This window comes from Oenanthe melanoleuca, unplaced genomic scaffold (assembly GCF_029582105.1).
Source record: "Oenanthe melanoleuca isolate GR-GAL-2019-014 unplaced genomic scaffold, OMel1.0 S001, whole genome shotgun sequence".
NCBI classification, from domain to species: Eukaryota; Metazoa; Chordata; class Aves; order Passeriformes; family Muscicapidae; genus Oenanthe; species Oenanthe melanoleuca.
Genome location: NW_026612650.1, coordinates 79,796 through 151,328, shown reverse-complemented (window position 1 = coordinate 151,328; position 71,533 = coordinate 79,796). Strand labels below are relative to the sequence as shown.

Below are 71,533 nucleotides of genomic sequence, written 5' to 3'. Positions count from 1 at the left end.
GCCATTGTGACACAGCGGGGCCACACAGAGCCCGGGGCCATGGTGACACTGCAGGACCTTATGGAAGCAAGGGACCATTGTGACACTACAGAAGCAGGGAGAATATTATTGCAAGGACAATATTGTGACACTACAGGGACTCACAGAATCAAGAAAAACATAGTGACACTGTGGGGCCCCATGGAACCAAGGGAACACTGAACAGGTCTGACTGGCTGGGCCTCCCAGGGGCCACCTGACAGGTCTGGCTGACCTTGGCATGTCAAGGGCTGATGCCCATCTGCCCCTGAAGCACTAGGGCTCTGTGTTTTCCTTCCTGCGGAAAAGAACTGTCCTTCTCCTCCCGGTCTCCATGGCCAAAATTGGGATTCCTCCTCCAAATTTCCTCATATGCAAAGATTGTTCCCAGATGAAATCTGCCAGGACAGACAGATCTGCCTGGCTTGGCCTCCCAGGGGCCACTTCTCATCTGCGTTTGAAACACTGGGACCATGTGCTTTTCCTTCCTGTGGAAATGAAGCACATTTCATGTCCAAGCACCCATGGCCAAATTTGGGAATCCACCTCCAGAATTCCCTATATTCGATGATAGCTCCAGACAAAAATTGCCATGACTGACAAGTGTGGTTGGCCTTGGCTTCCTCAGGTCAGGCTCTCTGCATTTGAAACACAGGTGCTCTGTGCTTTCCTAATGAAGAGAACTCTTCTTCCATTCCAGATACCCACAACCAAAATCGAGATTCCAACTCCAAAGGGTTGGAATATTGGCTGTCCAAGGACAGCCCCCAGATGAAAGCATTCAGGAGAGAGAGGTCTGGCTGGCTTGGCCCATGGGTGGCCACCTCTCATCTTGTTCCATAACACTTTGGTTTCACACTTTTATTTCTTATTGAAAAAACCATCCACCTTGACCAAGCATCCATGGCAAAACTAGGATTCCACCTCCAAAACTCTGTACATGCAAGGATTGCTCCCAGGTGAATGCTGCCAGGACAGACTGGTCTGGCTGCTCTTGGCCTCTTGGTGGTGCCTCTCACCTGCTTTTGAAACACTGGGACTCAGTGCTTTCCTTCCTATGGAAAAGAACCATCCTTTTCCTCCAGGCGTCCGTGGTCAAAATTGAGACTCAGCCCCCAGAATTCTGCTTATCCAAGGATTTCTCATGATGAAAGCAGCCAAGACAGACCGGTCTGTCTGGCTTGGTCTCCCAGGAGTTACCTGTCTCCTCTTCTGACTTTGAAATACTTGGGCTCTGTGCTTTCCCTCCTATAAAAAGAACCATCCTTTTTATCTATGCAGAAATGGCTGGATGTGGGATTCCACCTCCAAAATTTCCTGTATGCAAGTATTACTTTCAAATAAAAGCTGCCGGGGCAGAAAGGTCTGGCTGGCCTTGGCCTCTGATGACCACCTTTCACCTGCCTCTGGTGGTCCTTGCTTTCCTTCCTATGGAAAAGAACTGTCCTTTTCTTCCAAATGTCCACTTCTGAAATTAACATTCCAGCTCAAAAATTCAGTGTATCCAAGGATAGCTCGCAGAAAAAAACTGCCACTACCATCTAATCTGGCTGTGCTTGTCCTCTGGTGACTGCCCCTCATGTGCTGTGGCAACACTGGGTCTGGGTTGTTTCCTTCCTATGGAGATCATTGTGACATTTTGGGGCATCCTGAAATGAAGGGGCCATTGTGACACTGTGGGGACACTGTGGATCGAAGGGGCCATTGTGACACTGTGGGGTGCCATGGCACCAAGGACATCACTGTGGCACTGCAGGGTCGCATGGTCCCAAGGGGCCAGTGTGAAGCAGCAAGGCTTTGTGGAACCAAGAGCCCATTGCTGCATTGCAGGGCCTCGTGCAGCCAAAGGGCCGTTGTGATCCTGCAGATCACCGTGGATCCATGGAGAGCATTGTGGCACTGCAAGGCCCCATGGAATCATGGAGACCATTGTGACACTGTGAGGCCCACGAAGCCAAAAGGCCATTGTGACCCTGCAGGGCCTCATGGAAGCAAGGGGCCATTGTGTCTCTGCAGAAGCAAGGAGAACATTGTGACACTACAGGGCCTCATGGAATCAAGGGAGATATAAGAGGTCTGGCTGGTTTGGCCTCCCGGGGGCCACCTGACAGGTCTGGCTGACCTCGGCATGTCGAGGTCTGCCTCTCATGAGGCCCTGGAGAACTGGGACCCTGTGCTTACCTTCCTATGGAAAAGAACCATCCATGTTTCCAGGAGCCCATGCCCAAAATTGATATTCCTGCAAAAAATTCCCTGTATGCAAGATTCTTCCAGCCAAAGCTATCAGGACAGAGAGCTCTGGCTGGCCTTGGCCTCTGGTGATCAACTCATATCTCAAAGGAAGTCCTGAGGAAAGCAATTGAACAAGTTTCACTACTGCAACATTATTGAGTCTCTTGTCCTCTGCAAAATGCTCTTCTGATCATATGTGTCTTTTTTTTTCTCATGTATTATAAAGGAAAAAAAAATTCAGCTAAATAATAATATTTTTATCACTCTACCAGTGTTATCTCATACAAAACACTTCCTCTACATATGGATGCAGATCACCTGTATAAGCAAACACACTAAAGAATCCAGCAATTACTTGTCTCTGCTCCCATCTGTCACATCTCCTCTGGAGCTGGAGGTGCAGCCGTGGTGCCCACAGCAGCCCTGGGGCTCTGTGCCCCATGGCCTCCCTGCTGGGCAGCCTCTGCCAGCTCCTGCACAGACCGTGGCACCTGTGGGGCTGCACTGACAGCCCTGCCCCGGGCTCTGCCGGGCTCTGGGCCAGCAGAGAGGCCGGGCAGGGCTGGCCATGGCCGGGAACAGGCCCTGAGCCCCGCAGGAGGATGGAGCTGGGCCACAGCCAAACTCAGCCCAGGGCAAACCTGGGCTCAGCAGCCAGGGCTGGCAATGCCTGGGGACAGAGGCATGGAGGTGACAAATGTCCTGGCCCCCCTCCCTGCTCTGTGCATGCCACCAAGGGCACAGAGCAGCCTCCTCTCTGGGCCACTTGCCTGTTTCCAATGCCTTCCACAGGCGCTGCCCTGCCCCACAAGGCCTGGGCTGAGTCCTGCCCCTGCACTGCTCAGACAGGCTGAGATGGACACTGCTGCTTTCTCTGGCAGGCTCTCTCAGGCCAGCCCAGCTCCCTGCAAGCTGTGCCAGCTGCCCTGAGCTCTGTGCAGGCACCAAGGGCCTCTCCCCAGCACAGCCCAGCCGGCTCTGGCCCCACAGCTCTGCTCAGGGCAGGGGGCTCTGGGCAGTGGCCCCACGGCCTCAGCCCCTGGCAAGGGCACAGCAGCAGCTGCAGCTCAGACAGGACTCAGCCCCAGCCATGGGCAAGGTGCCTTGGCCAAGGCAAAAGGAGGCTCCCTGTGTGCCCTGCTCCCCTCTCCCTGAGCTCCTGAGAGCTCTGCAGCCCCTGCTGCCATCCCATCTGCCCAGGCCAGCACAACAGCCCCGGCCTTGGGGCCCTGCAGAGATGCTCCTGCTCCAGGTCCCAGGGCCCATCCCAGAGCTGGGGCAGCCACAAAGCTGTGCCCATTGCTGTTCATTCCTGCTCTGATGAGAATGGATCCTCTGCCACTTGGAGGTTGCTGATAAACTTTACTTTTACAGAGACCTCTTCTTTCTTGAGCTCTTCAATTCAGAAATTCAGTGTGAAAGGCTCATAAACATTTGTGGAAAACATCCAAACAAGAAAAGCCCCTGGGAGTAAGTTAAGTTTTTAATTCTTCTGTGGCTAATTAGAAAGATTTCAGAAGTGCATTCAATATGAATAAACTACATTGAAAACAATGCAGAGAGAACAGTTTTCTCCTGTTATATTTTCCTGTTTCTAGATTGATATTCACAATCTCCAGTTGACATTGACCTGCAGCACCTTCTAATGCAGTCAGAATTGACATGAAAGTCAAGACACTTCATGGCTGATAATCAATAGCACTTTGTCCCCTCTCCCTCCTGACCATTTCCCTCATCCAATCCCTGGGACTCCAATCGATCAGGAATGGTGTGGCCAGCAGGACCAGGGCAGTGATTCTTCCCCTGTGCTCAGCACTAGGTTGGGCAGCACCTCGAGTCCTGTTGTCCAGTTCTGGGCCCCTCACTTTAAGAAGAACATGGAGGGGCTGGAGCGTGTCCAGAGAAGGGCAACAAGGCTGGTGAGGGGTCTGGAACACAAGTCCTGTGAGGAAGAACTGAGGGAGCTGGGGTTGTTTATCCTGGAACAGAGGAGGCTCAGCTCAGACCTCATCACTCTCTACAGCTCCCTGACAGGAGGGTTCAGCGAGTGGGGTTTGGGCTCTTTTTCACAGGGAAGCAGTGACAGGAAAAGAGGACAAAGTCTTAAGCTGCACCTGGGGACGTTTTTGAGGATGTTAGGGAATATTCTTCATAAAAGAGGTGATTTGGCATTGCAATGGGCTGCCCAAGGAGGTGGGTGAGTCACCTGTCTCTGGAAGTGTTTCAGCATAGACTGGATGTGGCACTGAGTACCATGGTCTGGGTGACAAGGTGGTTTTAGGTCACAGGTTGGACTCGATGCTCTCAAAGGTTTTTCCAGCCTGGATTTGTCAGGGTCCACACCACATGCAGAGTCCTGATAGGTTCTTTTAGGGATCTCAAAGTGCAAAAGACACAGCAGGGGACAAAACCAGTTTACTTTTGCAAAATATGCACTTTTATTTAGTGCCAACAAAATGCGGTAGAGGGACAGAGAGAGAGAGAGGCAGAGAGAGAGAAAAGAGAAAAGGGGTTGGGATTATAGCTACCAAGACGGGCAGACGATCCTCGTGGAACCAGCCAATAGATGTCTGTTGCCGTCCGGGGAGATCTCGAAGGTCTTCAGTTTGAAGGTATCTTTTATAGACTTTTCCAAGGCATCGGGCAACTGGCCAAAAGGTGGGAAGATTTATGGACTATTGTATGTGGAGATCGTTGCTCCAAGAAGCAGGTGGAAACAGGACGGTGCGCAAGTGGCCTGCGTGGGAGCAGTGCACCATGGCAAGCTCCAGGCACACCAACAGTCCTTGTGACCAGTCCTGCAGCAAGTAGCCTGCGTAGGAGCAGCACACCATGACCAGTCCATTGTTCTCACACCTGAGGGAGCAGATCGGCCCTGGTTGGGATGGGCACCACCTGAGAACAGTCACTTGGCATTCTTCTCTTCCCTGGCCAGCGCCTTTAAACTGCAGTTCTTTAGCCCTCAGGCGAGGGTCGTTGGGCAGAACAAACGAGAGGCTTTTAGATGGACTCTTACAGATACACATTGTCACAATAAACCATTGGATCCACGTGGCCCTGCTGTGTCACAATGGCCCCATGGTTCCATGGGACCTCAGTGTCACAATTGACTCCTTGCTTCCATGGGGCCCCTCAGAGTCAAATTGGCCCCTTCATTCCATGAGGAATACAAAAGCTTTGTAAAAACCTAGAGAGAATATCCAGGTTAATACACCTGGGAATATCTGTCTGCATTTGAAAGAGGAGTTAAAGCTGTGAATGGAACCAGCAATTTCCATCTGCAACAGAGATCCAGGGAAAGGACAGGGACAGAGAATTCAGCTGAAAGACTCAGAGAATTCTGCTTACAGAGATCAGTTCTGCTCACACTGTCCCTTGCAGAAAGGTGACATCATTCCAGCCAGCCTGTACTGAGAATGTGGTTACTCAGTGGGGTTTGTTGTTCAGGAAACCTGCTCAGGATTTTCATTCTTTCCTCACCAACAGGAAAACTTCTCCTGGGCCTGTGTGCAGGCAGAGCTCTGAGGAGAGCAGGTGGGACATGGTGCAGTGGGCTGGGACACCCAGCTGCAGAGCTCAGGGGACAAGGTTCTAGTGCAGGGCACAGGCATGTCAGTCCCAGGTGGGTGATGTCAGACATGGTGAGGCTGGGGTTGAGGAGCAGGTTGTCCAAACAGGGTCAACCAAAAAGGGGCTCAATCTTCTGTGTGCCCAGAACTCCTAAGGAGACATTCATCCTCAAGATCACTTGGGGAACGCTTCTATGACCTCTTCAATGAAGTGAAAAGTAAAAAATACTCACTTGATTAAAGAAAAAAAGTCATGAGGTGCACTTTGAAATATTCCTCCATAAAAGAACTCCAAACTGACTCCATGCAGCTGCACAAGCCCTCGAGACATGAAGAAAATTGAAGGAAGATAGAGAGCTCCTGAGGGATTTCTGTATTTTAATGATCCCCACGGTGGATTTGGGGCTGAGTCCAGGAGCCCCAGGCACTGAGAGAAGGTTGAAGAAGCTGCTCAAGGAGTCAGAAGCCAAACTCCAAGTCTCTTGGAGCATCAGTGGCCCCACTGAGGGCAGAGACTGCCAAAGGCTCCACAGGCACTGGTGAGAGCAGATCCTGGAGGGCAGGATTGCAGGAGACAAAGGCTGTGAGCAGGAACTGCAATGCTGAGCAAGGCCTGGGCTGGTTGGAGGCAGCAGAAAGGCCAAGGCATGAGCCCAGGCCTGGCCCAGCAGGGCCTGTCCCTCACGGGTGCCTCGGGGCTGTTCCTGGGGCACTGGGATGGGAGGGGCCGCAAGGACAAATGGCACCAACCTGTGTGACACTGCAGATGCTCATGGAACCAAGGGCCAGTGTGACACAGCAGGGCCTCATGGAAACAAGAGGCCATTGTGAGCCTGCGGGGCTGTAACACCCCAGAACACTGAAATGCTGGGGGTGACCAAAGGTTCCTTTACTCCAGTTTGGTGCACAGGAGAAACACCAGCGAGATATTCTCAACATGGTCCGATGCAAAGAATATTCTTAGTAGGAAGGGACCTACAAGGATCATCAATTCCAGCTGTTAAACAAATGGCCCAGTGATACAAGCACCATGCTCTAACCAGCTCAGCTAAGAGGCCAAAATGACACAAAATTTTACTGGCAAAATATAGACAATCAATGAAGTTGGGCCAACAGTTTAATACAACATCCAATACAACATAAAACTCCTACCAGAGCATCAACTTCATTATCTTCATTCATCCTAAAAACCTTTAATGCTTAAGATGTTAAATTACCAAAAAAATTTCCAGGTAAATAGGACTAGATGGAGGACAAATAGAGAACAACAGAAGATCTATAGAAAGACACACATATAGGCACCAGCTGCTCGGGTTCCAGCAGTACCCACAGAAAATCCCCAGCACAAGGCAGGATCCAGGCCAGGGGCTGACCTCCTGCTCTGGGTTTAGCCCCTGGGCCATCATGGGCCCGCCCCTTTGGACAGACTGTCAGCTGCTTGTCCAATCAGAGTCAGGGTTGGGACCAGTTTGTAGTGTGGGACTGATTGATAGAATGGCCTATCAGAGCTCGCTTAGCCCTGCCTGTTGTGTGATTGATAGAGAGCTCAGCCAATCAGAGCTGGGATAGCACTGCCTCTTGTGTGATTGACAGCTGTGCCAGGCCATCGATTTGCACAGGGGTCTGTCCCGCCATAATCCAAGGCCTGACCGCCCTGGCCCCACACGGGCATTCCGAGCATCCCAAGCGGTCTGGGACATTGATCTCATGCAACTTCTGACAGCGACCATGGTGACTCTGTGGAACCTCTGGAACCATGGGTCAGTTGTGACAATTAGGGTCCAAGGGTGACACTTAGGAAGCAAGGAGAACATTGTGACACTGTGGGGTCCCATGGAACCAAGGGAACATGGAACAGGTCTGGCTGGCTGGGCCTCCCAGAGGCCACTTGACAGGTCTGGCTGACCTTGGCATGACGAGGCTGCTGCTCATCTGCTGCTGAAGCACCGGGGCTCTGTGCTTTCCTTCCTATGGAAAAGAACCGCCCTTCTCATCAAGGTGCCCATGGCCAATATTCCGATTTCTCCTCCAAATTTCCTCATATTCAAAGATTGCTCCCATATGAAATCTGCCAGGAGAGACAGATCTGGCTGGCTGTAGCTTTCTAAGGGCTGGCTCTCATCTGCCTTTGAAACACTGGAGCTCTTTTCTTTCCTTCCTAATGAAAAGAACTCTCCTTCCTGGCCAGGCAGCCATGGCCAAAATTAAATTCCACCTGCAAAAATCCCTCTATGGAAGGAAAGCCCCAGATGAAAGGTGCCAGGACAGACATGTGGCTGGCTTGCCCTATGGTCCCCACCTCTCATTTTTTTCCGAAGCACTTGGCCTTTGTACTTTTTTTTCCTATGGAAAAATCCATCCATCTCGATCAGGTACCCGTAGCCAAAACTGGGATTCTACCTCCAAAACTCAGGACTGCTCCCAAGTGAAAGCTGCCAGGAGAGATAGATCTAGCTGCCCTTGGCCTCCTGGGGGCTGCCTCTCACCTGCTTTTGAAACACTAGGACTCATAGCTTTCCTTCCTATGGAAAAGAACCATCCTTTTCATCAAAAGTGTCCATTGTCAAAACTGAGACTCAGCCCAAAAAATAATGTATATTCAAGAACTTCTCCATGACAAAGCTGCCAGGAAAACAGGCCTGGCTGTCTTGGCTTCCCACTAGACACCTGTCTCCTCTTCTTCCTTTGAAACCCCTGAGCTCTGTGCTTTCCTTCCTACAAAAAAGACCCACCATCCCGATCAATACAGAAATGGCTGAATGTGGGATTCCACCTCCAAAATTCCCTATACCCTTTCCTATAGAAAACATAGATTCCCTTTCCTATAGAAAGGATTTCTTTCACACAGAAGCTTCCAGAACAGAGAGGTTGGGCTGGCCATGGCCTCTGATGGCTGCCTTTCATCTGCCCCTGAAACAATGGTGTTCCATGCTTTCCTTCCTATGGAAAAGAACCCTCCTTTTCCTCCAGGCATCCATATCTGAAATTGATATTTCATCTCCAAAATGCTGTGTATCCAAAGATAGCTCTCAGACAAAATCTGCCACTGCCATCTAATCTGGCTGGGCTTGGTGATTGCCCTCATCTGCCCCTGCAACAGTGGGGATGGGTTGTTTCCTTCCTGTGCAGACCATGGTGACACTTTGGGGACCCCATGGATCCAACGGACTGTTGTGAAACTGTGAGGACCCCGTGGAACCATGAACACTGTAATGACACTTCAGGGCCTCATGGAACCAAAAGGCCATTGTGACTCTGCAGAAGCAAGGAGAACATTGTGACACTGAGGGGCCGCATAGAACCAAGGGGCCATGGAACAGATCTAGCTGGCTGGGCCTTCCTGGGGCCACCATACAAGTCTGGCTGATCCTGGTGTGTTGAGGGCTGCCTCTCATCAGCCGCTGGAGCACTGGGGCTATGTGCTTACCTTCCTAGGGGAAAAAAACATCCCTCTTTCCAGGTGCCCATGGTTGAAATTGGTACATCCTTTAAAAAGTTCCCTATATGCAAGTGTGACTCCCAGCCAATGTCTGTCAGGACAGGCAGCTCAGGTTGCTCTTGGCCTCCTGAAGGCTGTCCTTTATCTAGCACATAACACTGGGGCTCAGTATTTTCCACCCAGTGGAAAAGAACTGCCCTTCTCACCTAGGTGTCAATGGCCAAAACTAGGCTTCTACTATCAAAATTACACCTATCCAAGGATTGCACAAGACAAATATAGCCAGGACAGACAAGCCTGAGTACCTTGTCCTCTGGTGATTTTCTTAGACTATGAGCACAATCTTTTAATTTTCCAATAGCATGGAGAGAGCCCAGAGATCTCCCAAGGTGGGATTTGGAGGCCTCAAGCACATGACCACTATACAAGGACAAAGGAACTCCATGCTTAGTGGAGTGGAGACTGAGGACAGCAGACGAGAATCATGGGAGGGATTGAAAGGTGGTTTCAGAGATGGTGGGTCTTTTTGACATAGTAAAGAATATCCAGATAAAGAAAATTAATGCCAAGAGCAGCTGAGGAGGCCCAGAATAGTAAGAAAGTAAAAGGGATTTCTGACCCAGGGCAGGGCTGGGGTGCAACACCTCTCCCAGAAGGAGTCTGGAGCAGCCCAAGGCTCTGTGTGGCCAGGCAGAGGCAGGCAGGACGCAGAGCTGTCAGCAAAGGAAGTGGCCAGCAAGGTGGGGCAGCCGGGGGATGACGACAGCCTGCAGGGACAGAGGCGCAAGGCATGGACACCGTAGGACAGCCTGGGCTGCAGAGGGCACAGGGATGGCAGCAGCTGAAAGGCCCTGCCAGAGCCAACTGCTGCAGCACTTGGGCCATGGCTGCTGGCCCTGGGCCTGAGGCCAGCAGGGGACAAGTGAGCCTTGCTGTGCTGGGGCCTCATTGCCTCCTTGTCCCTGCTCAGCAGCCTGGCAGGGGCTGCCCCATAGTCCTGCCCTTGGCATTGCACATCCCCAGAGCCCAGTGGCCTGGGAAGAGCCCTGAGCAATGAGGGAGGGACAGGATCTGCCTTGCCAGGGGCTGGGGCTCAGGCCTTGGCCCTTTGCATTCCTGAAACACATCCAGGTTTGCTCAGCATTAGAGATACCTTTCCCTCATTTGTCTCCACCTGTCATCACTGCTCCAGCGTTCAATTCTAACTTGAACCACGGGACACTTTCTCAGGTGTGTTCATCATTGGAACCCATTAAGACTTCAAGGAACTTTTGAGCTTGATTGTGATTTTGAGACCTTGAGAAGTTTATTAAACACTCTCTCAGGGACTGAGTCTGATGTAAACAGCACCAAAGCCCTGAGAGGGTCATTAATGTCCTTGTGCTGTGTCTGTGCTGCTGAGCTGGGCTGGGCTCCTGCCACAGAGGCAGGTCCCAAGCTCAACCAAGAAAAGCTTCAAAAAGACATTTCTGCTGATGAGCAGCTCCTGTCCCAGCCCAGCAGGGCTGAGGGCACTGCCTGCAGGAACTGAGGGAACAGGAGCCAGGCACAGACAGGCTAAAGGCAATCAGGACTGCGAAGACTTTGAGCAGAGACTTCACTTGGGGAAACATCCTCACAGCCCTGCACATGGTGAGTCTGTGGGTGCAGGGCAATATTCCCTGTGCTCCTGGTGGGATCTCCTGGACCCAGCACACCCCACAGCCTGGGGGATATGTCAGGAGGACTCTCCCAGTTTCTCGGAGAAAGAGGAGGAGGAGGATGTGCTGCAGAGTGGGGCTGCCCTGGGCAGTGTCAGAGGGACAGGGCAGGACGGCTCCTGCTGCCAGGGACAGCTGCAGGGGCTGAAGCTGGGGCTGCAGACAGGGCTGCCCAGGGCTGTCCTGCAGCGCAGCTCCTGCAGACCTCAGGGCTCTTGGCCAGCCCAGGGCATGTGCCACCTGCCAGGGGCAGCTCTCAGCCTGCCTGGCAGCTCCCCATGGACTCTGCGGAGAAGTTGGCAGTGGAAGGAGCCACCCCCATCAGGGCAGATTCCTCCTGATGTGGAGATGGTGCTGCATGGCCAGGGCTGCTCTCAGCTTTCTCCTCAAGGGAAGGGAAAGGGGCTGTCAGGTGTGTCTGTGTCACTGAGACTCCTGCACTGTCCCACTGGGCATCAGCAGATCTGCCTCTCATCTCCCTCACAAAGTGTCTCCTCACTCTCTTGTGCCTACAGACAGCAGCAGCAGCACCTTGGCTTGCAGCATCTCAGTTTGTCTGAGCTGCCCTTAAGGCCCTGCTGCCAGGGAGATGCCCATGGGCAGTCTCTTTTGATGGGAGGGGTGTGCAGGGCAGAGCTGAGCCCCCAGGGCTGGGCTGGGCTCTGGGAGCACTGGCAGGGACAAGGCTTGGATAGAGAAAAACAGCTCCCAGTAGGAACAACTCCAAGCAGCTGAGAGCCACACCAAACATGGATATCCCATCCCGTCTAGCTGCACAGGGAAAGGGAGGTGGCTTTAGAGGAACAAACTTTGAAACCAGATCTTTCAAAATGTCCTCTTTATTTTTTGAAGCACATTTTTAGTGCAATCATTCTGAAATACAAGCAGGTGTATATGAGCAAAGGGCAGCTGTGTGGGACCAGCAGGTCTGATTATACTTGGGCACAGGGAGCCCTGCTTTCTCTCTGGGCTCCCCAGTGTTCAGGTCCAGAGCAATGCTTAAAGAGGATTTCTCTTCCTTCAAAGAAAGCAAAACCCAAACTCAAAAATTTAAAAAAAAGTGATTGAAATTTCCCCACTGAAAGAGAAGAAATTTTGAGTAAATCTCTAAGAAAATAACATTGAATTCACACAAGGAAACCTGTCCCAACTTGTCTATGTCTTCTTCCAACAGCCCACCATGCCTATACTGAAGCAATGTCCAACAGCAGCTCCATCAGCCACTTCCTCCTGCTGCCATTGGCAGACACGCGGCAGCTGCAGCTCCTGCACTTCTGCCTCTTCCTGGGCATCTCCCTGGCTGCCCTCCTGGGCAACGGCCTCATCATCAGCGCCGTAGCCTGCGGCCACCACCTGCACACCCCCATGTTCTTCTTCCTGCTCAACCTGGCCCTCACTGACCCGGGCTGCATCTGCACCACTGTCCCCAAAGCCATGCACAATTCCCTCTGGGACACCAGGAACATCTACTCAGGATGTTCTGCTCTGCTCTTTTTCTTTGTCTTCTTCATCTCAGCAGAGTATTTCCTCCTGACCGTGATGTGCTACGACCGCTACGTGTCCATCTGCAAACCCCTGCACTACGGGACCCTCCTGGGCAGCAGAGCTTGTGCCCACATGGCAGCAGCTGCCTGGGCCAGTGCCTTTCTCGCTGCTCTGCTGCACACAGCCGATACATTTTCCCTGCCCCTGTGCAAGGGCAATGCCCTGGGCCAGTTCTTCTGTGAAATCCCCCAGATTCTCAAGCTCTCCTGCTCACACTCCTACCTCAGGAAATTTGGGGCTTCTGCTTTTACTATTTCCTTAGCACTTGGTTGTTTTGTGTTCATTGTTTTCTCCTATGTGCAGATCTTCAGGGCTGTGCTGAGGATCCCCTCTGAGCAGGGACAGCACAAAGCCTTTTCCACCTGCCTCCCTCACCTGGCTGTGGTCTCTCTGTTCCTCAGCACTGCAGTATTTACTCACCTGAAGCCCTCCTTCATGTCCTCCCCATCTCTGGATCTGTCCCTGTCAGTTCTGTACTCAGTGGTGCCTCCAGCCCTGAATCCCCTCATCTACAGCCTGAGGAACCAGGAGCTCAAAGGAGCTCCGAGAAAATTGATGACTCTCTATTTTCAGAAGCATTAAATGCTCTCTTTTCTTCTGCAGAGCCTCTAGAATGTAACTCTTTACAATCTCTCTTTTTTTTTTTTTTCCTTATCTTTCCATTTTTTCTGGATAACATTTTCTATACTTGTGTTTTGTACAAAATACTGTGAATTACTCTTTGCATTTCTACATTAATATCTAATTTTCTTTTGGAAGACAAAGACATGCATGAGTTCTCTTCCCATGCATTGAAATAAAAAAAAAGTGCATGCCCTCTCCTGTGTGTCCAAGATCCTTCCTCAGCCCTTCTCTGTCTCTGCAGGGCAGTGCCTGTGGGCAGAGGCAGAGGTGAAGAGTCTCCCAGCACAGCACCACAGCCTGGGACAATGGCCCTGGCTCTTCCCACATCTGCTCTTCCCAACTCCACCCTCTCCTTGCCAGCCCTTCTGTGGCTGTAAGGCTGCAGTGCTCTGGCAGCTTGGTCACTGTCCTGCTGCGTGTCCGTGCTGTGAGCACAGGCAGGGACAGGCCATGGGCACTGCTGGGACACAGCTGGGCTCCAGCACAGCAGCTCCATCAGCAAAGGGCATCTCCTGAGGGCAGGGCAGGAAGGCTTTGCTCTCCTGCAGAGCTGCTGTCAGCAATGTCCTCCAGGAATGCAAAGCAAAGCCCAGTGCCTGGGGCAGAGGGGCAGTGTGCAGGGGGCACACAGCAGTGTCCTGGCACAGCCAGAGCTCCTGGCATGGACCTGAGGGAGCAGCAGAGCAGGGCCTGGGCTGTGTCTTTGTTGTGGCCACAGCCTGGGAAGGTGCCCCAGGGCAATTGTCCCACACCAGCCCCTGCAACCACCACACCCAGCACTGGCCTCTGCCCCACCTGCAGGAGGTTGTTTGTCCCTGCATGGAGGGACACCAAGTGACCAGTGAGCAGTCTGAGTTTGCTCTGTACTGAGGAGATTTCAGCAGTGCATCGTGTGTGTGTGGGGACATGAACCCGAGTGAGCACAAACACCATCATCAGCACTCGGGGCTGGCACAGTTCTGGTGGCACAAACGGTGCCTTGAGGCCACTAAACTCGGGGAAAACACCTGAATTCATTGCTGGGCTGTGGGTAGGATTCCATAGAGAGAAAGAGCCTGGGCAAGGAGGCTCAAGGAAAAAATGCTCAGGACAGCTATGGACTGCACAGGGAGACCATTGGGGTGGGAGTTTGTGGGAGGAAATCAGAGCTGCCTCCCTTCAGAAGCACCCTGAGTGCCTGGACAGGGCTGTGCTCTGTTCTGGGCAGTGACCTGGAACTGAGGGATGTGGAAAAGGCCTTTGGTGTCAGGGATGTTGAGAAGGCTGGGCAGTGTCACTGTGAGACCTCTCTCAAAGCCCTTGGAAAGGCCAGAGCCATCCCAGAGGGTCCTGGGCACTTGGGAAGGGCAGACATGGAAGCAGTCTGCAAACAGGGCAGGGAGGGGCACTGGGAGAGCCATAGACTGGTCAGGCTCAGCAGGGAAGGGCATGTGGCAAATCCTCCTGCAGCCATTCCAGGCACTGGCAGCACAAGGCAGGGATGGCAGAACCCCCATGGGAGGGAAAAGAAGGGGATATTGTGTGCCCAGACTTTAGCCAGGCCTGGGACATGGTCTGCTGTGCTCTCCTCAGAGCCAGACTGGACAGATCTGGGCTGCAGGAGTGGAACATGGGGTGGGTGCGAATTTGGCTGAACAATGAGGGTCAAATATCATCCATGGCACAGAGTCCCCTTGGCAGCCACTCCCTGGTGACATCCCACAGTGACCAACCCTTGACCACCACTGGGGAACATTTCTATTATCTCTATAATGGCATGAAATGCACATTCATTTCCTTTGCGGATGCTCCCAAGTTGCAGGGAGTCTGTGACCAAACTCATCCACTTAATGATGACTGCAAAACATAATTGGGCAAGATGGCTGAGTTGGGTAAATTTGCCTTGCCATCGGGAGCAAACCAAGCAACATGAAAAGGGAGAAAAAACTTATGCATCAGAAGAAAGTCAATAGGGAAAAAGACCAAACCCGACCAAGAATAAAAAACAAAGCAAAACCTACCCACAATCTAAAACCCCTACAAACAAACTAACTACAATAAGCAAAGGCCACAAACAGAAGCAAACAAATGCAGAGGAAATCTCCTATCAGTGGAAAATGTTAAACTATCCAAGGGCAGAAGTGTAAGTGGTGTTCCGAAAGAAAAATGTCATAAAAAATAAATAAATCCCCTATTCCCTTTGCTCCCCCAACGTCTCCCAGTTTGTTGCTGATTATGATGTGACACAAAACGGAACATCCCTCAGGTCAGTCCAGCCCAGCTGTCCCATCCCTGTTCCCTCAGGAACACTTGCCCACCCCAAGCCCATGGGTTGGAGGGAGTTGCTGACATGTCTCATGTGAGGTGAGCACTGGAACAAGGACAGGACAAGAGAACATTTACTCTTATCAAGGACAGTAGAACAGAAGTGCACAGCTATGGAGAAACAGATCAAAGATGTCACTCAGGCAAACACAAGTCATTCAAAATGCAAGCAGGATGCCAGCTCAGCTCTGAAAGACTGCTGATAATGCAGAAATTGTGGAAAACAAGGAAATTGCCATCATTCAAAAGCAGGGATGGAGGCACAGCCACCTTTGCCAGATGTTGAAGACAGACCCCAATGAACCACATAAGGATTTGTGATAATGGGTACCACTATGTGAAATAAAGTCAAAGGAAGTGGGGATAGCTAATGAGGACGTAATCAGCGTGTGTTATAAATCACTGTTTACCTGATGCCCAGTACACACAAATGGAAGAGAGATGACCAGAGTGACCACCATGCTGTAATAAAGAATACTCAAAAGTCTGTTCAGAAGTTTCTATCCAGCACATTTCAGTATCAGTGCTGTCCTTGACTCCATTATGTCCCTGGTACAGATCCACAATAGCCCCTTGGTTCTATTGGGGTCCATATTGTCAAAATGGTTCCTTGGTTCTGCACTGCCACCATGCTCTCCTTGGTTCCACGAAGCCTTGGTATGTCACAACTTCCCCTTGGTTGATGAACTGCCATAGTGTCTCTTGGATCTGCAGTATGGCAATGGACGATTGGTTACAAGCAGCCTTGCTGGGTCACAATGAGTATTTGGTTCCATGGAGCCCCAGTGTCCCAATGGCCCCTTGGTTCCATGAGGCCTCGCAGTATAACAATGGCCCTTCAGTTCCATAAGGATTGTACTGTCAACAATGGTCTCCTTGGTTCTGCAGTGTGAAAATGGCTGCTTGGTTCCATGGGGTTCCTCAGTGTCACAGTGGTGCCCCTGGTTCCATGAGGCTCTGCAGTGTCACAATGCCCCAGAGTTTCCATGAGCTTTTGTCCCATCAACCATGTCCTTTGTTCCAGTGAGGTTCCTCAGTGTTCCATTGGATCTGTGATTACATGAGGTTCCATAGTGTACCATGATTGCCTTGATTCCAAGAGGTTCTGCTGTGTCACACTGGACCCTTGGTTCCATGAGGTTCCGTGGTATGGCCATGGTCTCCCTGGATCTGCAGTATCACTATGGACCATTAGTTCCATGCAGCCCTGCTGTGTCACAGCAGCTCCTTGGTTCCATGAAGCCCCACTGCATAACAATGGAATCTTGGTCCCGTGAGGTTCTGTCCTGTCACAATGCTTTCCTTGGTTCTGAACTGTAACAATCGACCCTTGGCTCCATGAGCTTCCAAAATGTCACCATGGTCTCCTGGGATGTGCACTGTCACGATGGACAATTGATTCCATGGGACCCTGCTGTGTCACAATTAACCCTTAGTGCCATGAGGTTCTGGAGTGTCACAATGGTCTCCCTGGTTCAATGAGGCTTTGGAGTGTCACAATGGCTGCTTGGTTCCATGAGCTTCCATGGTGTCACAATGGTCTCCTTGTTTCTGCAGTGCCATAATGGTCCCTTGGTTCCATAGGGTTCCTAAATGTCACAGGTCTCCTTGGTTCCATGTGGCCCTGCTCTTTCCCCACTGTCCCTTGGTTCCATGAGTTTCTGTGCTGTCAGCAATGGTTCTCTTGTTCCAATGGTGCCACTATGTCACACTGGACCCTGGGTTCCATGAAGTTCTTGAGTGTCACAATGGCCCCTTGGATGCATGGGGTCCCATAGTGTCACCATGGACTCCTTGGATCTGCATTGTCACAATGGACCATTGGTTCCATGTGGCCTGGCTGTGTCACCATGGTCTCCTTGATTCCACAATTCCCCTCAGTGTCACAATGGAGCCTTGTTTCTGTGAGGCTCTGAACTGTCACAATTGTCTCCTTGGTTCCATGAGCACCTGATGTGTCACAAGGCTGTCCTTGGCTCCATGAGGATACAAAAGCTTTGCATGAACATGGAGCAGCAACTGCTTTGTCCTGGAGCCTTTGGCAGAAGGTGCCTGGTAAGACCCGGGATTTTGGAGCAGAAGTTACAGAGGGTCTGAAGGCAACTATACCCTAGCAGAGAAGGAAATTTTGGCCGCCTACGAGAGAGTCCAAGCCGCTTCAGTGGTGATTGGTATGGAAGCACAGCTCCTCCTGGCACCCTGACTGCCAGTGCTGGGGTGGCTGTTCAGCGGAAAGGTTCTCTCAACCCACCATGCCACCAGTGCCACATGGAGTAAATGGATGGCCCTCATCACTCAGCGTGCCAGAAGTGTAAAACTAAAGTGCCCTGGTATTCTGGAAATAATTACAAACTGGCCTGAAGGTGAAAGTTTTGGTGTCACGGATAAGGAACAAGAACCAGTGACCTGGGCTGAAGAAGCTCCACCGTACAATCAGCTACCGGCAGAGGAAGCGTGTTACGCCCTATTCACTGATGGTTCCTGTCGTGTTGTAGGGATGAATCGGAGGTGGAAAGCAGCTGTATGGAGCCCGACATGACGGGTTGCAGAGGCCACTGAAGGAAAGGGTGGATCAAGTCAGTTTGCTGAACTTAAAGCTATTCAAATGGCCCTAGACATCGCAGAAAGAGAGAAGTGGCCAAAGCTCTATTTGTACACTGATTCCTGGATGGTAGCCAATGCTCTGTCGGGATGGCTGAAGAGATGGAAAGACTTGAACTGGCAGCGGAGAGGAAAACAAATTTGGGCAGCTGAAGAGTGGAAAGACATTGCTACTTGGCTAGAGAAATTACCTGTTAAAGTTCTCCATGTAGACACACATGTCCCCAGAAGTAGAGCCAATGAAGAGCAGCAAAATAATCAACAGGTAGATCAAGCTGCAAAGATAATGCAGAAAGATGGAACAACACGATGTGTACAACAAGGAGATCTAATTGTGGGGTGAGACAGAAGGAAATATGTAAGTGTTGAAAGACTGAGTAAATGAAATGAGAGGAAATGTGTAAGTGCTGATGGACTGAGTAAGTGAAATGGAAGGGTTTTTTTGGTTTTTTTTAAATTTATTAAGTTCTTGATCCTGTTCATGATATGGAGATAAGGGGTGGAATGTCCTGGGGTGACGTTGCAGTGCTCTGTATCCCCAAATCGTGTGTTGCTCATGCCTGGAGAGTTTGTTTTGTCTAGCCAGGCAGCAAACCCCTGCCCTCCCAGGTATGAGCTGCTGCAAACCCTGCCCTTGGCTTCCTGCTTGCTGCTGCTGCCGCTGCCGCTGGCAAACCTCCCTGCTTCTGCGCTTTTTCTGCCGTTTATGCTTTACTTTTTCTTCCCTTATTAGTTAGCAATAGCTGATCCTGGGCAGCCTGAACATCAAGGAATCCCGAACGCTGCACCATAGTGACAAGAAATACGTTTCCTGCCCTTCCTAGCACCGGCTGCATTGAATTGGATGGGCGAAGTTTTCTGCATCACCCATGGCTGTTCTTTTTCTCATGTTGGGGAGTGTTTTTTCTGTGTGTTTTGCTAAATAAACAAGTTTTTTCAACTTTACTTCTGAGGAAGTTCTTCCCGAACCCGTAGGTGGGAGGGAAGGAGTTTTTGGGGGTTTGTTTTTTTTGGAAGCTCCTTTGGAGATTTTCCCCTAATTTGACCTAAACCGGGACAAGCCCCTCCTTTCTCTGCCCTTGGAGCTGCCTGCTCACAGCAGCCTTTTCCATCTGGAAGCTGCACATGAACAGGGAGTCCCCACCTCTGTTCCCTGCACAGCCTCCAGGAGCCCAGGGCTGCCATCTCAAGTCCCAGTTGGCACTGGGGGCTCCCAGGGGCCCCAGGCTGCTGTGACACCACTGCACATGGGAGGGAACAGTGGCAGGGGCTGTGCTGAAAGTCAGGTCCATGTGCTGCTGCTGGTGCTGGTGCTGGTGCTGGTGCTGCTGCTGTGGGGGTCATTTGTCCAACCCGCCCCAGAGTCAGGGATCAGATCCAGGCACTGCTGCTGCTCCCTCAGAATCACTGAAATGGGGAACATATATGGTTTTGAAAGGTGGAGGGGAAATAAAACACGTAGCAGAAACAGTATGTAACAAAGCACATAAGAACTTAGTTGCCAGAAAAAAACCCTTAAGATGAGATATGTCACAAAAATTCAGCAAAGTAAGACCTAGGTATTATAAATCCCGACGAAGCAGAAACCTGTGGTTCCAGAAGCCAGGCAGGACCAGTATTTTTAATAGATAACTAACTTCTCTTACCCTAACTGAAATATTTTGTGTAAATTGTGCTTGTTGTTTATTGTAAGGTAGTGGAAGGAAGTATTTCATACGGTGATAGGTGTTTTGTGTTTGTGTCATTTAAATTTTGCTGGGATTTTTGGTAATGTTTGCTATGTTTTCTGTAGTGGACTTTTGCAATATCTTTGATGTAACACTACACTCTTGTGTTATTAACTGTAATTGCAATGGGTGGCGATTTTTTATTCTTTTTTTGAGGCCTAAGGATCTGTTGTTTCTGAAGTAATTCTCCCCTCTTGTGTCTCTTACTCTAAATAACAAGGTAGTGATCCTTTTAAGAAACTTTTGGAGTTAAAAGATGAAAAGGTGGCAAAAGCTAGGGAGAGATTGCAGAGGGCTAGTCCAAATAAGGTCTGCTGTTACACCACTGCACACTGTTACACACTGCACACTGCTCCCTCGGGATCAGACACACTTTGGGTGTTGCTGTCAGTGCCAGCAGAAGCGGTGGCAGGAGCAGTGGGTGCTGACAGTGCCTCAAGCCTTGGGGCTGGAGGGGTCCCTGGCTGGGGCTGGGAGGGAGCTGCCCCTTGTTCTCCCTCTGCCCCACACAGAGCTGGGCTGGGCACAAGAGGGGCAGCACAGTGTAAGACCATATTGAAAGGAAAAATGTACATTTCCTAAATTAATCAGCCTAACCTTCTGAATCAGGTCATCTCTGGGCACAAAAAAAGCTGATTTGTCAAAAAGAAGAAGCAGAATGTTGTTGACAAACATGAGGTCTCAACCAGAATACGACACTTGCACTACCCTCTTGTGTTATTAACTGTAATTGCAATGGGTTACGATTTTTATGTTCTTTTTTTGAGGCCATTCCATGATATGGAATGTTGCACAAGATGCAAGGACAAAGAGAGATGTAAATCAGTTAGGCCCACACTGTGAAGATACCGTACAGTTTTGGGACGAATCTCTACATGCTCTAAACTCTGTTTTTACCCCAAATCGCATCAGGAAAGGCACTTATGACGCTCAACAACTTACGATGTTGGACCACTAAACAAATTAACTTAGTCTCTGAAATGATATCATGCTTTTGACAGATGTAGATAGCATAAGGCAGGCAGCTTTACAAAATAGAGCAGCTATTGACTTTTTCCTGTTAGCTCAAGGATGAAAGGATGAGGGTGTGAGGATTTTCAAGGAATATGCTGCATGAAACTTTCCGATCCCTAAGAATCAATTCACAGGAAAATGACACAATTGAAAGAGAATATGAAAAAATTAACAGTGTCTGATAGAGGATTGTGAGAATGGCTTAAAAGTTGGGGAATTACTGGATGGTTGATAGATATTCTCATCCAGGCACATACTGTGTTGATTGTAATAGTGTTGTTATTAATGATTGTGCCATGCATAGTTAGAAGAATTACGAACATGATTGAAAATGCTATAAAGAAGGTTTGGCTGGTTCAAAAAAAAGAAGGGGGGAATTATAGGATCATATTTACAGGAAAACGGACATGTCCTAAATGAACCAGCCAAACCTTCTGAATGAGGTTATCTCAGTGGATAAAAAAGCTGATATTGCAAGAAGAAAGAAGAAGCTGAAAGTTGCTGACAAACACAGGGGTGTCAACCAGAGTAAAATGACAATTACGATATCAACCAGTTAGATTAAGAAAAAGATGCGTGCCTGCCTCGTGGACAAAGTGGAGCTACCAATCGAGAGATGCATGGACAAAGCAGAGCTACCAATGAAATAATGTGTGACTGTGTAACCCATGAGAGGAAGTAAATATAAACCATGTTTACAGGCAAAATAAATGGCTTTTGTTTGATTCACATTGAATCATGCACAGTCCTTGTCTTCTCTCCTCACTCCACATGCCAAGGGCAGTTGGAACATCAGGCCAAGCCAACCAGACCTGTTACCTGTTCCCTTGGATCCATGGGGCCCTGCAGTGTCACAGTGGTCCCTGGTTTCCATGGGACCCTTCAGTGCCACAATGGTAGTGTCATATTGGATCCTTGGTTCCATGAGGCCCAGCTGTGTCACACTGGCCTCTTGTTTCCATGGGGCTCCACAGTGTCACAATGGTCCCTTGCTCCCATGAGGCCTTGCAGTGTCACAGGGGTCTCCTCTGTACCACAGTAATGGGATGGAAATATTATGAGAGATGTTGTAAAACATGGTTTATTGCCTCACGGCATCAGCCTCATCAAAGGGTGAGACATTAAATGTGTTAGATCCAACGCCATAATATCACAAGCCACCTAATTCTTAGTTACAATGCCTTATATAATTTTTAGCCAATCAAATACTTCTACAAAGTTTGCTAGTGTCTTTTTATACCAATCATTAATTGCTTTGCATTTCATGGCTTTGCAGCAATGCGTCATTTTTAACCAACCATATAACATTTCACAAACTTAGATTGGTATGTGTCAAACTTTTAGCTAACTTTATAACAGGTTCTACTGCTAAACTTTAATATCTTTCACTGTCTTATTAACATATTGCTTGGCTTATATAATATATATTTCTGTATATTTTTACTTAAACTACAAACTTATATTCTTGTTTCATGTCTGTTTCACTTTAATGCTGTAATTCTCTAAGCCTTCTCCAGGGTCTTAGGTCAAACCTTGTATCCATCTCTATCTCTGATCCTGTACGCACAAGGCCCTGGGAGTTCTCTGTGCCTGCATTTCCCACACCACAGTATCACAATGGACCCTTGGTTCCATGGGGACTCACAATGACAGAAGGGTCTCCTTGGTTCCATAGGGCCCTGCAGAGCCCCTTGATTCAACGAAGCCTCAAAGTGTCATCGTGGCCTCCAGGATTCCATGAGGCTCTGCAGTGTCACAATGGACCTTTGGTTCCATGGGGTCCTGCACTGTTACATGAATCCTTAGTTCCATGGGGCCCTGTAGTGTCACAATGGAATCCTCGGTTCAATGGTGCCAAAAAGTGTGACAACTGCCCCTTGGCCTGAGGAGACCCATAGTGTCACAATGGTTCCTTGCTTCCATGAGGCCTTGCATTGTCACAACAGACCTTCGATTCCATGAGGCCCTGAGTGTCCCAATGTGCCTCTTGGTTCTGTTGAGCCCCACAGTGTCACTAAGGTTTCCTTGGTTTCAGAAGGCCCTGAAATGCCACAATGTCCCTTTTGTTTCACAAAGACTCAAATTGTAAAAATGGCCTCCATGGTTCCATGAGGCCGTGCTGTGTTACAATGGACCCTCAGTTCCATGATGCCCCACAGTGTCACAATGGTCTCCTTGGTTTGCAGTGTGAGAATGCCCCCTTGGACCCTTGGAGCTCACAGTGTCGCTCTTGTGCCCTGGGTTCCATGAGGCCGTGCAGTGCCACAATGGTCCTTTGGTTCCAAAAGGCCTCAAAGTGTCATCATGGTCTCCTTAGTTCCATGAGGCCCTGTCATGTAACAAAGTGTTGGGGGTTGAGTGTTTTTCTATACTGTGTCAATTTAAAGAATTTTTCCCATTATCATGCCAATGGAGCTGGCTGGGTTACACCCAGGATCTTGGACAACTCTAGAGAAAAGGAGTAGGTGCCCTGCGTCTGCCCCGCTGCAGCCTCCTGCCTCTGCGGACACAGCGAATCACCCGCACACCAACGGTGAGCGAGGAGCTGCCCACTCCAGCTGCTCCCCCGAGACCGGCGCCGCTGCGGCCGCCCCCTCCCGCCTCCACTCCCACCGAGAGAGAGCGTGCTCACAGCTAAAGACAGGACTGGAACCGAGTTATCTGTTCTGTTTTGTTGGTAATTTTAACAACTGCTGTTGTTTCTCCTTGTACAGTTACATATATTAGTAAAGGAGCTGTTATTCCTACCCCCTTATCTCTGCCTCAGAGTCCTTGATTCAAACGTTTATAATATTTGGGGGGAGTGGAATTCAGGTCTCTGTTTCAAAGGAAAACTTCTGCCTTTATTGGCAGACACCTGTCCTAAAAACCAGGACAGTACCTCAACTTCTAAAGTGTTTAAAGGTTTTGAGGTTAAATGGGCAAAGTTTATGAAGTTACTGCTATGAGAAGATTTTTTTTTGTGATAACTTGGATGCTATATTAAATATTTCTCCAAAATTCCACAATTTTCTATACTTTGCCAGTAAAATTTTTGTGCCATTTTCACCTCTTGAGGATATCTGGCTGGGGTTTCTCCTGTGCACCAAAGTCGAGTAAAGCAACCTTTGGTCACCCCCAGCATTTCAGTGTTCTGGGGTGTTACAGCCCCGCAGGCTCACAATGGCCTCTTGTTTCCATGAGGCCCTGCTGTGTCACACTGGCCCTTGGTTCCATGAGCATCTGCAGTGTCACACAGGTTGGTGCCATTTGTCCTCGCTGCCCCTCCTATCCCAGTGCCCCAGGAACAGCCCTGAGCCACCCGTGAGGGACAGGCCCTGCTGGGCCAGGCCTGGGCTCAGCCCTTGGCCTTTCTGCTGCCTCCAACCAGCCCAGGCCTTGCTCAGCATTGCAGTTCATGCTCACAGCCTTTGGCTCCTGCAATCCTGCCCTCAAGGATCTGCTCTCACCAGTGCCTGGGGAGCCTTTGGCAGTCCCTGCCCTCACTGGGGCCACTGATGCTCCAAGGGACTCGGAGTTTTGCTTCTGACTCTTTGGGCAACTTCTTCAACCTTCTCTCAGTGCCTGGGGCTCCTGGACAGCCTCAAATCCACTGTGGGGATCATTAAAATACAGAAAGCCCTCAGGAGCTCTTTGTCTTCCTTCACTTGTGATCAAGTCTCCAGGGTTTGTGCAGCTGCTTGGAGTCAGTTTGGAGTTCTGCTACGGAGAAAGATTCCAAAGTTCACCTAACGATATTTTTTTTTCTTTTAATCAAGGGAATGTTTTCCTACATTTTATTTTGGAGAAGAGGTGACAGAAGCCTTCCTCGAATGATGTTGATGCTGAATGTCTCCTTAGGAGGTCCAGGCACGCAGAAGAAAGAGCCCCTTAAGGGCTGACCCTGTTTGGAGAACCAGCTCCTCATCTCCAGCATCACTATGGCTGACATTGCCCACCTTTTTGGACTGACATTCCAAAATATCCATAAATTTTCATGTACTTTATTCTCCATTGTTAATATTTTATTATTAAATTTATTTATTATATTAATTTCAATTCATATTTTTATTACTTAGTTTTTATATTAAAAATCTATACCACTTTTGCAGCAGAGGAAATGAACCTTCATTGGTTCTAGGTAACACAATTCCCTTAATTAATTAATTTAGCTATAGTGATTTTTTTTTTCTCCCTTATTATAATAATCAGTAATGTTTTTAGCTGTTTGTCATCTTTATTATGATCTTGTTCTCAGGCAGGGTCAGAGGGGGCACTTCGGGTTTCAGGAAGACATGTGGGGCAATTTTGGGTCAGGGAATGGAATTTAGAGAGAACTTTAGGGTCTGGAGGATACTTGGGGGAGCCGGGTGGCAACTTGGATGGATACTGAGGGGTTCTGACAGACAATTAAAGGTGTGGGGGAGCTCGTATGCCTCCACGGGGGCACTTAGAGGTCCGGGAGGGGAATCTGGACACATTCGGGTTCCAGCCAGGCACCTGGGAGGCTCTAACAGTGCTCTCTGAAGCGCAGTGGATGATGGGATTTGTAGGCGCAGGTGTAATAGGGTTTAATGGGGCCGTGGAGCATCATGGGAGTTGTAAGCACCGTTTCATTGGTTGGTAAGTTTTGCCGCAGGGCATGATGGGAGCTGTAGTCCCGGAAGTGGCTAGAACGGGGCATCTGGGAGTCCGGGAATGAACTTGGGAGGCAATTTTGTATCCAAGCCACGATTTGATGCCCTGAGAGGGAACATGTACGGTCCGGGAGCACTTGGGGGGAGCTCGGGGACCTCTAACTGGGCTCCTTAGGGCACAGGGCATGGCACGACTCTTAGGCACTCCAATGGGGCTCTATCGGGCTGTGAGGCAGGATGGGAGTTAGAGGCAAAAACAAAAGATGGCGCCGACACCAGGGACCCTCCCTGAGGCCCCGATACTCGGCGCTGATTGGCTGTTGCCGATGATGGGCATGGTCCTCGCCAAATAGGAGGCGGCAGAGGCGGGAACAGCCCATTCAACCCCTGCAATCCCTCCCAGTACAGCCCAGTTCATCCCCAGTACATCGCAGTATAGCCCCAGTGCCTCTGCAGGCCCTCCCAGTACAGCCCAATTCATCCTCATTACAGTCCAGTCCCACCAAATACACCTGAGTTTATTCCCAGTCCCTTCCAGTTCCCCCAAGTGTCATCCATCATAAGCCTCAGTGTCCTCCAGAGTTCCCCACAGTGTTCTCAGTGTACCCAGTTTGTCCCAGTATTTCCCAGCATCACCCCCAGTACGTCCCAGTATCTCCCACAGGGTTCCCAGTGTTCCCCAGTTTGTCCCTGTCCTCCCCAGTGTTTCCAATGAAACTTGGATTTCTCACGGTTGCCGTGGCTCCCAAACCAAGCAGTGGGGGTCAGTGCAGTGTCCATGGCCACAGCCCCTGGCAGTGGCCAGTGCAGGTTGGGATGATGATCCACCCTCAGAGCTGGCCCAGGGCAGCTCTGGGGCGGATTTGGTGGCATCTTGGGCTGGCAAAAACCTCAGAATTGTGTCTGTTTTCAGTGGGGAAAATGAGAAGTTTTAGATTGCTAGAAAAAAAGAAAAGAAAAATAAAACCTCTCTTTCCTTCAGTGCTGCCAGTTCTCCAAGCAAAGCAGGTCCCAGGTGTGGGAGGACAGAAAGGATGGCGTTGGGGAATGTGGAGCAATGTTGTCCACACTGGGTCAGACCTCAAGGCACAGCTTCTCTGAGCCGGCCAGACCTCCTGAGGAGAGACCCTGGATCCGTATCAATCACTGAATGCTGCAATCACCTCAGCTCTAAAGACAATAGTATAGAATACACCCTTCAAAATAGGAATGTGTATTTCTCAGAAGCTCTTTGATGTATTTCCCCATAACTGGAGTTGAAAACCTTCCTGATGAGCTGCACCAGACCAGAAGGAAATCAAGGCAGATCCATGGTTTAGAAGGAAACCTCTCAAGAATTCAGTCAGAATTGAACTCCAAAGTTTGTGATGCAATTCATGGGTCCCACTGAGGGACACAACTGAGAAAAGTCCCCAGGTTCCAGTTAGAGCAGGAAATTGGAGGCAGAGATACCAGGTGGGGACAAAGAGAAGCCAAGTCTTGGTGCCCTGGGGCACAGCAGGGTCTGTGCCACCAAGGGCTGGGAGGAGACACCTTGTCCTGAGGCACTGGGGCCTCCTGGCACAGCCCCAGCAAGGCTGGGCACTGTCACCCCTTGTGCTGCCCTCAGCATCTCCCCACATCCCAGTGGCCTCAGGGATCTGCTGGGACCAGTCCCTGGGGAGCTTTGGTCAGGAATGGCCCTGGGGTCTCCTTCATGCTGCCAGGGACTGCAGGTTTTTCAGAGGCCTTTGGGTTTTGCTTTTGCCTTGGAGTCTCTGAGAGCTTTGTGCAATCATGGCCTCCAATTATCTGCTTTAATTAGTCTCTTTGAGAACCTTTGTCAGGAACAACACTCAGTGGGGCTTATTAATGCTTCAAGATACTTCAGGTTTTAAAAGTTACTTTCCTTTTTCCTTTCTTCTCTGATTCCCTAAGAAGCTTTTGGGCTTCCCATTCTCATGGCCTCCCATTCTCTGCTCCAAGGTGTCCAGGAGGAGCCTGCGTTGGGGATGGACCTCAGTGGGACCCATTAATTCTTTGAGACACTTTGGGTTTTTCTTCTGACTTGGACTCCTAGAAAGGTTTGTGCAATCTCCTCTCAGGCCCTGAGGTTCCAGTGCTCAGCACCAAATGCACCACGGGGCTCACGGGGATCAAGCAAGTCCTATCAAACTATGGCTCTGCCTTGATTTTTCTCTGGTCTAGTACAGTTCATTAGGAACTTTTTCAACTCCATTTATGGAGAAATATTTCAAAGAGCTTCTAAGAAATATGTCTTCTTATCTTAGAGGGTGTCTTTTATAGCTGTTCTCTTTTGGGAAGAGGTGATTGCAGCATTCTGTGATTGATAATAATCCAGGGTGTCTCCTCAGGAGGTCTGGCCTGCTCAGAGAAGCTGTGCCTTGAGGTCAGACCAGTGTGGACAACCTGGCTCCACATTCCCCAATCCCATCCGCTCTGTCCTCCCTCACCTGGAACCTGCTTTGCTTGGACAACTGACTGCACTCAGGCAAACAGGGTTTTTCCCTTTTCTTTTTTTGAAGCAATCTAAAACTCCTGAGTTCCTCCATTACAAACAGACACCGTCCTTAAGGGTGTGGCAAGCCCAAGCTGCCACCAAGGAGGTTTCTCTTCCCAAGGCACAACCCTGCAAGAACTCTTTAAGACCTTTGGACTGCTCAGTTCCACGAGGCTTTGCTGTGTCACCATGACCCCTTGGCTCTGTGAGGTTCTGTAGTGTCACAGTAGAGATTTGGTTCTAGAAGGTCCTGCTGTGTCATAAGGGTGTCCTTGGTTCTATGGGGCCCCATGGTGTCATATTGGCCCTTTGTTTCCATGGGGCTGCACAGTGTCACAGGGGTTTCCTTTTCCCTATGGCAATCAGCAGCAAACCCCCCTGGCAGGGCCAAATGCCTGGGAAGAAGGAGGAGGGGGACATTTGGAGTGATGGTTTTCATCTTCCCAGGTAGCAGTGATGTGGGGTGGGGCCCTGCTGTTCTGGAGATGGCTGAACACCAGCCTGCCCATGGAAGGGGTAAGAGACAACAACCTCTGTCCATGGAACTACAACAGCAGGGAAGTCAGGCAGAAGGCTGGGCTTAAAAGACTGTCACCAGCACAGAAAATATCAATCTGGAAGGAGAGATGTATGATAATGTCTTTACAAATCATTTCATGGGTGAGGGATGAGTGTTAAGGTCTTTGATATTGGCCAAAATTTTTCTACTGCCTTTGGGCAGCAGGTTTATTACTGGGCACAGAGAGCTTGGCTCCTGAAACAGACAGTGGTCTGCACAAGGCTGAACTTCAGGGGAAAATGCCAGGTTCAAGGGGGATATGGGGCAGGTGAGGCAGAAAGGCTCTACCTTCCTTGTACCTCAACCAGTGGGGAAAGGAAGATGGCAACATGCAGCCAGGAGTTTAAGATAAAAGGAGGCAGCACCCTCTGAAATCTTGAGAGAGAAAACCCTGCAGGAATGTTCTCCAGTGAACTCTCTCTGTTTATTCAAATAAATTGGAAGGACTCCTCTGTCTCATTTTTGGACATAAAGCTCTGGCATTTGTGGATTTTCCTGACAGTGACAACATGGAATCTCAAGGAACGAAGTGTCCACAGTTTCATGGTGCAGCCTCATAGAGCACTGGAGACCACTGTGTCACAATGGGAAGACATAGAACAAAGGCTCCACTGTGACCCAGCAGGGCATCATGGAATGCACAAGATCATTCTGACGGAATGGACACTCATGGAACCAAGTGCCCACTGTTTTACAGTGTGGCCTCATGGAATGCTGGAGACCATTGTGCTGCAATGGAAACATATGGCACAAAGGCTCCTCTTTGACCCAGCAGGGCCTCCATGGAATCCAAGAGACCACTGTGATGCAATAGAACCTCAAGGAACAAAGGGTCAATTGTCAACACATCAGGCTCTGTAAAACTAAGGAGAACATTGTGATGCAATGGATTTTCATGGAACCAAGGCCCCATTGTGGCACAGCATGGCCTAATGGAAACCAGGTGCCACTGGGACATCTCCAGCCTTGGAGGAAGCAAGTGTCCATTGTGACACAGCACAGCCTCATGAATCACAGGAGAGCACAGTGACACAATGGCATCACGGGGAGCCTGAATTGTTAAAACCTCTATGTTCACGGAAAAAAACTCTCTGACTAGTTAAAGTTAGGAAGTGGTCTGTTTATTAAGATGCCAGCAGGCTGCACGGGAGTAGTCCCCTTGAGACATGGCAGCCTCATACAAGGTTCCTTGCCTTCTATTTATTTCTCAAAATCTTACATTCTATGCATATACAGAACCCCAGCTCCTCTCATCCCCACTCCGTATTAAAGTGAGGCTATTAGTCCTTCACGTGTGACAATTCTACTCTTGAGTAGGGTAAGTGGTCTCAAATTGGGCCAGTGATCTTGAAAGATGAAGTAAGAAAAGTCTTCATCAGGTCTCCTTGACCTTTTGGCACAATCTAAGGTCCTCTTCTTCATGATAGATTGGTATGAAGTTCAGGCGTTAGCCATTGTTCTACTGGTTTCAACCTGTTCTTACAGTGGTTCACTTACTCCATCTCTTTCTATAAAGGAAACTGAAACAAGCTCATAATTGGAAGCTATACCTCTATTATCTTTAGTTTAAGCATCTAATAATCATTAACCTATCACTAGTTTATCTAACTTACACCCTGATCAATATGAATTGCTTCTAAACCTGAGCTAAAATTTTAACTCTTTAAAATCATGATTCAAGCCAAGTGTTAATTGTAAACACAGTGGGTACTCATGAAAGACAGGAGACCATTATGACACAGTAGAATCCCATGGAATCAAGTCTAAATTGATACAAAGAGGGACCTCATGGAACCCAGGAGACCATTATAACACTGTGGAATCTTATGGATTCAAGTGCCCACAGTTTCACAGCACAGCCTCATAGAGCACTGGAAGCCATTGTGTCACAATGGAGAAATGTGGAACAAAGACTGCATAGTGACACTGCAGGGCCTCATGGAATCTGAGAGACCGTTGTGATGGAATGGAAACTCATGGATTCAAGTATCCACTGTTCCACAGTGCGACCTCATGGAACCAATGAGACCATTTTGGTGCAATGGAATCTCAAGGAAACAAGAGCTAATTGTCAACCTAATACCAATAAGTAAAACACACAGAATCAGCAAGGTTGGAAAAGACCTTGGAGATCATCAAGTCCAACCTGTGCCCTGACACCACCTTGTCTCCCTGAGCCTCTTCATCTCCACCATAAACAGCCCCAGCTCCTTCAGCTGCTCCTCACAGGACTTGTGTTCCAGAACCCTCACCAGCCTTGTTGCCCTTCTCTGGACACGCTCCAGCCCCTCCATGTCCTTCCTAAATTGGGGGGCCCAGAACTGGACACAGGACTCAAGGTGCTGCCCAAGCAGTGCCGAGCACAGGGGAAGAATCACTGCCCTTGTCCTCCTGGCCAAATCATTCCTGATCCAGGCCAGGAACCATTGACCTTCCTGGCCACCTGGGAAAATCTGCTGGCTCATGTCCAGCCTGCTGTCTATCACTGCCCCCAGATCCCTTTCTGCCTGGCTGCTGTCCATTCCCTCTGTCCCCAGCCTGGAATGCTGCAGGGGTTGTTGTGGCCAAAGGGCAGGAGGCAAGACTTGGTCTTGTTAAACCTCACCTTGTTGGATTTGGGTCCTGGATCCTGCCTTTCCAGATCCCTCTGCAGAGACCTCCTACCCTCCAACACATCTACACTCCCAGAAAACTTGGTGCCACCAAGGTTCCATGAGGCTGTAGAGTGTCACAATGATGTCCATGATTCCATGAGGCCTCCCAGTGTCACAATGTCCCTTTGGTTCCATGGGAGCCGTGCAGTGTCACAAAGTCCCCTGGATCCTTGGGCCCTGCAGTGTCACAATGGTGCCCTGGTACCCTAAGGTCCTGCAGGCCCTGCAGTGTCACAATGGATCCTTGGTTCCATGAGGTGTCGCAGTGCAGCAATGCTCTCCTTGGTTCCACAGTGTCACAATGGCCTCTTTTCCCAAGAGGCACCTCAGTGTCAAACATGTTTCCTTCATTCCATGAGTCCCTGAGGAGCAGCACTGGTCCCTTGGTTCCGTGGGGCCCTGCAGTGTCACAATGGCCCCATCATCACACGATGTCCTGCTCTGTCACAATGCTCTGCATGGTCCCACAAGGACCTGCAGTGTCACTGTGGCCTCTTGGCTCCATGAGGCCTCGAGTGCCACCATGAATTCCTTGGTGCTGCAGTGTCACAAGGGAGCCCTGGTTCCACAAGATCCTGCAGTGTCACAAGGGACCCTTGGTTCCATGGGGCACCACAGTGTCACAATTGTTCCCTTAGTTCCAAGAGTCCTTGCAGTGGAACAATGGCCCCTTGATTCCATTGGCCTCAGGCTCTCACAAGGTTCTCCTTGGTTCTGCAGTGGCACAGTGGCCCCTTGGTTCCACAAGGCCCTGCAGTGTCACAGTGGCCTCTGTGGTTCCACCAGGACCCAGACTGTCACAATGGACTCCTGGCTTCCATGTAGCCCCACAGTGTCACAGTGGCCCCTTGGCTCTGTGGTGCCATGTCATACACAGTGTCACTCTGGTCCTCTCAGTTCCACGAGGTCCCAGAGTGTCACAATGGCCCCTTGCTTCCCCAGGGCCCTGCACTGTCACAATCATCACAGCATCACCCAGGCTGGAAAAGACCTTTGAGAGCATTGAGTCCAACATGTGACCTAAAATCACCTTGTCCCCCAGATCATGGCACTCAGTGCCACATCCAGCCTTTTCATGAAACACTTCCAGGGACGGTGACTCACCCTCCTCTCGGGGCAGCCCATTCCAATGCCCAATCACCCTTTTTGTCAAAAATATGTCCTAATGTCCAGCCTAAACATCCCCTGGTGCACCTTCTTGTTATGTCTATTTTTCCTGTCACTGTTCCCTGGGAAAAGTGCCTGACCCCAGCCCGGCAGTACCCTCCTGTCAGGGAGTTGTAGAGAGTGATGAGGTCTCAGCTGAGCCTCCTCTTCTCCAGGATAAACAACCCCAGCTCCCTCAGCTTCTTCTCATGGAACTTGTGTTCCCGACTCCTCACCAGCCTTGTTGCCCTTCTCTGGACATGCTCCAGTCTCTCCATGTCCTTCCTAAATTGGGGGGCCCAGAACTGGACACAGCACTCGAGGTGCTGCCCAACCAGTGCTGAGCACAGGGGAAGAATCTCTGCCCTGGTCCTGCTGGCCAGAACATTCCTGATCCATAGGAGTCCCAGGGGTTGGATGAAAGAAATGATGGGGAAGTGGTGCGGAGAAAGTGTGATTGATAGCGAGCCATGAAGAGTCTTGGCTTTCGTGTCTATTCAGACTGCATTAGTAGGTCCTGGGGGTCAACACATACTGGACATTGCTTGATATAAACCTATAAACAGGAAAATAAAACAAAATAGATTTCTCTCTGCATTATTTTCAAGAGAGTATATTAGCTTGGAATACACTTTTGGAATCTTTCTAAGTAAGCACAGATGAATTGAAAACTTAAATTATTCCCAGCGGCTTTTCTTGTTTGGGTGTTTTGAACAGATATTTGTGAGTCTTTCTCATATAATTCCTGTCCTGAAGAGCTCAAGGAAGAAGACACCTCCAGAGTCGGAAAATTAATCAGCAACTTTCAAGCGCCTGAGGATCCATCCTCATCAGAGCAGAATGAACAGAAATGGGCACAGCTTTGTGGCTGCCCCAGCTCTGGGATGGGCCCTGGGCCTGGAGCAGGAGCAGCTCTGCAGGGCCCCAAGGCCGGGGCTGTTGTGCTGGCCTGGGCAGATGGGATGGCAGCAGGGGCTGCAGAGCTCTCAGGAGCTCAGGGAGAGGGGAGCAGAGCACACAGGGAGCCTCCTTTTGCCTTGGCCAAGCACCTTCCCAATGACCACCCCAAATGGCCACACACACTGACCACCCCCACTGCCTGATCCTTCTGACCACTACCCATAGACCACCCAACTGCACAAACTGACTGACCACCCAACTGACCATACCCTGACTGACCACATGGCAGTGAGCACGTCCACTGGCTATACCAAATAATCACACTCCCACTGACCACATCCACTGACCTCATCCACTGACCACCCCCATGACCATGCCCACTGACTGCACCCACCTACCACGTCAACTTACCACTCCACTGAGCACACCAACTGACCACACTCGAGTGACACACCAACAATCCACATCCACTGACTGTAACCCAATGACCACACCACTGACCATCCCCAACAATCACACCAATGACCACACCCACTGACTGCACCTACTGATGGCACCCACTGACCAAACCCACTGCCCAGACGTCAATGCCCACACCCCATTGCCCACTCCCACCGACAGTACCCACTGACCAAACACAGTGACCACCCCACTGACCAAACCACATGGACCTGCCCAATGACCACAGCCACTGACAACACCCTTGGTCCACACACCACTGCCTACACCCCACTGACCACACTCACTCACCACACTCACTGACCACTCCACCACTGATGGCACCCAATGACCCCACCCATTGATCAGCATCCTTCACCACACCAATTGACCACCCAACTGACCACACCTACTTACTAGCCCCCGCCGACCTCCCAACTGACCACATCCACTGACCACAGCTACTGACCACACCCCAATGGTTAAAACCTCTGGCCAGACCCCAATGTCCACAACTTAACACAGCCACTGAAACACAACTGACTACACTGCCACTGACCCCATCCACTGACCACACCGAATGACCACCCAACTGAGCACCCCTCCATTGACCACAGCCACTGACCACACCTTCTGTCCACACCCATTTCCCATAGCCACTGACTGTGGACGCCATTGAAGCCTCAGCCTGAAAATTGCGAGGGCTTGAAACTTTTCTCAGGCAGGGGAAGCTCCCAGGCTGAGACAGTTTCTCTCTCATGCTGAGGAGGTTTTCCCAGGCTGAGACAGTTTCTCAGTTCCAGCCTGAGCCTTTCCCAGGGTGATAACGCTTGGGAAAAATAGAAAGGAATTAATAACAAGACTAACACCTGTGCTTCAATGATAAACAGTTCTCACGGTTTGTGAGAAAGTTTTGTTTTCTTCGATTATCCAATAGACTGCTGTTCTGTTTGTAGTTTGCGGAACACACTATAAGAATGTGGTCCGCCGTTCAATAAACGGCTTCTTTAGCCACCTAGCTAGAGGAGTCCGTGTCGTTATTTCTGCGAAATACATTGCGAGTAGCGACATTTGGAGGTTCTACCGAGATCGCCTTTCATCGGAGCAGCGCGATCGGGATCGGCTTTGGAGCCTCGGATCGGCGAGCGAAGTACCGCAGCCCGTGGAGCCCCGGCAGCTGCAGGCCGAGAGATCCCGCAGACCCGCGGAGCCGAGCGCCGATCAAGCCCGGACGGGGAGAGCCGCGGACTGTTCTCCTTCCCGGCGAGAGAGGTACTGCGCTTTCCCCCCTCCCTCCCAGCATAGCGGCTAGGTGGGAAATTCCGGGATGATGGGGAATCAGCAATCTAAGCAAGAACGAACCATACTCTCACTATGGAGGGATGTTCTTGAAGGCTTGGATGCCCCAATCCCAGACCAGGACTTGGTAACTTTATTAGAGTGGGCAAAAGAAAGAGGATTCCCTGAGAACGAAGGAGTGGCTTTTTCTGAGAAAGCTTGGCGAGAATTAGGAGACCGATTGTATGAAGCTATATGTGACGGGGAACCCTCAGCTGTCCCTATAATAAAAACCTGGGGGACCATCAATGTAAAATTGATGGAGGGGGAATCAGGCTCTGAATGGAGCGAAACAGGACAAAGCGGGGATGAGTTTGACTGGTACCCGGAAAAACCCCCGCAGCCAGAGTTGCCCCCCCAAAAACCCCCGAGGGCGAAGCGTTTGTTGTTTAATGACTACGTTCCGGACCCTCGATCAAAAGACTTTTTAGACGAGCAAAGCACCAGCAGCGTGGGAAAACCCCCCCCAGTCGCTCCGCAGCACACCGAGGCATTCATCCCCAGGGGGGCGGGATTGCAACGGACACAGAGACAGTCACTCGCTGACGTCACCACAACCACCGCCCCTCCATTGCCGGCAGAAGCAGCCCAAACGCCAGTTATCCCGCTGGATGTTGTCGAGCAGTTACTCGTGGCGGCCGCAACAGGTCGGTCAGTGGCTTTGCACGTGGCATTTCTACCTTATGCGGCTGACACTTCCACGGAATTGCGGCGAATCATGGGCGGCCCGGCCGTTGGGGCGGGCCTCGTACCATCTGTGGGCCCGCCCCCAGGGACAGGGCAGCAGACACCGCCGGCCATGCGGGCGGCAGTGCCGCCCCCTGCCCCTGAGCGACGTTCGACATTCAGTTCCGCGATCCCGGAAGTTCCGGGTTCCCCCACCGATCTTTTCGGGATGATGTTACCCACCCCCCTCGTCGGTATGGCCGCGTCGTGCCGCGCTGACAACGGCCGATGCCACTGTTCCTGCGTCTTCAGCAGTGCCAGCGGCTCCCGTGATGTCTCCTGGCTGGCACGGATCGCCGCCATCGCTCCGGTCCGGTGTCGCGGATGCCGGCGACCTGCACCCCCCCCGCCGGAGGCGTGGTCTCGTATCAACCAGCAGGCATGGCAGAAATCCCCACGGGTTTTGGGAGACGGTCAGGATGGGAGCATTGGAAAAGGGGGATTGGGACCTCTTAGAGAAGGTGGGAATGCCGAGGGGAGGGGCCCTCCGAATGGAGAGAAATTTCCAGGATGACCCTGCGGAGCTCTCCCCGGTCCCGGGGGACGAGCTGTCACAGAGCAGTGACGACGATGCCCACAGGGACGGGAGGGGCTCAGGTTTTTCCGGTTTTCAAAGGAGTCCCACAGACAGGGCAACAGGACAGGCACGATCCGATTGCCTGGCGGGTGGTGCAGGATTTGCAAGATAAAGTAGCACAATATGGGCTTGGTTCTACTCAGGTCATGCAAATTCTTAGAGTGCTGAATACAGATTTACTAGCACCCTATGATATTAGACATATAGCCCAGGTGCTGTTTCAGCCTGTGCAGTTCAGAGTGTTTGAAGATACCTGGACGCAGATGGCTGACAGGGCTGCTGCATGATAATATAGGACGGTCTCGAGAGGATCCCAGGCATGCTGTGGGTCAGGGAAGTCCTGCTGGGTCAGTTTCGCTTTGCCAGCCCTGACCTGCAGGCCACCTGGGACCCTCTGATTCTTGAGCAATGCCAAAAAGTAGGTTTTGCAGCAATTGTAAAAACAATAGAGGCTGCAGCTCCTAAGCCGAGATATGTGAAAATTACTCAGGGTCCCACTGAGCCATTTTTGCAATTTGTTGAGAAGGTGGCAGCAGCCCTGGAAAAGCAGGTTGAGGATGATGTTCTCAGGCAGTTGTGTGTAAGCAGCTAGCCAGAGACAATGCTAATGCAGATTGTGCTAAAATTATACAGGCCTTGCCAGGGGATCCTTCACTGACTGATATGGTACAGGCATGTGCTAAGGTAGGAACTATAGATCATCAGATCTCTACTTTGGCAGCTGCTATGTGGCATCATCAGAAACAGAGAAAACCTGGCAAGAAGCCAAATCAGGAACAGGCTAATAGGCCTACCTTTTTGTGTGCAAAATGCAAAAAGCCAGGTCATTATGCAAACCAATGCAAATCAAAGAAACCTTTTTTTAGCCAGGGAAACGAAAAGACGAGCGCTGTGGGGTACAGCGCGCAGATACAAGCAGTACCCCAGAATCTGGCAATGACACAGGTTTCCTCAGGCAACATGCAGCCAGCACCCGTGGCTCAGCCGGCGTGGATGTATACACCTCAGACACAGTCATCTTAGACTCTGAGAGGGTACACAAGGTTCCTCTGAATGCCACTGGGCCTCTGGGCCAGGGGCTGAGTGCACTACTCATAGGAAGGTCTAGTGCCACTCTTCAGGGAATCTTTGTTCACCCTGGAGTCATTGATGCTGACTTCACGGGTCGAATATATGCTATGGTTTCTACGCCTTCTCCCCCTGTCACTATTCCGGCAGGAACTCGAATTGCTCAACTTGTGCCTTTTCATTCATTTGTTCTCAGGGCAGATCAACGAGATCGCAAAGACGGTGGTTTCGGATCCACAGGACCGCCACAAGTCTTTTGGACAATGAATATCTCCGATCAGCGCCCACAGATGATGTGCACTTTGACCCTCTCAGGTGCTACCCCATCTCAGGTTCAACTCAGAGGTTTGATTGGTACCAGGGCAGAGGTAACGGTGATTTCTCTTTCTGCTTGGCCTCCCACATGGCCACTGGCCCCTCTTGGCCAAGCCATTGCAGGCTTGGGAGGCACAACACAGACCTTCATCAGTCAGAGGCCTGTGCTGATCAAAAATATGGAAGGTCAGACGGCTACAGTCCGACCCTACATCACCCTACATCACTGAGGTTCCTATCAACCTCTGGGGATGGGATGTGTTGGCAGCCTGGGGTGTGCACATGGAAGCAACTTTTAATTGGGGTCACTGAAATGAAGGGCAAAAATTATTTTATGATGCCTTTACAGTGGTTGACTGATACCCCTGTTTGGCAGAAATAGTGGCCCCCACCAAAAATTAAGTAGATAGCCCTTTGTAAATTTGTGACCATTTTGGTCATTGATTTGAAGGATGGCTTTTCCACAATCCCCTTGTGCCCTGAGGACAGACCAAAATTCATGTTTTTACAGTGCCTGCAAATTCTGTGGTGGGATAGAGATATCAATTGAAAGTTTTGCCACAGGGTTGCCAATTAGCCTGACACACTGCAGCAGGCTGCAGCAAGCCTTTTACTCACCAGGTATACCGAGTGGATTCTTCCATTGATATCTCTGTGTTTATCAGCACTCCGGATTTACATCCTACAGGTATCATTGGCCAGTTACCTGGGAGGATGAGTCTGGGTTGCAATCGCTGGAAGGCCATGAGACAGGTTCTAGCTCAGATAATTGAGCTGAAGGCAGTCACAATGGCATTCCAACAATTTTCTCAGGTATTTTTGAATTTGGTCAAAAAGATTTTATATATATAGAAAAGGGGAGTGGCTGGTGAAGAACCACACAGCCGATTGGGAAAAGTTTTGTATACCTTCAATCACCTTACTGTGCCACAAGATTCTAATAATCTTGTTTTTGTGAGTTATTTCACTTTCTTACAGGCTGCAGATGATACATGCCTGCCTCATCGTTTGGGGAAGTGGGTATGCTTGCATCTCAACAGATACTGGGATGCACTGCCTGCCTGCAAGGTGTGTCCGCCCTGACCTGCGACATCAGGGACAGAATGCAGCCGAGGCACAGTCTTCAAATGCTGAACAATATGCTGATCACCAGCCAGATGATCCCTCTGCAAGCAGAGGACGAGCATTCATCTGTTTTTTTGGAAATGTTTTAGCTTTGGGACATTGTTAAAAGAGCTTTTTTAAAATATATTAAGAAATTATAAGCTTGGAAAATGGTGATGGGTTTTGCTATCATGTTAGCACTGAGTTTTTCAAAAAGCACCAGGTGTGAGGATTCCCTGAGTGCTTCAGGCATCCACAGATCTCCAGAGTGGTGTTTGTTCTCCTCCACGTAGGGCCCCCGTGGAGGACTACAAGCACTTCTTTTCTTTTCTTTTTTTTAAAAACTATAAGGGGGACTTGTGGACGCCATTGAAGCCTCAGCCTGAAAATTGCGAGGGCTTGAAACTTTTCTTAGGCAGGGGAAGCTCCCAGGCTGAGACAGTTTCTCTCTCATGCAGAGGAGGTTTTCCCAGGCTGAGACAGTTTCTCAGTTCCAGCCTGAGCCTTTCCCAGGGTGATAACGCTGGGGAAAAATAGAAAGGAATTAATAACAAGACTAACACCTGTGCTTCAATGATAAACAGTTCTCACGGTTTGTGAGAAAGTTTTGTTTTCTTCAATTATCCAATAGACTGCTGTTCTGTTTGTAGTTTGCGGAACACACTATAAGAATGTGGTCCGCCGTTCAATAAACGGCTTCTTTAGCCACCTAGCTAGAGGAGTCCGTGTCGTTATTTCTGCGAAATACATCGCGAGTAGCAACAACTGACCACTTCCACTGCCCACATCCCCCTGCCCACCCAACTCACCACATTCCCTTCCCAAGGGCCAGGGGACAAGGTCCAGCAGCTATGCTGGTTCTGCAGTGCCACAAAAGCCCCTGGTTCCATGAGTTTCTGTACTGTCAGCAGCAGTTCCTTGGTTCCAATGATGGTCTGCTGGGTCACAGTGGATGCTTGGTTTCGTGAAGTTCTGGAGTGTCACCATGGCCTACCTGGTTCCATGAGCTTCCCTGGTGCCAAAATGGACTCCTTGGATGGGCAGGGTAACAATGGACCATTGGCTCCATGCAGCCCCACTGGGTCACCATGGACTCCTTGATTCCATGAGGTTCTGGTGGTGTTGCCATGGTTCCTTGGATCCACAGTGTCACAATGAACCACTGGATCCACGTGGCCCTGCTGTGTCACAATGGGCCCTTGGTTCCACGGGAACTCAGTGTCACAATTGACTCCTTCCTTCCATGGGGCCCCTCAGAGTCAAAATGGTCCCTTCAATCCATGAGGAATACAAAAGCATAGGGGAAACCTTGAGAATATTCAGGTTAACACAGCTGGGCACATCTGTCTGCATTCAAAAGTGGAGTTAAAGGTGAGAATGGCACCAGCAGCTTCCATCTGCAACAGAGACCAAGGGAAAGGACAGGGACAGAGAATTCAGCTGAAAGACTCAGAGAATTCTGCTTACAGAGATCAGTTCTGCTCACATTGTCCCTTGTAGAAAGGTGACAGCATTCCAGCCAGCCTGTACTGAGAATGTGGTTCCTGAGTGGGGTTTGCTGTTTAGGAAACCTGCTCAGGCGTTTCCATTCTTTCCTCACCAACAGGAAAACTTCTGCTGGGCCTGTGTGCAGGCAGAGCCCTGAGGAGAGCAGGTGGGACATGGTGCAATAGGCTGGGACACCCAGCTGCAGAGCTCAGGAGACAAGGTTCTGGTGCAGGGCACAGGGATGTCAGTCCCAGGTGGGCGATGTCAGACATGGTGAGGCTGGGGGTGAGGAGCAGGTTGTCCAAAGAGGGTCAGCCTGCAAGGGGATCATTCTTCTGTGTGCCCAGAACTCCTAAGGAGATATTCAGCATCAAGGACCACTTGGAAAATGCTTCTATCAACTTCTGCTCCTAACTAAATGTAGAAAAATGTGGGATACTGGTGAAGGCCCAGGAAAATAGAGCCTTGAAGCAGCTTGGATTTTCTCAGGCTGCTCACGGAAAATATACAAGAAAAAAATTAAAACAATGATTATGCACCTGCAGAGTATGTGCGAGACGTGATAATTTCATGAAAGCATATTTACCAGGGGTGTCACCTCCCTTGCACCAATGAAATTACTTCTGTCATTTCTACCAGAAACTACTATCTAAAACTGTAATGTTTCTTTAAATAAGGGGCATTGTGCTTCTCCATTGCATGGAGCAACTTTGTTGCTATGTCATTTTCACCACTTCCATAGTCCAAATGCAACAGAAAAATATTACCTGGAGTGAAAAAAAGGCCATGAGGTGCATTTTGAAATATTCCTTCTTAAGAGAACTCAAAAACTGACTCCAATCACCTGCACAAGCCCTGAAGACTTGAAGACAATGGAAGGAAGAGAAAGAGCTCCTGACAGCTTTCTGTATTTTAATGATCCCCACAGTGGATTTGGGGATGAGTCCAGGAGCCCCAGGCACTGAGAGAAGGTTGAAGAAGCTGCTCAAGGAGTCAGAAGCAAAACTCCAAGTGCCTTGGAGCATCAGTGGCCTCACTGAGGGCAGGGACTGCCAAAGGCTCCCCAGGCACTGGTGAGAGCAGATCCTTGAGGGCAGGATTGCAGGAGCCAAAGGCTGTGAGCAGGAACTGCAATGCTGAGCAAGGCCTGGGCTGGTTGGAGGCAGCAGAAAGGCCAAGGCCTGAGCCCAGGCCTGGCCCAGCAGGGCCTGTCCCTCACGGGTGCCTCGGGGCTGTTCCTGGGGCACTGGGATGGGAGGGGCAGCAAGGACAAATGGCACCAACCTGTGTGACACTGCAGATGCTCATGGAACCAAGGGCCAGTGTGACACAGCAGGGCCTCATGGAAACAAGAGGCCATTGTGAGCCTGCAGGACTGTAACACCCCAGAACACTGAAATGCTGAGGGTGACCAAAGGTTCCTTTATTCGAGCTTGGTGCACAGGAGAAACACCAGCCAGATATTCTCAAGGGGTAAAAATGGCACAAATTTTTCTGGCAAAGTATAGAAAATCATGGAATTTTGGAAAACTATTTAATTTAGCATCTAAATTGTCATAAAAAAATTCTCAATAGTACAACTTCATAAACTTTGCCCTATTTAACCTCAAAATTTTTAAACACTTTAGTAGTTGAGGTACCCAAAACTGTTTCATATAAAGAGCATTAGAAGGGGAAGAAAGAGAGACAGAATGAGAGAAGCTCTGCAGAAAGACACGCATATTGTTACCATGTCCCACCTGCTCTCCTCAGGGCTCTGCCTGCACACAGGCCCAGCAGAAGTTTTCCTGTTGGTGAGGAAAGAATGGAAATGCCTGAGCAGGTTTCCTGAACAACAATCCCCACTCAGGAACCACATTCTCAGTACAGGCTGCCTTGAATGATGTCACCTTTATACAAGGGACAGTGTGAGCAGAACTGATCTCTGTAAGCAGAATTCTCTGAGTCTTTCAGCTGGATTCTTTTTCCTTGTCCTTTCCCTGAATCTCTGTTGCAGATGGAAGCTGCTGGTGCCATTCTCAGCTTTAACCCCTCTTTTGAATGCAGACAGATGTTCCCAGGTGTGTTAAGCAGTTGCTTCTCCATGTTCATGCAAAGCTTTTGTATCCTCATGGAGCCAAGGACACCCTTGTGACACAGCAGGGGCTCATGGACCAAGGAGACAATTGTGACAGTTCAGAGCCTCACAGAAACAAGGCTCCATTGTGACACTGAGGGGAATTGTGGAATCAAGGAGACCATGGTGACACAGCCAGGCCACATGGAACCAATGGTCCATTGTGACAATGCAGATCCAAGGAGTCCATGGTGACACTATGGGACCCCATGCATCCAAGGGGCCACTCAAGAACTTCATGGAACCCAGGGTCCAGTGTGACATAGTGGCACCATTGGAACAAGAGAACCATTGCTGACAGCACAGAAACTCATGGAACCAAGGGACAGTGGGGAAAGAGCAGGGCCACATGGAACCAAGGAGACCTGTGACATTTAGGAACCCTATGGAACCAAGGGACCATTATGGCACTGCAGAAACAAGGAGACCATTGTGACACTATGGAAGCTCATGGAACCAAGCAGCCATTGTGACACTCCAAGGCCTCACTGAACCAGGGAGACCATTGTGACACTCCAGAACCACATGGCACTAAGGGTTAATTGTGACACAGCAGGGTCCCATGGAATCAATTGTCCATTGTGATAGTGCAGATCCCAGGAGACCATGGTGACATTTTAGAAGCTCATGGAGCCAAGGGTCCATTGTTACAGTTCAGAACCAAGGAAAGCATTGTGACAGGACAGAACCTCACGGGACCAAGATTCCATTGTTATGCAGTGGGGCTTCATGGAACCAAGGAGCTGCTGTGACACAGCAGGGCTGCATGGAACCAATGGTCCATAGTGATACTGCAGATCCAGGGAGACCATGGCCATACCACGGAACGTCATGGAACCAAAGGTCCAGTGTGACACAGCAGAACCTCTTGGAATCAAGGCAATCAAGGTACACTATGGAACCTCATGGAATCACAGATCCAATGGAACACTGAGGAGCCTCACTGGAACAAAGGACATGGTTGATGGGACAAAAGCTCATGGAAACTCTGGGGCATTGTGACACTGCAGAGCCTCATGGAACCAAGGGCACCACTGTGACACTGAGGAACCCCATGGAACCAAGCAGCCATTTTCACACTGCAGAACCATGGAGACCATTGTTGACAGTACAAAACCTCATGGAACTGAGGGGCCATTGTTGTACAGCGAGGCCTCATGGAACCAAGGGGCCATTGGGACACTGGGGCTCCATGGAACTAAATATTCATTGTGACCCAGCGAGGCTGCTTGTAACCAATTGTCCATTGCAATGCTGCAGATCCAAGAGACACTATGGCAGTTCATCAACCAAGGGGAAGATGTGACACACCAAGGCTTCGTGGAACCAAGGAGAGCATTGTGGCAGTGTGTCGCTACTCGCGATGTATTTCACAAAATAATGACACGGACTCCTCTAGCTAGGTGGCTAAAGAAGCCGTTTATTGAACGACACGGACACTCTTATAGTGTGTTCCGCAAACTACAAACAGAACAGCAGTCTATTGGATAACTGAAGAAAACAAAACTTTCTCACAAACCGTGAGAACTGTTTATCATTGAAGCCCAGGTGTTAATCTTATTATTAATTCCTTTTTATTTTTCCCCAGTGTTATCATCCTGGGAAAGGCTCAGGCTGGAACTGAGAAACTGTCTCAGCCTGGGAAGCCTCCTCAGCATGAGAGAGAAACTGTCTCAGCCTGGGAGCTTCCCCTGCCTGAGAAAAGTTTCAAGCCCTCGCAATTTTCAGGCTGAGGCTTCAATGGCGTCCACAGCAGTGCAGAACCAAGGAACCATTTTGACAATATGGACCCAAATAGAACCAAGGGGCTATTGTGGATCTGTACCAGGGACATAATGGAGTCAAGGACAGCACTGATACTGAAATGTGCTGGATAGAATCTTCTGAACAGACTTTTGAGTATTCTTTATTACAGCATGGTGGTCACTCTGGTCATCTCTCATCCATTTGTGTGTACTGGGTATCAGGTAAACAGTGATTTATCACACACGCTGATTACGTCCTCATTAGCTATCCCCACTTCCTTTGACTTTATTTGACTTAGTGGTACCCATTATCACAAATCCTTATGTGGTTCATTGGGTCTGTCTTCAACATCTGGTAAAAGTGGATGTTCCTCGATCCCTGCCTTTGAATGATGGCAATTTCCTTGTTTTCCACAATTTCTGCATTATCAGCAGTCTTTCAGAGCTGAGCTGGCATCCTGCATGCATTTTGAATGACTTGTGTTTGCCTGAGTGACATCTTTGATCTGTTTCTCCATAGGCTGTGCACTTCTGTTCTACTCTCCTTGATAAAAGTAAATGTTCTCTTGTCCTGTCCTTGTTCCAGTGCTCACCTCACATGAGACATGTCAGCAACTCCCTCCAACCCATGGGCTTGGGGTGGGCAAGTGTTCCTGAGGGAACAGGGATGGGACAGCTGGGCTGGACTGACCTGAGGGATGTTCCGTTTTGTGTCACATCATAATCAGCAATAAACTGGGAGACGTTGGGGGAGCAAAGGGAATAGGGGATTTATTTATTTCTTATGACATTTTTCTTTCAGAACACCACCTACACTTCTGCCCTTGGGTAGTTAAACATTTTCCACTGATAGGAGATTTCCTCTGCATTTGTTTGCTTCTGTTTGTGGCCTTTGCTTATTGTAGTTAGTTTGTTTGTAGGGGTTTTAGATTGTGGGTAGGTTTTGCTTTGTTTTTTATTCTTGGTCGGGTTTGGTTTTTTCCCTATTGACTTTCTTCTGATGCATAAATTTTTTCTCCCTTTTCATGTTGCTTGGTTTGCTCCCGATGGCAAGGCAAATTTACCCAACTCAGCCATCTTGCCCAATTATATTTTGCAGTCATCATTAACTGGATGAGTTTGGTCACAGACTCCCTGCAACTTGGGAGCATCAACAAAGGAAATGAATGTGCATTTCATGCCATTATAGAGATAATAGAAATGTTCCCCAGTGGTGGTCAAGGGCTGGTCACTGTGGGATGTCACCAGGGAGTGGCTGCCAAGGGGACTCTGTGCCATGGATGATATTTGACCCTCATTGTTCAGCCAAATTCCCACCCACCCCATGTTCCACTCCTGCAGCCCAGATCTGTCCAGTCTGGCTCTGAGGAGAGCACAGCAGACCATGTCCCAGGCCTGGCTAAAGTCAGGACACACAACATCCCCTTCTTTTCCCTCCCACGGAGGTTCTGCCATCCCTGCCTTGTGTCACCAGTGCCTGGAATGGCTGCAGGAGGATTTGCCACATGCCCTTCCCTGCTGAGCCTGACCAGTCTGTGACTCTCCCAGTGCCCCTCCCTGCCCTGTTTGCACACTGCTTCCATGTCTGTCCTTCCCAAGTGCCCAGGACCCTCTGGGATGGCTCTGGCCTTTCCAATTGGTTTGAGAGAGGTCTCAGAGTGACACTGCCCAGCCTTCTCAACATCCCTGACACCAAAGGCCTTTTCCACATCCTTCAGTTCCAGATCAGTGCCCAGAACACAGCACAGCCCTGTCCAGGTGCTCAGGGTGCTTCAGAAGGGAGGCAGCTCTGATTTCTCCCCACAGACCCCCCACCCCAATGGTCTCCCTGTGCAGTCCATAGCTGTCATGAGCATTTTTTCCTTGAGCCTCCTTGCCCAGGCTCTTTCTCTCTATGGAATCCTAACCACAGCCCAGCACTGAATTCAGGTTGTTTCCCAGAGTTTAGTGGCCTCAAGGCACCGTTTGTGCCACCAGAACTGTGCCAGCCCCGAGTGCTGATGATGGTGTATGTGCTCACTCGGGTTCATGTCCCCACACATACATGATGCACTGCTGAAATCTCCTCAGTACAGAGCAAACTCAGACTGCTCACTGGTCATTGGTGTCCCTCCATGCAGGGACAAACAACCTCCTTCAGGTGGGGCAGAGGCCAGTGATGAGTTTGGTGGTTGCAGGGGCTGGTGTGGGACAATTGCCCTGGGGCACCTTCCCAGGCTGTGGCCACAACAAAGACACAGCCCAGGCCCTGCTCTGCTGCTCCCTCAGGTCCATGCCAGGAGCTCTGGCTGTGCCAGGACACTGCTGTGTGCCCCCTGCACACTGCCCCTCTGCCCCAGGCACTGGGCTTTGCTTTGCATTCCTGGAGCACATTGCTGACAGCAGCTCTGGAGGAGAGCAAAGCCTTCCTGCCCTGCCCTCAGGAGATGCCCTTTGCTGATGGAGCTGCTGTGCTGGAGCCCAGCTGTGTCCCAGCAGTGCCCATGGCCTGTCCCTGCCTGTGCTCACAGCACGGACACGCAGCAGGACAGTGACAAAGCTGCCTGAGCACTGCGGCCTTACAGCCACAGAAGAGCTGGCAAGGAGAGGGTGGAGTTGGGAGGAACAGGTGTGGGAAGAGCCAGGGCCATTGTCCCTGGCTGTGCTGCTGTGCTGGGAGACTCTTCACCTCTGCCTCTGCTCACAGGCACTCCCCTGGAGAGACAGAGAAGGGATGAGGAAGAATCCTGGACACACAGGTTATGGCACAAGCTTGTTTTTATTTAAATGCATTAGGAAGAGACCTCTTTAACATATTTTTGTTTCAAAGGGTAGATATAGATGTAGAAATGAAAAGAGTAATGTTACAGTATTTTTTAAAAATCACAGCAACATTAGAAAAAGTAACGGAAGAAATAATGAACAAATAAGGGGGGAAAATAGCTGAGATTGTAAAGAGTTACATTCTAAAGGCTCTGGTGCAGAAAAGAAGGAGTGCAACTCTTCTGAAAACATAGAGTCATCCATTTTCTTAGGCCACCTTTTAGCTCCTGGTTCCTCAGGCTGTAGATGAGGGGGTTCAGGGCTGGAGTCACCACCGAGTACAGAACTGACAGGGACAGGTCCAGAGATCGGGAGGAGATGGAAGGGGGCTTCAGGTAAGAAAATACTGCAGTGCTGATAAACAGGGAGAGCACGGCCAGATGAGGGAGGCAGGTGGAAAAGGCTTTGTGCCGTCCCTGCTCAGAGGGGATCCTCAGCACAGCCCTGAATATCTGCACATAGGAGAAAACAATGAACACAAAACAACCAAGTGCTAAGGAGCTATCAAAAGCAGAAACCCAAACTTCCCTGAAGTAGAATTTTGAACAGGAGAGGTTGAGGATGTGGGGGACTTCACAGAAGAACTGGCCCAGGGCATTGCCCTGGCACAGGGGCAGGGAAAATGTATTGGCTGTGTGCAGCAGAGCATTGAGAAAGGCACTGGCCCAGGCAGCTGCTGCCATGTGGGCACAAGCTCTGCTGCCCAGGAGGGTCCCGTAGTGCAGGGGTTTGCAGATGGACACGTAGCGGTCGTAGCACATGATGATCAGGAGGAAATACTCTGCTGAGATAAAGAAGACAAAGAAAAAGAGCTGTGCAGCACATCCTGCATAGGAGATGTTCCTGGTGTCCCAGAGGGAATTGTGCATGGCTTTGGGGACAGTGGTGCAGATGCAGCCCAGGTCAGTGAGGGCCAGGTTGAGCAGGAAGAAGAACATGGGGGTGTGCAGGTGGTGGCCGCAGGCTACGGCGCTGATGATGAGGCCGTTGCCCAGGAGGGCAGCCATGGAGATGCCCAGGAAGAGGCAGAAGTGCAGGAGCTGCAGCTGCCGCGTGTCTGCCAATGGCAGCAGGAGGAAGTGGCTGATGGAGCTGCTGTTGGGCATTTCTTCAGTAGTGGCATGGTGGACTGTTAAAAGAAGACAGAGTAGTTGGGACAGGTTTCCTTGTGTCAATCCTATGCTATTTTGTTACATATTTACTCAAAATTGCTTCTCTTTCAGTGGGGAAATATCTCTCACTTTTTTTTTTTTTTTTTTTATCTTTGAGCTTGGGATTTTGCTTTCTTTGAAGGAGGAGAAATCCTCTTTAAGCATTGCTCTGAACCTGAACACTGGGGAGCCCAGAGAGAACGCAGGGCTCTCTGTGCCCCAGTGTAGTCACAGCAGCTTGTACAACACAGCTGCCCTTTGCTCATATACACCTGCCTGTATTTCAGAATGATTGCACTTAAAATGTGCTTCAAAAAATAAAGAGGACATTTTGAAAGATCCAATTTCAAAGAAAATTCCTTTAATCCACCTCCCTTTCCCTGTGCATCTAGACAGGATGTGATATCCAGGTTTGGTGTGGCTCTCAGCTGCTTGGGGTTGTGCCTACTTGGAGCTGTTTCTCTCTATCCAAGCCTTGTCCCTGCCAGTGCTCCCAGAGCCCAGCCCAGCCCTGAGGGCTCAGCTCTGCCCTGCACACCCCTCCCATCAAAAGAGACTGCCCATGGGCATCTCCCTGGCAGCAGGGCCTTAAGGGCAGCTCAGACAAACTGAGATGCTGCAAGCCAAGGTGCTGCTGCTGTCTGTCTGTAGGCACAAGAGAGTGAGGAGACACTTTGTGAGGGAGATGAGAGGCAGATCTGCTGATGCCCAGTGGGACAGTGCAGGAGTCTCAGTGACACAGACACACCTGACAGCCCCTTTCCCTTCCCTTGAGGAGAAAGCTGAGAGCAGCCCTGGCCATGCAGCACCATCTCCACATCAGGAGGAATCTGCCCTGATGGGGGTGGCTCCTTCCACTGCCAACTTCTCCGCAGAGTCCATGGGGAGCTGCCAGGCAGGCTGAGAGCTGCCCCTGGCAGGTGGCACATGCCCTGGGCTGGCCAAGAGCCCTGAGGGCTGCAGGAGCTGCTGCTGCAGGACAGTCCCTGGGCAGCCCTGTCTGCAGCCCCAGCTTCAGCCCCTGCAGCCTGTCCCTGGCAGCAGGAGCCGTCCTGCCCTGTCCCTCTGACACTGCCCAGGGCAGCCCCGCTCTGCAGCACATCCTCCTCTTTATCTGTCTCTGAGAAACTGGGAGAGTCCTGACATATCCCCCAGGCTGTGGAGTGTGCTGGCTCCAGGAGATCCCACTAGGAGCACAGGGAATATTGCCCTGCACCCACAGACTCACCATATCATGAGCTGTAATGATGTTTCCCCAAGTGAAGTCTCTGCTCAATGTCTTCCCAGTCCTGATTGCCTCTAGCCTGTCTGTGCCTGGCTTCTGTCACCTTAGTGCTTGCAGGCAGTGCCCTCAGCCCTGCTGGGATGGGAGAGGAGCAGCTCCTCAGCTGAAATGTCTTTTTGAAGCTCTTCTTGCTTGCCAGTAGCAGCCTCTGTTCCAGGAGCCCAGCCCAGCTCAGCAGCACAGACACAGCACAAGAAATTTAATGACTCTCTCAGGGCTTTGGTGCTGGTTACATCAGACTCAGTCCCTGAGAGAGTGTTCAAAAAACTTCTCAAGATTTTAAAGTCACAATCAAGCTCAAAAGTTCCTTGAAGTTTTAATGGGTTCCAATGAGGAACACACCTGAGAAAGTGTCCCAGGGTTGAAGTTAGAGTAGAACACTGGTGGCAGTGATGACAGGTGGGGACAAACAAGGGAAATGTGTCTCTGATGCTGACCAAACCTGGATGTGTTTCAGGAATGCAAAGGGCCAAGACCTGAGCCCCAGCCCCTGGCAAGGCACATCCTGTCCCTCCCTCATCACTCAGGGTTCTTCCCGGGGGACTGGGCTCTGGGGATGTGCAATGCCAAGGGCAGGACCATGGGGCGGCCCCTGCCAGGCTGCTGAGCAGGGACAAGGAGGCAATGAGGCCCCAGCACAGCAAGGCTCACTTGTCCCCTGCTGGCCTCAGGCCCAGGGCCAGCAGCCATGGCCCAAGTGCTGCAGCAGTTGGCTCTGGCAGGGCCTTTCAGCTGCATGCCCATCCCTGTGCCCTCTGCAGCCCAGGCTGTCCTACGGTGTCCATGCCCTGCGCCTCTGTCCCTGCAGGCTGTCGTCATCCCCCGGCTGCCCCACCTCGCTGGCCCCTTCCTCTGGTGACAGCTCTGCGTCCTGCCTGCCTCTGCCTGGCCACACAAACCTTGGCCCTGATTCTAAATGTTTTAACTCAAGTTTTACTGTGCCTGTGAAGTTTTATCACAGGAACAAGGCATGCCGGGCCTGCTTTTCCAGGACGGACAATTGAAATGGAAGAAGACATCTGGCCTAAGGGTGTGGTGATAGAAAAAACAACGAGTCTTCATCTTGGAAATTTGGGTTGGGTTTTATGGAAATGTGTAAATTGTTATACACATGTGGTGACTGAATATATACAACACACTTGTAGAATCAGTTTTCCACATAAGGTTAGGAGTTATCCCGGGTTAAACCTAAGGCATAAATAAATTAATGATGTCCTCTTCCACACCAAATTGGTGTCAAGGAGTCTTATTCTGATACTTCAAGACTTGGCAGTGTGGCCTCTCAGAACTGAGGATTTAACTGTGACACCTTAGAACCTTATGGAACCAAGGGGCCATTGTGATGCAGGAGACCCTCATGGAACCAGGGACACCACTGTGACACTGTGGAACCTCATGGAAACAAGGGGCCATTTTGATACTTCTGTGCCTCCTGCAAACAGGAGCCATTGTGACACCACAGGGCCACAGGGAGCCAAGGGGCCACTGTGACACTGAGGATTCAAGGAGATCACTGTGACACTGAGGAAACTCATGGAACCAAGGGCCCATTGTTACACTGTGGGACCCTGTGGAACCAAGAGGACCATACAGACACTGTGGTGCTCCATGAAACAAAGGGGCCATTCTGATACTGCCTGGACTTATGGAACCAAGGGGACAATTGTGACACTTCTGGGTCTCGTGGAACAATGGAGACTATTATGACACCGAATCACAGAATTAATGAAGTTGGAAAAGACCTTTGAGACTTTAAGTCCACCTATGACCTAACATCACCTCATCAGCTAGACCATGGCACTGACTGCCACGTCCAATCTTTTTATAAATGTCGCCAGGGACAGTGACTCCACCACTCCCTGGGCAAAAGATTCCAGATCCAAATCACTTTTTCAGTGAAGAATTTTTTCCTGATGTCAAACCTAAACTACCCCTGGCTTATCTTAAGACTATGTCCTCTTGTTCTCTCAGTGGTTGCCTGGGAGAGGAGAGTGACACCCACCTGACTACAACCTCTGTTCAGGCAGTTGTACAGAGTCTCACTGGAGACCATTGTAGCCATTGGGGCCACTGTAGCACGGCAGGGCCTCATGGAATCAAGGGGACCACAGTGACAGTGTGGGGCTCCATGGCACAAAGGAGCCATTCTGACACCGTGGAACCAAGGAGAGCTTTGTTACATGACAGGGCACCATGGGACCAAGGAGACCATGATGACACTTTGAGGCCTCGTGGAACCAAAGGATCATTGTGGCACTGCAGGGCCTCATGGAACCCAGGGCACAAGAGCGACACTGTGAGCTCCAAGGGTCCAAGGGGGCATTCTTACACTGCAAACCAAGGAGACCATTGTGACACTATGGGTCATCATGGAACTGAGGGTCCATTGTGACACAGCACGGCCTCATGGAACCATGGAGGCCATTTTTACAATTTGAGTCTTTGTGAAACAAAAGGGACATTGTGGCAATTCAAGGCCTTCTGAAACCAAGGAAACCTTAGTGACACTGTGGGGCTTAACAGAACCAGGGGGCCATTGTGACTCTGTGGGGCCTCATGGAATCATGGAGATTATTGTGACACTTGGTGGCCCCATTGAACCAAGGAGTTCATTGTGACACTACAGGGTCCCATGGAACTAAGGATTCATGTAACAGTGCAGGACCCCATGGTACCAAAGGTCCATTGTGACACTGCAGGGCCTCATGGAATCCTGGAGGCCATGATGACATTTGAGGCCTCATTGAATCAAGGGTCTCTGCAGGGCCCCATGGAACCAAGGAGACCCTTCTGTCAGTGTGAGTCCCCATGGAACCAAGAGTCCATTGTGATACTGTGGTGTGGGAAATGCAGGCACAGAGAACTCCCAGGGCCTTGTGCATACAGGATCAGAGATAGAGATGGATACAAGCTTTGACCTAAGACCTTGGAGAAGGCTTAGAGAACTAGAGCATTAAAGTGAAACAGACATGAAACAAGAATATAAGTTTGTAGTTTAAATAAAAATATACAGAAATATATATTATATAAGCCAAGCAATATGTTAATAAGACAGTGAAAGATATTAAAATTTAGCAGTAGAACCTGTTATAAAGTTAGCTAAAAGTTTAAGACATATCGATCTACGTTTGTGAAATGTTTTATGGTTGGTTAAAATGACGCATTGCGGCCAAGCCATGAAATGCAAAGCAATTAATGATTGGTGGAAAGAGACACTAGCAAGCTTTGTAGAAGTATTTGCCTGGCTAAAAATTATATAAGGCATTTTTTTGTAACTAAGAATTAGGTGGCTTATGATATTATGTCGTTGGATCTAACACTGTTAATGTCTCACCCTTTGATGAGGCTGATGCTGTGAAACAATAAACCATCTTGTACAACATCTCTCATAATATTTCCATCCCATTACTGTGGTACAGAGGAGACCCCTGTGACACTGCAAGGCCTCATGGGAGCAAGGGACCATTGTGACACTGTGGAGCCCCATGGAAACAAGAGGCCAGTGTGACACAGCTGGGCCTCATGCAACCAAGGATCCAATATGACACTACCACTGCGACACTGCAGGATCTCATGGAAACCAGGGGTCACTGTGACACTGCGGGGCCCCACGGATCCAAGGGAACAGGTAACAGGTCTGGTTGGCTTGGCCTGACTGTTCCAACTGCCCTTGGCATGTGGAGTGAGGAGAGAAGACAAGGACTGTGCATGATTCAATGTGAATCAAGCCAAACCCGTTTATTTTGCCTGTAAACATGGTTTATATTTACTTCCTCTCTTGGATTACACAGTCGCACATTATTTCATTGGTAGCTCTGCTTTGTCCATGCATCTCTCGATTGGTAGCTCCACTTTGTCCACGAGGCAGGCACGCATCTTTTTCTTCATCTAACTGTTTGATATCGTAATTGTCATTTTACTCTGGTTGACACCCCTGTGTTTTTCAGCAACTTTCAGCTTCTTCTTTCTTCTTGCAATATCAGCTTTTTTATCCACTGAGATAACATCATGTGGAAGGTTAGGCTAGTTTATTTAGGACATGTCCGTTTTCCTGTAAATATGATCCTATAATTCACCCTTCTTCTTTTTTTTGAACCAGCCAAACCTTCTTTATAGCATTTTCAATCATGTTCATAATTCCCCTAAGTATACATGGCACAATCAGTAATAACAACACTATTACAATCAACACAGTATGTGCCTGGATGAGAATATCTATCAACCATCCAGTAATTCCCTGTCCGAGTTTAGGACAAAACTGGGGAAAAGTCTCCAAAGGAGCCCCCCAAAATAAACCCCCCTCACAATTCCTCCCCCCCACTGGGCTCGGAGAGAATTTTACTCGGGGGAAAAAGTGGAAAAAACTTGTTTATTAACAAACACAAGAAAAAAACACTTCCCAGCAACAGGAAAGTACAATCCCAGATGACAAAAGAACTGTTTTCACCGAAGTGAGGGACGGTCGCTGCTGGGAAGGGCGAGAAGCTTCTTGGGCAGGCTCCGGAGGCAGTCTCTGATGCTCAGGTCCCGTCCGGAGCCGGTACAGATCTTGGAGCTGAAGGAGAGAAGGGGGAAGGGGAAGGCAGCAGCAGCCAGGGCAGAGCCGGGGCAGCAGCAGCAGCGGGGCAGAAGCAATAGGGCAAAAGCAGCGGGGCTGGGGTAGCAGCAAGCAGCAGCAAGCAGCAGCAGCAGCAGCAGCAGCAGCAGCAAGGCAAGCCAAGCAAGCACAGCCCCCGGGGCACCACCCCCCCAGGGGGGAGAAAGGGCACCGGCGGCAGCTCCATGCAGACAGCGAGGTGTGGGAGCGGGAGAGGAGCAGACAAAACACCAACCCAGGACATTCCACCCCTTATCCCACATCGTGAACGTTACACACGATTGGGATATACACCCACTAACTACAACGTAAAAGCTTTCATCTGACTTGCTCAAACCTTCATCACTTACACATTTCCTCTCATTTCACTTACTCAGACCTTCAACACTTACATATGTCTTTCTATCTCATCCTACAATCAATTCTCCCTGTGGTATTGTCCTGGGTTGGTGTTTTGTCTGCTCCTCTCCCGCTCCCACACCTCGCTGTCTGCATGGAGCTGCCGCCGGTGCCCTTTCTTCCCCCTGGGGGGGTGGTGCCCCGGGCTGGGCTTGCTTGGCTGCTGCTGCTGCTGCTGCTGCTTGCTGCTGCTTGCTGCTGCTTGCTGCTACCCCAGCCCAGCTGCTTTTGCCCTATTGCTTCTGCCCCGCTGCTGCTGCTGCTGCCCCGGCTCTGCCCTGGCTGCTGCTGCCTTCCCCTTCCCCCTTCTCTCCTTCAGCTCCAAGATCTGTACCGGCTCCGGACGGGACCTGGACACCAGAGACTGCCTCCGGAGCCTGCCCAAGAAGCTTCTCGCCCTTCCCAGCAGCGACCGTCTCTCACTTCGGTGAAAACAGTTCTTTTGTCATCTGGGATTGTACTTTCCTGTTGCTGGGAAGTGTTTTTTTCTTGTGTTTGTTAATAAACAAGTTTTTTCCACTTTTCCCCCCGAGTAAAATTCTCTCCGAGCCCAGTGGGGGGGGAGGAATTGTGAGGGGGGTTTAGTCTGGGGGGCTCCTTTGGAGGCTTTTCCCCAGTTTTGTCCTAAACTTGGACAAATAATTTGGTGGCCCGTACGGGGAACCGAAGAAAGTGGAAAAAACTGTGTAACTATATATAATGGTGTTTGGAATGGATTTCAGTATGTGGTTCTGGATACTGGGTTTTTTTGAGGTTTTAATGCCTCTTTGGTCTCTGGGGTTATTTTCCTGCCCGGAAATAGCTCCAGTACTGTCTCTTATGTGTAGTTTTTATACTAGAGGGATAATGACCAAAATATTGATTGGACTGGGCTTGGTTGCAATGGCTTGTAAGAGGTTTATGAAAATGCTGGAATCAGTTCCAGGGATATCTTCTGGATCCTGGTTATGGATATGTATCCAGTTTATTAGAGGAGAAGCAGGGGAGGAGGCTTTTCAGCCTTTGCTTCCCTTTGTCTCCTCTGAATTTTTTACCTCGTTATTAGGATATGTGCAGTTCTCCTTTAGTATTAAAGAGATCATCTTCCTGACGTTTAATGTTGTAAGCTTCCTCTACACAGTTTACAGTTTATATAAAATCAGGGCTGAGATTTCTAGAGGTGCTGGTGCGACTCCTGATTTAGCAGCAGGACAAAGTGTGAGGAGTCCTGAGTGGTGTGGAAAATGGCAGGACCTGGGCCAGATGTTAAAGGAATTTTCTGATCCTATGGTTTGGGATTTTTCACATGAGCAAATTCAGAACCCGGCTGAGGTGGTAAAATATGTGAAAGAGAAATGCCACAATAGCTCCAGGAAAAAAAAGATTACTGCAGTGAGCTGGGCACTGGCATATGCTTATCGTACCCTGTTAGATAGTGGAGAACAACAAACAAAGGAAAGGGAACAGGGAGATAACACAGCTACTATGCCAGCTACTCAGGCTGTAGTTAGCACCCCAGGCCCGAGGACAGGGATGAAATTAGAAAGCAAGCTTCAACCAATGGCTGTGGCTACCAGTACAAGGAGTGGGAAGTGCACCAAGAAGACCGATCGGCCAGTGGAGGATGATGATGAGGATGGTTAGAGACGTACCCAGTGTCTCATGCTACAGCCCGCAACACCATCCTGGGCCTGGAAAAGCAGGTCCTGTGGAGGCATGGCACCCCTGAGAGAATTGAGTCAGACAATGGGACTCATTTTAAGAACAATCTCATTAACACCTGGGCTAGAGAACATGGCATTGAGTGGGTGTACCACATCCCTTACCATGCACCAGCTGCAGGTAAAGTGGAAAGGTACAATGGATTACTGAAAACCACCTTGAAAGCATTAGGTGGGGGGTCTTTTAAGAACTGGGAACAACATCTAGCAAAGGCTACTTGGTTAGTTAACACCAGAGGTTCCATCAACCGAGCAGGTCCTGCCCAGTCTGACTCCCTTAATACAGTGGATGGAGATAAAGTCCCAGTGGCCCATGTCAGAGGTCTGTTAGGAAAGGCAGTATGGGTTAATCCTGCCTCGGGTACAGGCAAACCCATTCGTGGGATTGTCTTTGCTCAAGGACCAGGATGCACGTGGTGGATAATGCAGGAAGATGGAACAACACGGTGTGTACCACAGGGAGAACTGATTGTAGGATGAGACAGAAAGACCTATGTAAGTGTTGAAGGTCTGAGTAAGTGAAATGAGAGGAAATGTGTAAGTGATGAAGGTTTGCGGAAGTCGGATGAAAGCTTGTACGTTGTAGTGAGTGGGTGTATATCCCCATCGTGTGTAACATTCACGATGTGGGATAAGGGGTGGAATGTCCTGGGTTGGTGTTTTGTCTGCTCCTCTCCCGCTCCCACACCTCGCTGTCTGCATGGAGCTGCCGCCGGTGCCCTTTCTTCCCCCTGGGGGGGTGGTGCCCCGGGCTGGGCTTGCTTGGCTGCTGCTGCTGCTGCTGCTGCTTGCTGCTGCTTGCTGCTGCTTGCTGCTACCCCAGCCCAGCTGCTTTTGCCCTATTGCTTCTGCCCCGCTGCTGCTGCTGCTGCCCCGGCTCTGCCCTGGCTGCTGCTGCCTTCCCCTTCCCCCTTCTCTCCTTCAGCTCCAAGATCTGTACCGGCTCCGGACGGGACCTGGACACCAGAGACTGCCTCCGGAGCCTGCCCAAGAAGCTTCTCGCCCTTCCCAGCAGCGACCGTCTCTCACTTCGGTGAAAACAGTTCTTTTGTCATCTGGGATTGTACTTTCCTGTTGCTGGGAAGTGTTTTTTTCTTGTGTTTGTTAATAAACAAGTTTTTTTCCACTTTTCCCCCCGAGTAAAATTCTCTCCGAGCCCAGTGGGGGGGGAGGAATTGTGAGGGGGGTTTAGTCTGGGGGGCTCCTTTGGAGGCTTTTCCCCAGTTTTGTCCTAAACTTGGACAGGTATACACCGTGTTGTTCCATCTTCCTGCATTATCCACCATGTGCATCCTGGTCCTTGAGCAAAGACAATCCCACGAATGGGTTTGCCTGTACTCGAGGCAGGATTAACCCATACTGCCTTTCCTAACAGACCTCTAACATGGGCCACTGGGACTTTATCTCCATCCACTATATTAAGGGAGTCAGACTGGGCAGGGCCTGCTCGGTTGATGGAACCTCTGGTGTTAACTAACCAAGTAGCCTTTGCTAGATGTTGTTCCCAGTTCTTAAAAGACCCCCCACCCAATGCCTTCAAGGTGGTTTTCAGCAATCCATTGCACCTTTCCACTTTACCTGCAGCTGGTGCATGGTAAGGGATGTGGTACACCCACTCAATGCCATGTTCTCTAGCCCAGGTGTTAATGAGATTGTTCTTAAAATGAGTCCCATTGTCTGACTCAATTCTCTCAGGGGTGCCATGCCTCCACAGGACCTGCTTTTCCAGGCCCAGGATGGTGTTGCGGGCTGTAGCATGAGACACTGGGTACGTCTCTAACCATCCAGTTGTGGCTTCCACCATGGTCAGGACATAGCGCTTGCCCTGGCGGGTCTGAGGCAGTGTGATGTAGTCAATCTGCCAGGCCTCTCCGTACTTATACTTGGACCACCGCCCCCCATACCAGAGGGGCTTCACCCGCTTGGCTTGCTTAATGGCAGCGCACGTCTCACAGTCGTGGATAACCTGGGAGATGCTGTCCATGGTTAGATCCACCCTCTCCTTCAGTGGCCTCTGCAACCCGTCGTGTGGGGCTCCATACAGCTGCTTTCCATCTCCGGTTCATCCCCACGACGCGACAGGAGCCATCAGTGAATAGAGCATAACATGTTTCCTCTGCCGGTAGCTCGTTGTATGGTGGAGCTTCTTCAGCCCGTGTCACTGGTTCTTCTTCTTCATCCGCGACACCGAAACTTTCACCTTCGGGCCAGTTTGTAATTATTTCCAGAATCCCAGGACGATTTAGTTTCCCGATTCTGGCACGCTGAGTGATAAGGGCTATCCACTTGCTCCACGTGGCACTGGTGGCATGGTGGGTTGAGGGAACCTTTCCGCTGAACATCCACCCCAGCACCGGTAGTCGGGGTGCCAGGAGAAGCTGTGCTTCCGTACCAATGACTTCAGAGGCGGCTTGGACTCCCTCATAGGCGGCCAAAATTTCCTTCTCCGTTGGGGTGTAATTGCCTTCAGACCCTCTGTAACTTCTGCTCCAAAATCCCAGGGGTTGGCCTCGGGTCTCACCAGGCACCTTCTGCCACAGGCTCCAGGACAGACCATGGTTCCCAGCTGCAGAGTAGAGCACATTCTTTACCTCTGGTCCCGTCCTGACTGGGCCAAGGGCCGCTGCATGAGCGATCTCCTGCTTGATCTGGGCAAAAGCTTGCTGTTGTTCAGGGCCCCAGTGGAAATCGTTCTTCTTGCGAGTGACCTGGTAAAGAGGGCTTACAATTTGGCTGTACTCAGGGATGTGCATTCTCCAAAAGCCTATGGCACCTAGGAAAGCTTGGGTCTCTTTCTTGTTGGTAGGTGGGGACATAGCTGTAATTTTGTTAATGACATCAGTAGGAATCTGACGCCGTCCATCTTGCCACTTCACTCCCAGGAACTGGATCTCACGTGCAGGTCCCTTAACCTTACTCTTCTTGATGGCGAAGCCGGCTTCCAGGAGAATTTGGATAATTTTCTCTCCTTTCTCAAACACTTCTGCTGCTGTGTTCCCCCATACGATGATGTCATCAATATATTGTAGATGTTCCGGAGCCTCACCCTTTTCCAGTGCAGCCTGGATCAGTCCATGACAGATGGTGGGACTGTGTTTCCACCCCTGGGGCAGTCGATTCTAGGTGTACTGCACGCCCCTCCAGGTGAAAGCAAACTGAGGTCTGCACTCTGCGGCCAGAGGAATGGAGAAAAACGCATTGGCGATGTCAGTGGTGGCATACCACCTTGCTGCCTTGGACTCCAACTCATACTGCAGCTCCAGCATGTCTGGCACGGCAGCGCTCAGCGGTGGAGTCACTTCATTCAAGGCACGATAGTCCACAGTTAGTCTCCATTCTCCATTAGATTTTTGCACAGGCCAGATGGGACTGTTGAAGGGTGAGTGGGCTTTGCTAACCACCCCTTGGCTCTCCAGCTCACGGATCATCTTGTGAATGGGGATCACAGCATCTCGAGTTGTTCTATATTGCCGGCGATGTACTATTGAAGTGGCAATTGGTACTCGTTGGTCTTCTCCTTTCAGAAGTCCTACTGTAATGGGATTCTCAGCTAGTCCAGGCAGGGTGTTCAATTGGCGGATGTGTTCTGCCATTACAGCCGCTATCCCGAATGCCCACTTCAGGCCTTTTGGATCCTTAAAATACCCGCTCCGAAGGTAATCTATGCCCAAAATGCATGGGGCCTCTGGACCAGTCACAACAAGATGTTTCTTCCATTCCCTTCCAGTTAAACTCACTTCAGCTTCCACCAGGGTGAAGTCCTGCGAGCCACCTGTTACACCAGCGATGGAAACGGATTCTTCCCCCACATATCTTGATGGAATTATCGTACATTGGGCACCTGTATCAACTAAAGCTCGGTACTTCTGTGGTTTCGATGTGCCAGGCCACCGAATCCACACAGTCCAAAAGACACGATTTTCCCTCGCCTCACCCTGGCTAGAGGCAGGGCCCCTCTAAGCCTGTTTATCTTTCTTCCCTGGGGCATGCATCTTAGAAGTTCCTTTGAGAGTGTCAGACATGTCATTATCACTGTCATATTTGGCACTTTGGGTACGGGCAACAGGAGCGGCTCTCCTTCGGATGGAACTTCCGCTTTTAATCTTGCCTTCCTTCAAATCCCTCACCCGTCTTGCCAGAGCAGCCGTAGGCTTTCCATCCCATCTCCTCATGTTCTCTCCAGAATCCTGCAGGAAAAACCATAGCTCGGCCCGGGGAGTGTACCTCCTCTCCCCATCGGGGGAACGTCTACGTTGGTTGCCAGGACGTCCAATTTGCACGGCTGAAATTTGGAGGAGGTCCTCCTTAATTTCCTCCCTGAGCCTCTTATGATTTTCCTCTATCTTGTCCTCTAAGTTCTGCAAGCGTGTTTCCACGGCGGCGATTCTGGCATGGGTTGGGCCATGCACAGCATCCGCATATGCCCGGAGCTTCTTCGCCATGTCCAGCACCGTTTCATATACCTCTTCCCGCTTCATTATGGCCAAAGCAGACGCATATTCAGATGGCCCGAGTCGCACCAGCTTCCTCCACATTACAGGTGTGCATGGTACCAGGTCTGGGTTCCTAGTTGTTACATCATCTGAAAAAATAATCTCCGCCACTGCCATCTCTCTCAGACGTTGGATCCCTTGCTCTATGGTTTTCCACTTGGTCTGTTGCATATACAGATCATCGGCACACAGATATCTTTGTGCCACGCTATCCAGAACACGTGCCCAGAGGCTTTGAGGGTTAGCCTCCCTCATCATACCTTGATCGATGACCGGATCATGAGACAGGGATCCCAGGTGTCTCACCTCAGTGCCATCTAAGATGGTAGCCTCGCCCGCTGCATCCCAAAGCCGAACTAGCCAACTAATTATGGATTCATCGGGCTGTCTTGTATAATCCTTTCTTAAACCCCGAAGATCTTTTAAGGACAGAGACTCATTATTAGTTTCTGATCTCACACCAGTGGTTTTAAGTCTTGATTTTACATCAGGAGGTGTTGAAGGTCCTTCTCCTGCATCCTCATCATCATCCTCCACTGGCTGATCGGTCTTCTTGGTGCACTTCCCACTCCTTGTACTGGTAGCCACAGCCATTGGTTGAAGCTTGCTTTCTAATTTCATCCCTGTCCTCGAGCCTGGGGTGCTAACTACAGCCTGAGTAGCTGGCATAGTAGCTATGCTATCTCCCTGTTCCCTTTCCTTTGTTTGTTGTTCTCCACTATCTAACAGGGTACGATAAGCATACGCCAGAGCCCAGCTCACTGCAGTAATCTTTCTTTCCCTGGAGTTTTGTGGCATTTCTCTTTCACATATTTTACCACCTCAGCCGGGTTCTGAATTTGCTCATGTGAAAAATCCCAAACCATAGGATCAGAAAATTCCTTTAACATCTGGCCCAGGTCCTGCCATTTTCCACACCACTCAGGACTCCTCACACTTTGTCTTGCTGCTAAATCAGGAGTCGCACCAGCACCTCTAGAAATCTTAGCCCTGATTTTATATAAACTGTAAACTGTGTAGAGGAAGCTTACAACATTAAACATCAGAAAGATGATCTCTTTAATACTAAAGGAGAACTGCACATATCCTAATAACGATGTAAAAAATTCAGAGGAGACAAAGGGAAGCAAAGGCTGAAAAGCCTCCTCCCCTGCTTCTCCTCTAATAAACTGGATGCATATCCATAACCAGGATACAGAAGATATCCCTGGAACCGATTCCAGCATTTTCATAAACCTCTTACAAGCCATTGCAACCAAGCCCAGTCCAATCAATATTTTGGTCATTATCCCTCTAGTATAAAAACTACAAACAAGGGACAGTACTGGAGCTATTTCCGGGCAGGAAAATAACCCCAGAGACCAAAGAGGCATTAAAACCTCAAAAAACCCCAGTATCCAGAACCACATACTGAAATCCATTCCAAACAGCATTCTATATAGTTACATAGTTTTTTCCACTTTCTTCGGTTCCCCGTACGGGCCACCAAATTATTTGTCCGAGTTTAGGACAAAACTGGGGAAAAGTCTCCAAAGGAGCCCCCCAAAATAAACCCCCCTCACAATTCCTCCCCCCCACTGGGCTCGGAGAGAATTTTACTCGGGGGAAAAAGTGGAAAAAACTTGTTTATTAACAAACACAAGAAAAAACACTTCCCAGCAACAGGAAAGTACAATCCCAGATGACAAAAGAACTGTTTTCACCGAAGTGAGGGACGGTCGCTGCTGGGAAGGGCGAGAAGCTTCTTGGGCAGGCTCCGGAGGCAGTCTCTAATGCTCAGGTCCCGTCCGGAGCCGGTACAGATCTTGGAGCTGAAGGAGAGAAGGGGGAAGGGGAAGGCAGCAGCAGCCAGAGCAGAGCCGGGGCAGCAGCAGCAGCGGGGCAGAAGCAATAGGGCAAAAGCAGCGGGGCTGGGGTAGCAGCAAGCAGCAGCAAGCAGCAGCAAGGCAAGCCAAGCAAGCACAGCCCCCGGGGCACCACCCCCCCAGGGGGGAGAAAGGGCACCGGCGGCAGCTCCATGCAGACAGCGAGGTGTGGGAGCGGGAGAGGAGCAGACAAAACACCAACCCAGGACATTCCCCAACCTTTAAGCCAAGTTTAGAGCATGTAGAGATTTGTCCCAAAACTGTACTCTATCTTCACAGTGTGGGCCTAACTGATTTACATCTCTCTTTGTCCTTGTATTTTGTGTAATATTCCATATCATGTGATTCAGTAACTGCTTATGGTCTGACCTAAACATGAGCAATTTTCCAATATAACAAGTCTGCCTACCAGGTTACTTGGAATTCCAGCCCAGGCCCTATCTCCTCAAATCAAAAATACTCCGTTGGGTAATTTTAATCCCTGTGTCTTGTTGTCCCACACATTGCTTTATACATTGTTTCTGGGGCAATAGCTCTTAGAATCATGCCTTCTGTGTCTCTCAAGTACACTGCTAGGCTGTACAAAAACTTCTACTGACTTGCTATTGACTTAGCTGCTTTGCCTGTTGTGCATTGCCTTTAAAATATGGACATTCATCCTTTGGCCATAAAGATCCTAACAAATTTAATTTTTGTTGCTCAATCCCTGTATGATTCAATTGCATTATTATTTGTCCCATCCAGCAGACATTCCCATCAATCTCAGGTTTCAGAGTTTGGCATGTTGCATTAGCTTGAGTCAGATTCATTGCTGCCCATTTTGTTTTTTACCAGGCCCCTAAATTGTGTAGCCTCAAACCATGGCTAACTCCAATCAGACAGGTCCTAAAAGGATGCCCCAGGGTGGCCATAAGAAAACAAAGGGATTGCTGTCCTGCCTGGTTGGCAAATGTGACCCATATGTCTTCCCTGGGGTTAATTTGCACTGCTGGATGTTCATTAGTTACTGTTACCCATACCCCACTCAAGAGCATCCTTAGCTTCCCATTGTTTAACCACATTTTTGCAGATTGTTGATTTCACTTAATAATGAATTGGAATCTGAATACACTTGCCACACTTCTTGGTTAGGGTTATTGCATCTTTAGCCAATCTCCCTGTAGCATGGGCTCAAATCAATGTTCTTATACTTGGGCTTCTTGGATGCTTGTGCACTGTTGCAATTAGTAATTCAATAACTTTTTCTGCTACCTCCGATTCCTTTATAATACATATTCTACATAAGGTACAAATCAAAAACTCACTATTTTTATACCATTGCTTTTTACACCCTTCACACTGATAGGAAATCCAACAGGCACAGTGGCAATTGTCCCTGCAACTAAATCCACTCATTTAACTTCTGTCTGACTGGTCCCTGGTGTCGTGCTTCCACCAGTTATCCACAGTCTCACCCATTTTTCTGGGATCCATATAGTGCCAGAATCACAATTGAAACATTTTAGACCTGTCTTTGGATACTATTCGGAACCAGGTAAAAAGCAGCCTTGAGGCCTTGCCTTTCTCAGGCCTTTACAAGGTCAAGGAATTATAACAGTGACTGTATCTCACCTGCAGGTGGCGTGAGAGACGTGATGTTTTGCTTGAAGCATGTTTTCAAAGAGGTGTTGCCTTCTTTGACCAATGAATATTTTTTATTTTATTTTTCACGTACTACCCTATATATATGTGTAGTGTTTCTTTAAATAAAGCTCTCTTTCTCTCTTGCTTCTCCATTACATGGGGAACTATGTTGCATTTTCCTTTTCGCTGCTTAAAATGCAACATGGACCTCGGTCACTATTTCCTTCTTGGATCAACAGTTTAACAGCCAAAGCAAATGCAGTAGCTGTGTATCTTTTTCCATAGCTTTTTCCGCAGCTGTGCCTGCTCTGGAGCAAGCCTCAATCATTTCCACCAATGTTGCAGTTCTGGGCAGAGCCTGCAGCAATCTCTTAGAAGATGGATTAGCATTTTCTACAGCCAAGGTCATAAGCAAGGCTTCTCTTATAGAGTCAGTAAGTAGACCTTTATCTAAAGCATTTTTCAGCTATCTATGAACTGCAAATATGGCTCTTCAATATCTTGCTGAATTTTCACATAAGAGGGAGTTGGTTTCCAAGCCTCTGATAATGTTTTTAAAGCTTCCCTTGCTAGATCTTGTGACTGCCGTAAAGCTTCTGAGTGCTGTCGTGCTTGTACGTGTGCATTGGCAAAGGATCCCTGACCTAGTAACGTATCTACAGAAATTCCCCTTAACAGGTGCCCATCATTCCTTTCCAGATTGCTAACTGCGGAAATGTGACACAAATCAGACCACCTTGTCCACCATATCAACTCTTGCATAGGTGTTAATATCAGTCTAGCTATCTGCCTGCAATCAAAAGGAGTTCAGTGTGATCCAGGAAAAACATGACTGTGTATAGGAGGAGATTAGCCCATACTGCAAAGCTGACACTCCAGCTTCTTCAATAATTTTCTATTCTAGTGTGAACCCTGTATTTGCATGCCTTTATCCTTTCCCATCACTCTCCCCCAGAGTTGGACCAGATATACCACTGAAATAAATTCATACTCAATTATTGCATTATTTATCAGTCCTTTCCAATCTTGGAATCATCGTTGTCCCTGGCTTCATCCATCTTTGTGTTGTAAGTCCCTGTCAGCTGATCCATGGCTGCAGTCTTGTCTTGAATGAATTGCTCATGCAGTTTTTGTTGTTGTTCCAACTCCTGCCATTTCTAAAATAACTCCAGTGCCCAAAAAGGTGGATCACTCATCACCTGCCAAGTACACTGGCCAGTGGGTGATGGAGTTGGTGGAGGGAGTGGTGGGTACAGGTAGAGAGTGTGAGGGGCAGTTTGTGGTGGAGGGATTGCAGCTCCCTGTCCCTCGGGCTCAATTTCCATCAGCTCATTTTGTGCTGAGCTCAGTGCCTCTGAGGGATAAAAATGCCTGGGTTCTATGCTGGAGAAAAGTTCTGTAGTGCCTGTGATCCTCCTCCTTTTGCTTCTTTCAGTGGTGGTGCTAATGGAGGAGCAAAGGAAGGAATGCCAGTGTCATTGTCAAATACTTTTGTTGGATATACAAATTCAGCCCTAGAGCAGCAAATGTTCCAGTGGCAGCACTGCATTCTACCTTCATTTCCCAGATTACAGTAATTATCATTTTCCAAGTTGTTGCTTGTCCTTTTCCCTCTTTTGATCCATTTCTTACTTTATCCCACAGAAGCTGTCCTATTTGTTCAAATGTCTCTATTTTAAATGCAAAATTCACTTTTGCGTTCACTTCAGGGGACACTTGTGTTCCCCGCTCCACAATAACAGTTTTCTGAAGATACCCTCACCATATTTAATCCCTCTCTTAGAAAGGATATGGAGGAGAAACTGCATTACTGCACTTTTCTCTTTAGTTAAATTCTGTCCCATCTCCTCCTCCTGGCTGCTCCCCTCACTGGGCACCCATTCCAATGTACATTAGTCAGCCCCAGACAGTTCTCCAACCTTCCCGTTTCAGTCCTGCTGAGCTGTCCTCCAGCCAGGCTCTCCTTCTGGTTTCTTCTGCCACCTTCCCTCTGACTCTGATCATATTAGGGTCACCATCAGAGGAGACAAGATAAAGGACTGTGCACGATTCAATGTGAATCAAGGAAAAGCCATTCATTTTGCTTCTAAATGTTGTTTATATTTACTTCCCCTCTTGGGTTACAGAGTCACACATTAATTCATTGGTAGCTCTGCTTTGTCCATGCATTTCTTGATTGGTAACTCCACTTTGCCTATGAGGCAAGCATGCATCTTTTCCTTAATCTTATTGCTGGATAATATAAGTGTCATTGTATTCGGGTTGACACCTCTATGTTTGTCAGCAACTTTCTGATTCTTCTTTTTGACACATCAGATGTTTTACGCCCAGAGATGACCTGATTCAGAAGGTTAGGCTGATTAATTTAGGAAATGTGCGTTTTTCCTTCAATATGGTCCTACACTGTGCTGCCCCTCTTGTGCCCAGCCCAGCTCTGTGTGCGGCAGAGGGAGAACAAGGGGCAGATCCCTCCCAGCCCCAGCCACGGACCCCTCCAGCCCCAAGGCTTGGGGCACTGTCAGCACCCACTGCTCCTGCCACCGCTTCTGCTGGCACTGACAGCAACACCCAAACTGTGTCTGATCCTGAGGGAGCAGCAGCAGTGCCTGGATCTGATCCCTGACTCCTGGGCACTGCTGGAAAAATGACCCCCACAGCAGCAGCAGCAGCACATGGACCTGACTTTCAGCACAGCCCCTGCCACTCTTCCCTCCTGTGTGCAGTGGTGTCACAGCAGACCTTGCTTGGTCTAGCCCTCTGCAATCTCTCCCTAGCTTCCCCCACCTTTTCACCTTTTTAAATCCAAAAGTTTCCCAAAAGAATCACTACCCTGTTATTTAGAGTTAGAGACACAAGAGGGCAGAATTACCTCAGAAACAACAGATCCTCAGGCGTCAAGGAAAAGAACCAAAAATATCCTAACCGATTGCAATTACAGTTAATAACACAAGAGGGTAGTGTTACATTAACGATATTGCAAAAGTACACTACAGAAAACATAGAAAACATTACCCAAAATCCAAAATCTCCACTAGCAAAATTTAAATGACACAAACACAAAACACCCATCACCATATAAAATACTTCCTTCCACTACCTTACAATAAACAACAAGCACAACTTAACAGAATATTTCAGTTAGGGTTATAGCCGTGAGTTATGCTGTTAATAATACTGATAATACCTTGGTTCCTGTTACAATTACCCCCAAACTAGCGGCCACCCCATACGGTCAACAGAAACCCCTTTGCTTCCAAATACCTTCCCCAAACCTGTCATCTCTAGGGGTCGGATGTCTCCGACACACTGTTAGCCATGCACAGGCATACCTAGCATCTTACAGGCTTACAGGCTCGTCTTACCTTGGGGCCCCCAAAAAAATTTTAATAAAACATACCTCTAGGCTGTACAGGAGGTTGTTGTTGGTCCCCCTCCAGAAAATGTCCCAGGGTGCACTGGGACGTCCACATCCACTGCATTCCAGCAGCCAGACAAAGACGTCCTAGCTGGCTCACCAACTGATTTTGGGAATCAGGAACTGACACCGAAATTGTAGAGAGTATGTTTTATTCCCAGCTGGGACGCTTGGGGCGATATTTCCTCCAAACCATGAGTTCCTGGTCAAGACATGTTCCAGGTATAAATACACATTGATCCCACAAGCCCACACCTCCCTGCCCGCCCATCTCTGCCTTCTCCTGCTTCGTATTATAATTAGCTGCTCCACAACCTGGTAGCTGTGTTCAGTGGTCCTTGGGATGAAGGCTACATGTCTTCCTCAGTGATTGCTGTTTGACCTCTGCTTCTGGGCAGGCGCGGTGGAGGTCTGGCCCTTCCTCAGGTTAACCTGTCCAGCTCAAAATCCCCAGTCTGGACCTGCCTGGTTTCTGGAACCACAGGTTTCTGCTCCATCAGGATATATAAAACCAAGATATTACTTTGCTGAATTTTCACAACATATATTATCTTAAGGGTTTTTTCCTGGCAACTAAGTTCTTATGTGCTTTGTTACATACTGTTTCTGCTACGTGTTTTATTTCCCCTCCACCTTTCAAAACCATATATGTCCTCCCATTTCACTGATCCCGAGGGAGCAACAGCAGTGCCTGGATCTGATCCCTGACTCTGGGGCAGGGCTGGACAAATGACCCCCACAGCAGCAGCAGCAGCACATGGACCTGACTTTCAGCAGAGCCCCTGCCACTCTTCCCTCCCGTGTGCAGTGGTGTCACAGCAGCCTGGGGCACCTGGGAGCCCCCAGTGCCAGCAGGGACTTGAGATGGCAGCCCTGGGCTCCTGGAGCTGTGCAGGGAACAGAGGTGGGGACTCCCTGTCCATGTGCAGCTTCCAGATGGAAAAGGCTGCTGTGAGCAAGCAGCTCCAAGGGCAGAGAAAGGAGGGGCTGGAGCCCTTGATCTGTGCCAGTTCCACAGCCCTGGGCAGCAGCCACCGTGCACGGGGGAACAGAGGGCACAGCAAGAGGGACAAAACCAGTCAAGGTCAGAGACTGGGAAGAGCCAGAGCTGGGAGCAGGAACAGCTGCTTCATTCAACTCTTGGAGAAAGCTCTTGGCTGGTTCAAAGTGCTGAAAGGTGTGAAGGCAGAGAGGTGACTCCAAACAATGCTCCTGTTTTCACAGCCTCCCCTCTCAGTGTCCCAGAAGGAATTGGATGAACTGTATTCTTCTCTCCGAGTTGCCTCGTTCAGCATGAGCAGCTGACAAACAGGAGCTGAAGGAGCCGAAGCTTTAGGCTGCAAGAGCTGAGCAAGAGGGGACTTTTTGACCAAAGTAATGTTCCCAACCTGAACCTAACTGAATCCAGCAGACAGAATCCTGGAATTTTAGAATCCTTTCTATTGGAAAGGACCTCCGAGCTCATTGAGTCCAGCCATTCACCCAGCACTGTCAAGCCCAGCACTAAAGCACATCCCTGAAGTGACAAGGCCTGGACAATGGGCCCTGAGCCAAAGGTGACCTCTGGATGAACCTTCCAACCAAAGGTAATCTTTGTATGCACACACTAATTATATATGCATGGTGATTAGTACTGTCATAAATGTATCCACTCATTAGTAAAACATGTATTGACCTTTCTGTATTTAGAAGCTGAACAAGGCCATGGAATCCAACATCTGGCCTTGTTTGGGGGTGTATGGTCAAAGTCAGCTCTCTTGGTTCCTCCTTGGGCCCTGGCCAGGCTTTGGGAGTGACCCAAGAGCAGAATGAAACCAGCTGTTCCTGCACTAGCAGTGCTGTCAGTTTGTTTATTCAGCACTGTCAGAGCTGGGCCCTCTCACAGCGGGGTTGGAAGCCTCACCTGTGGCTGGAGGCACCTGCAGGAATTCCCAGTGTCCGGGAGTGGCTCTGCAGTCCTTGGCTGTGACAGCTTCCCCCAGCTGATGTGTGCACCTGGGGAACTGCTGCTGTCTCTTTCTTCATCACTGCAGCAATCTTTGGTAGTGATGGCTGGGAGCATTGCTGAGCTTCTCCTTTTGGGATCCTTTGCTGCTGTGAACTACAGTAAATGACACTGAATCCTGGACTTGGTGTCTGTGTCTCTGCTGCTGACCCTGCCCACTGGTAAAACAAAGTTGGTGTAGGCTGGCTGGATCACCACAAAATGTTAATTTTTAAATGCAAATGTAAGGAATCAGTCCTGTCCTAAATTCCCAGGTGTAGGGAAAACCTTGCCTAGAGTTTGCTGGCTCTGGAGTGGGCTGAGGTTGGAGCACTGTGAGAGCAATGAGGAAGTCAGCTGAAAGAATTTTTTCCCATATTCAAATATGGAACACTGAAAAGAACTTGTGTGTTTGGGAAGATGAGGATGAATTTTGTTAACAGCATCCCAGAAACAGACAAACAGGGAAAACAATTGCTGTCAAAATGTTCCCAAATGAAGCAACAGAAAAGATTTTTAATCTTGAACTCGGACTCATTTGTGCAAAAGAAAAAGTAATAATATAATAAATACTAATATATATATATATAAAATGAAAGAAAAAATTTAAGTATATACTTTCATATATGTATATTGACATTGTAAAATGATGCTCCAAATACTAATTTTTTACCTTTGGCTGCTCAAGGATGTAACACTAAATACACTAAAGAAAATGATTGGCCAGGACCCAAACATCACTGGTGAACTCTGTGAGGTTCTATACAATGAATGAAGGAGAAAGGGATGAAATTGGCAGTTTTTACAGGGTTTGATGACACTAGGATGTGGAATGCTTTCTCTGTTCCTGTGAAAAGAAAGTAAGACTGCTCTTTTTTCCACATAACCGACTATACACAAGCCGCAGCATGGATTGAACAGATGAAGGCGTTATTAAAAGAGCAGCTGAAAAAAATAGGAGATGGGAATATGTCACAATGAAAGTCCTATCTCCCAGATGTGCTCCATGCCCTTAACAGTGGGAACACTGGGAAAAGGAAACCCTTTGGATGTGCATGATGTTGCATGGTGACCTGGTTCAAGTCCGGCACAGCGGCCCTGAATCTGAGCCACTCGGTCCATAAGCTCCAGGACACCACTGTGGTGGACAGCAAATGGCGTTTATTGAGGGGTCACAAGGGTCTTTATAGCTTGGGCAGTCAGTGTCATTTCCTCTAGCTCACGTCTGGCTGTGAGCCCAGATACAGAGCAGAGGGTCTGACTGTGAGGGGGAGGGGGTTCTATCTAACCGTACAGCCCGATATCTTCCGCACGCCTCTCCCTAACTGTCCCCATTTCCCCCCTCCCTCATTATTAGTAAAAATCGTATAAAATTACAAAATGTAGACATTATAAAATTCATTGGTTAGTAAAATTAGTATAAAACTGTAAATGTGTTAGTAACAGGCATGCCTTAAAGTAATTGTCGACGTTCGACGAACATAATGTTAACCATTTCTAAACACTTTTTAATGAATAGCACCAATTTGTTTAGTATGCAAGGCCTGAAGATTAGTGTTAGTAAGATTATGGTGAGTGGGCCTATTAGGGTAGAAATTAGGGTGGTGAGCCATGGGGACTGGTTGAACCACGATTCAAACCAGCCCTGTTGAGCTTCTCTGTACATTTTTCTGAGGTTTAGTCGGTCTCTCAGTTCGGCCATGGAGTCTCTAACGACTCCGGTGTGGTCCGTATAAAAGCAGCATTCCTCTTTTAAGGCAGCACACAGGCCTCCTCACTGCATGAGCAGAAGGTCCAGTCCTCGCCTGTTTTGGAGGACGACTTCTGAGAGTGAGGAAAGGGATTTTTCCAGGGAAGAAATGGATTTCTCAATCCTCTGCAAGTTGTCGTCCACTGTCATCTGCAGTTGGGCCAGTCCTTGATGTTGTGTTGCGAGGGCTGAGATGCCTGTGGCAACGCCGGTAGCTCCTAAACCCAGGAGCATTGCGATGGTGATGCCCGTTATCACTTCTCGCTTGTGGAGCCGGTCGGGTTCCTCGAACAAGCGGTACGCTTCTTCTTCCTGGCGATACATGACTCTGGGGACAATTAATACTTGGACACAGAAGCCGGTAGAATGATTGAATTTGTGAAGGAGTACTCATGGGCTTACCCTG

The 71,533-nt window shown here is 49.5% G+C and overlaps 2 protein-coding genes across 2 annotated transcripts; one reads left to right on the top strand and one right to left on the bottom strand.

The window, feature by feature from the left end:
• The first annotated feature begins 12,496 nt into the window (after positions 1 to 12,496).
• Positions 12,497 to 13,295, top strand: LOC130266049 (olfactory receptor 14J1-like). Its single transcript, XM_056515376.1, has one exon. The coding sequence runs from the start codon at positions 12,498 to 12,500 to the stop codon at positions 13,083 to 13,085; it is 588 nt and encodes a 195-aa protein (XP_056371351.1). The 5' UTR covers position 12,497; the 3' UTR covers positions 13,086 to 13,295.
• A 33,525-nt stretch (positions 13,296 to 46,820) lies between these two features.
• LOC130266048 (olfactory receptor 14J1-like) lies at positions 46,821 to 48,146 on the bottom strand. The gene has a single exon (XM_056515374.1). It carries the CDS (start codon positions 47,969 to 47,971, stop codon positions 47,009 to 47,011), a length of 963 nt encoding a protein of 320 aa, XP_056371349.1. The 5' UTR covers positions 47,972 to 48,146; the 3' UTR covers positions 46,821 to 47,008.
• Positions 48,147 to 71,533: the final 23,387 nt, after the last annotated feature.

Bases quoted from the DNA above. Each gene is read 5' to 3' on its own strand.
- LOC130266048 (XM_056515374.1), bottom strand. From the start codon at position 47,971: ATGCCCAACAGCAGCTCCATCAGCCACTTCCTCCTGCTGCCATTGGCA.
- LOC130266049 (XM_056515376.1), top strand. From the start codon at position 12,498: ATGTGCTACGACCGCTACGTGTCCATCTGCAAACCCCTGCACTACGGG.